At 37.6% G+C, this 66075-nt stretch overlaps 4 protein-coding genes across 5 annotated transcripts in view; 3 read left to right on the top strand and 1 right to left on the bottom strand.

The window, feature by feature from the left end:
- The window catches only part of LOC113180823 (granzyme A-like), a 10740-nt gene extending 7828 nt beyond the window's left edge, over nt 1-2912 (top strand). The window contains exons 4-5 of the mRNA XM_026385971.1: nt 437-709; nt 2760-2912. Of these exons, the coding sequence (XP_026241756.1) occupies nt 437-709; nt 2760-2912 (426 nt within the window). The remainder of the gene's footprint in view (nt 1-436; nt 710-2759) is intronic.
- A 3538-nt stretch (nt 2913-6450) lies between these two features.
- On the top strand, nt 6451-12512 carry LOC113180814 (granzyme A-like). The gene is made up of 5 exons (XM_026385959.2): nt 6451-6531; nt 7924-8068; nt 9842-9983; nt 10378-10647; nt 12351-12512. Exons 1-5 carry the CDS (start codon nt 6462-6464, stop codon nt 12510-12512), a joined length of 789 nt encoding a protein of 262 aa, XP_026241744.1. The 5' UTR covers nt 6451-6461.
- A 999-nt stretch (nt 12513-13511) lies between these two features.
- Cdc20b (cell division cycle 20B) lies at nt 13512-60693 on the bottom strand. The gene is made up of 12 exons (XM_026385957.2): nt 60631-60693; nt 60325-60387; nt 41486-41708; nt 39085-39215; nt 34230-34323; nt 28852-28968; nt 24094-24290; nt 22809-22903; nt 20202-20427; nt 17680-17805; nt 17077-17194; nt 13512-13630 (listed from the first exon to the last, which is right to left on the bottom strand). The coding sequence occupies exons 1-12, from the start codon at nt 60691-60693 to the stop codon at nt 13512-13514; spliced, it is 1572 nt and encodes a 523-aa protein (XP_026241742.2).
- Gpx8 (glutathione peroxidase 8 (putative)) lies at nt 49478-54306 on the top strand. Of its 2 annotated transcripts, XM_026385941.2 has the most exons (3): nt 49478-49791; nt 50360-50621; nt 53435-54306. In XM_026385941.2, the coding sequence occupies exons 1-3, from the start codon at nt 49588-49590 to the stop codon at nt 53596-53598; spliced, it is 630 nt and encodes a 209-aa protein (XP_026241726.1). In that variant the 5' UTR covers nt 49478-49587; the 3' UTR covers nt 53599-54306. The 2 variants fall into 2 exon arrangements, with proteins under 2 accessions (XP_026241726.1, XP_026241727.1); XM_026385942.2 differs by lacking the exon at nt 50360-50621 and having other exon boundaries at nt 53435-53579.
- Nucleotides 60694-66075: the final 5382 nt, after the last annotated feature.

Raw genomic sequence — 66075 nt, forward strand, 5'->3', positions numbered from 1 at the left:
ACTTGTTAGAATAATCATTCTGGCTGCTGTGCAGAAATTGGAATAGGAAGACAGCTCTGGAAGATGGAGCATGAGCAGAAGGATTTCCTGGGCCTTCGTGCACCCTCATCATCAGAAGCACAGAGGGCCCTGGGACTCATGCACCTCTGACAAAACCTCCACGTTCCTTGCCCCCAATACTGACAACCTAGCCCTCCTCAGTATCCACCTGGAGACCATCAGGCCTGGCTTCACCCTCAGGCCTCTGCTCCTCCTCCATGCCCCCAGACACTACTCCCTCTTGGGTAGCAAAGGTAGCTCCCCTCCTGCCCCACCTGGCCTCAGTCCCTTCTGCACTTTTACCCAAAATATTTAATACCCTCAGTTAGAGTTTAGGCTGTGTTGTTCCTCTGCCTCCCTCACTGGAGCATAAACAACTCCATCTCCTGTCTTCTAGCTGAAAGGTAAAGCAACTATGAGCAAAGCTGTGGGAATACTTCAGCTACCCAAAAGAGGAGAAGATGTCAAACCCCACACCAAGTGTCATGTGGCAGGATGGGGAAGCACCAAAAAAGACTCTTGCAAAGTTTCACATGTCTTGAGAGAAGTCAATGTCACTGTGATAGACCGGAAAATATGCAATGATGCAGAGCACTATAATTTCAAGCCAATTATTGAGAACAGTATGATCTGTGCCGGTGGTAGCAAAGGTGAAGATGATTCATGTGAAGTAAGTAAATTAAAAATTTTAACCAGGAAATAAAAGGGTAAAAGAGTACCTAAGAAGAACGAGGCAGAAGTTGTTATTATCTTTCATGTACAAGGCCTGAGGACTACAGCTTGACACTGGTATGGTATCGTGCTGCCTGGTGCCTTGTGAAACCCTCTGCTGGAGGGTGTTCCCAGCTTACTAAGGATCACTTTCTGTATATGGTTTTAATCATGATGGGTGACAGTTTTGCTGCTAGAGAATAGTTAGTTCCGGAGTAAGAACAAAGAACTGTACCAAATTCAACAACACTTTGATATGCCACTTAATTCTCACATAACACCATGAGATAGGCACTATTATCATCTGTTTTAAGATGAAGAAAAAGGTGTAGAAAGTTACTTAATTTCCTAATCCTGATTAGATTACAGTCTTTTTCTCAAAGATAACTTATTTTATTTATTGTAGATTTGCTCTCTTAAGTAAATTGGCTGGAATGAATGATTATATTGTCACAAAAATAGCACTCCTTTGTCACTCAGATATATCCAAAGAGTTTCCCCTAAACTTTTTATTCACTCCAGGCTTTATTTCAATATGTTTTTTAAAAAGTAAAGATTGATTACTATGTTGTATTAAAAATGAAAGTTTTGGGGACTGGGGATGTGGCTCAAGCGGTAGCACGCGAACCTGGCATGCGCGGAGCACTGGGTTTGATCCTCAACACCACATATAAGTAAAATAAAGATGTTTGTCCCCCAAAAACTAAAAAATAAATATTAAAAAATTCTCTCTCTCTCTCTCTCTCTCTCTCTCTCTCTCTCTCTCTCTTTAAAAAAAAAGTTTTTTGGGAAAGAAAAAAAAAGTTACTTGATTTCCCCAAGTTAAATAACTCAGCTATCAGAGGTTGCACCTGGATTTAACCAAGGTTGTCTGTCTCCTGACACCTGCACTGTTCTGCCTCTTACTGTGCCAAGAACAGACTTGACCAAGGTTTCAACCTATTTAGAACTCACTAAGCACAGGTGCTTGTCAGGTCAGAGAGAATATATAAATAGGAGCTGATGATCTCTGGGCCAGGTGGAGGATCGCTAAAAACTGTCTGAAATATCACAGATACTCTCTGTCTGAACTGGCTTAGCTAGTGCCCTCCTCAGAACAGGGAGTAGTTGAGGTCCCAACTCAAGTCTTCTAGTAGCCCCAACCTTCAGTTTCTCCCCCAGACATCTATTGACCAAGAAAAAAGGACATGCATCAACTGAAAGAAACAATTTTTTTCATCACTAAAGGATTTCTTTGTTTTTCTTGGTTCTTTTTTTATTTTTTTACAGATTTTTAGTTGTAGATGGACAGAATACTATTTCATTTCATTTCATTTCATTTCATTTTAATGTGGTCCGGGGAATCTGACCCAGCGTCTCATGCATGCTAGGCAAGCACTCTACCACTGAGCCACAACCCTAGCCCTCTTTCTTGGTTTTATTGATGAAGATGAGTTTGCACATCTCCAGAATTGCCTTCTTCAAAAGGAAAAATGATTGGGTAAAATAAGCATAGTTATGTTAACTGGTGCTAAGTACAGGCAAGTAATACGAAATTTAAAATTAGGTTTAATCTAGATAGACAATAGGGGTGGGAGGGAAAGGGAGAGAGAAGGGGAATATCAAGGATGGTGAAAGGAAACCCTCATCATTATACAAAATACATGTATGAAGATGTGAATTTGGTGTCAACATACCTTATATACAATCAGAGATATGATAAATTGTGGTATAAAGCTGTATTAAGAATTATAATGCAAAAAAACAATGAGAGCTCATGTATAATGGCATAATTTGTCGTGAACATACTTTACATGCAGAGTTAAAATTGTGCTATGAATGGATAATTATGAATGTAATACATTCCACTACTGTCATGTATGTAAGAAATAAATAAAAAAATAAAATAAAATTATGCTTAAATAGGAAAGAGAAATAGAAGACATAGGTGAAATGTGAATGAACAAATAAAATGGCAAACAAATATATCAGGAAAGCACTCTTATTTAATACATGACTTTCTATTCTAGGGGGATTCTGGAAGTCCTCTGATATGCAATAACATTTTCATTGGTGTCACTTCCTTTGGAAAATGTGGTAACTCCAAGAAACCTGGTGTCTACATTCTCCTTACAAACAAATATCTCAACTGGATAAAGAAAACCATTGCAGGAGCCATATGACATGGCTTCTTCAAAACAGACATCTGAGGTGACTTCCAGGAGACTCCAAGAAAAGGGGGCTTAACCTTGACCTGTCCTAAGAAGCACCTCAGAGAGCCTCCCAACTTTGTGCGTGAATTATAATCTGTCTGAAGAGCCATCAGTCAAAGAAGTGGCTTCCTGCCGTCACTCCAGCATGCTTTGCTGAGATTGCATCTTCTTCACACTTATTCTCTTTCCATAGCAAGAGACATCCTTTGGGGAAAAGTTCCTCTATTCAGAAACCCCTTGCTTTATTCAAAATTTGAGGACTTTCCCTACTGTATTTGCTGTTGAAAAGAATCTGATCCCAGATAAAAACAGAATATACTTCAACTTTCCAAAATTCCTGTGACCCTTAGAATTTAGAGCTTGAGATTTTATTCAATATGGAATTATGAAAGAGATGGAGGGGTATTTTTATTTCTTACTTTATACTTCTATATATTTGAACTTTTTACTAAATTCTAAATATAAGACAATAAGAAAGATTCAGTGTATGTTTTAGATATTTGAAAAATGTGAAGTTTCAAGCAAGCAATAGTTCAGGGAAATTGTATCATTTATTAGTTACAAATAGAATAAAGTTTCATCTGCCAGTAGGCCTCAGTTCATTCAACTTACAGAAAGAAGTGGATTGGGTCTTGGCTCTATACATGAGCACTAAACTTAGTTCTATGTTAATAAATTGATACACAGCAAAGAAAACTGACTTCTTTTACCATTTACCATTTGTATCTTTTTGTTTTGCTTTTTCTCCAAAGAGCTAACTTACAATAAAGCCACACTTTAATGATTCTGATTTGTCCAATTTAATTCATCAAACATTTCTTAAGGGCTCATATGCACCAGGCACTATGCCCAGCTCTGTAAATTCAGAGGGGGCTAAGTCATGATCACCATCCTCAAAGGCTCCAGGTCTAGATGAGGGAGAGACATAAATAAGAGGATACCTACTTCAGGTTCTGAAGAAAATATAACAAAGCATCCTAATCACCTCCTCAGATCATATATGTTATAATGGATTTACATATGAGTTGTAATCACATAAATAAATAAAGAACACAGAATATATAAGAACTTATACCTCAATAATAAAAAGATAAATAACCCAATTCTGAAACAGACAAATGATTTGAATAGATATTTTACCATAGATATATGAATGCAAATAAGCACATGAGAAGTTCAATACCATTAGTCATTAAGGAAATGTAAATCAAAACCACAATGAAATACTATTTCACAACCACTAGAATAGCAGTTATCAAAAAAAAACCAATATTGGTATAATATAGGGAAATTAGAACCTTCATTGATTGTTAGTGAGAATATAATATTACACAGCCACTTTGGAAAACAGAAGTTCCTCAAAATGCTAAATATATACTTACTATGTAATTACTCAGATACCCAGTAATTCTACTCCTAGATATAAACCCAAGAGAAATAAAAAAACATTATCTGTATTAAGAACTTGTATACATGATCATCAAAGGAAACAATTGAGAGCATGAAGAAAGCCTACAGAATGAGAGAATATCTCTGTCACCTGCTCCTCATATATGGCATTAATATCCACAATATATAAAGAACTCAAAAAACTTAACACAAAAAAAAACCCAAATAATCCAATCAATATATGGGCAAAAGAACTAAACAGAAACTTCTCAAAAAAAGGAACACTAATGGCCAACAAATATATGAAAAAATGTCCAACCTCTCCAGCAATTAGAGGCAGATTCATAATAACTGAAAAGTCGATATAAGCCAAACATTCATCAACTGAAGAATGAATAAATAAAATGTTATTTCTATTCAATGGAATATTATTCATCAATAAAAGGAAATGTAGTGATATATGTTACAATATGGATGAACCTCAAAAACATTATGCTAAATGAAAAAGTCAGTCACAAAAGACTATATTCTATATGGTTCTATTTTTTTGAAATGTCCAAATAGGCAAATCTACAGAATGTAGGTTAGAAGTTGCCTAACAAGAATGACAGCTAAGAAGAGGTGCAAGTCTTCTTTGGGGATGGTGAAAGTGTTCTAAATTAGATTATGGTGTTTTAGTATATTTACACAGCTCTGTAAATATACTGAAATCCATCAAAATGTGCATCTTAAATAGATGGACTCTATGGTATGCAAATTATATCATAAAGCTGTTAAAATCAACATAAATGGAAAATGGCAACCACAGGCAGGCACATAAAACCAGAATTGTCAATGTTTCCTTTAAGAAATTTTTAGTAGGTGCAGTCAATTAAAGTTTGACTTTTTAAAAGTGCACTAAAATTACTCACCAAAACCAGAAGCGTATCCCACTCCCTGTACTGAAAATGATTAAACTTTGATACCGTAGTAAGATCTGGAAAAAGGAAACGGGGTCTCCAAAAGGCTCCCTTGTAAGGTCACATGATTTCTAAAAAAGTAAACACTAGATCTGAAGTCATAAGAGTTTTGATTTCTTTACAAGAAAGGAGAGAAAGAGAGGAAAGGAAAGGAAGGGAGGGGAAGGAAGAGAGTTACCACTAGGGTAACGGGTCAAGGGTGCTAACCATGGGATTGGCAGCTCAACACCCAGTTGGACTGACAGAACACACGACCACATGTATCACATGTGGTCTCCAGACCACAACCTCTGCTCAGAAAAGGCTAAGGCATTCGGATAGCAAGCATATCCCAAACTGTTCCTCCAGGGACTGAGGTTGATTCTTTTCAGAGTGAGACATTCTCCAGTCCTGGAACAAAATATTCATGTCCAACTCCCATTTTCCTTCTCAGCTAAATCTGGAAAGAAGGATGGAGGGAGGGAGGGAGGGAAGAAATAAAAGAAATAGGTAGGGAGGAAAACTCGACATACCTTTAGTATCTAGAGTTGTGACCATAAAATGAGTGTAGGCACACAGGAGGGCTGAAAAGGACCAGCAGTTCCTACACCACCATCCCAAGACCCCAAGCCTGCCACAGACTCTAGGTAGAAGCACAATAAACCATTCTTCCCAAAGCAGGGAAGAGAAATCAAGGCAAGAGCTTAAGTGGACATAAGCCTCCCCCTGACCTCCTCTTGCACTTGACCTACTAATTCTTATATAACCCAAGGAGATAGCTAGGAAAAAATTGATTAGTGACCAATTTAAGGATTTTTTTAAAAACTCTAATTTTTAAGTCTTAAAAAAAACTTTCATTCATGGATACTAAAATTAATATTGCTGATGATGAAAAGGGATTTAAAATCTTAGCTGAGACACTTTGAAGTCCCTTCTGGTGTGCTGTGTTCTGATGGGAATGTGGCTCCCTGACGCCCTGGTCTGTGGAGTAGGATGCTCTCCCTTGGCAGCATGCCCACTGGCCACCTTCACTGGCTGCTCTCACTTGAGTTTCCTTTTCTAATGTAAACTTTGAAATTTCAAAGAAAGAGAGGGAAGGAAACCACATCCTTTGAACTCTGTTATATAAGACAGAAGTAGTCAAGAGCTGAAAACAGATTTTCATGTTGATTGATGTGGGACACCAGCCACAATGAGGAACTCCCGTACATTTCTCGCATCTTCTCTCTCAATTGTCATTTTTCTCCTGCTAATTTCTGAAGGTAAGACTGATTCTTATCATTTCCATCACGACCATTAAGCTAAATGGAGCAGAGAATCTTTGATAATATTACCTAAAATATTATACTGAGAAAAAAATTTTCTCTAAGTCTTAAAATGTTTAGCATTCTTGTGTGTATGTGTGTGTATATTTAGCATTCTTATGTGTATGTGTGTGTGTTCTAAATATTTCTTTATTTTGAAGAAAAATATTCTTTTCTCTTTATAATTTCTTTTTTTAAAAAATAAAAAGACAGACTCACTAATATTTATTGCTGCCAATCTATAGTTTGGAAATTGCCAAAACTGATCATGTAAAAATGAGCAGACAACCAAACAAAATACTCTTGAGTTAGGAAAACAAATTGTACCTTTTGGGAAAAGAATAGTAGTACCTTAGTCAGTTCAGCCTTTCTTGCTGCAGAAAATGCATAGATTAGTCTTAAAGACAATTAAGACAAAGCTGCCCGAGACACAGAGGTAAATCAGGGCTGCTTAGAATTCAGGAGTTATTTCTCTAGGCTAGATAGTCTCCAGGGGCATAGATCAGGATGTTGGGAAAGTCCTTACATCAGCTCAGGAGAGCTGGAGTGTTTTCTATTCAGTTACCTCTTTGGTGTGCTAAATGGTAACTAATATCTCTGCTTTTGTGTGAGTTCCACACACAACATGGGTTGTGATGCTGTAAAATGTATAGTGTTGTCACTGGAAGGCTATTAGTTCCTGAGTAGTTCTAGATTTTCCTTGAGGAACCTACCAGGAAATGAGAACTACCTGGGGCCATTTCTTAAATATGGAGGCAGCCAGCATCCATGTGTGTTGGCTTTGAGATTGAAGAGAATCCTTCAGTGTAATAGATGATGTTCTCAACCCATGAATGAGCACAATGCAATTCAATAGCCTCACAGTAACCAAAGATCATAGCTAAAAGGTGGTGATATCAGGTTGTGTGCTGTGTTTTTGAAAGGGCCTGGGTTGAAAAGGTAAGTCCTCATGCTTCCAAAAGCCCCCTCTGCTTCCCCAAACTAAACTCAGCCCACAAGTCAGCACCACCACTAGCATGTTCCAAAGCAGCTGCTGGAATAGACCAAAACTCAGTTCTCTGCCTTCTACAGGGCCTGAGGTTAGAGGTTGGTGAGAGATTTCCAACCTGTTGTCCCTGGAACACCAAGGGCACGGCTTCTGTGGCCACAACAGCAGGGAGCTTTCAGACAGTTCAAAAGGACAAGATTTACAGTCAGATGTCTGCAGGTCTACGTGGAGAAAAACAAGGGACAAACGCTCTCATCCATCCTTTCGCTAAGTGGGAAAAGCATGCTGGTGTCAGAAACACAGCTTTATGAAGAGCTCTTTGTGATAGGCATGGATCTGATTCACCTTTTTCTTTTGAGCAGATGGCTGTGTAAGAATTATTGGAGGAAATGAAGTAACTCCTCATTCGAGACCCTACATGGTCTTACTTAAACTTGACAAAAGCAACATCTGTGCTGGCTCTTTGATTGCAAAAAACTGGGTGTTGACTGCAGCCCACTGTATCCTGTAAGTGCTTAGTTTTTAAAAACACTTTTGTGAAGATATTCTAATTTGGAGAAATAATAAAAATCTCTGCTAAGCCCCGGGAGATTCACATTTATTTTCAGATCACTTAAGTCTTTGGGTGTTTGCTTTAACCCAAAAGGAAATTAAGTCCAGACTTTCCACAAAGAATCAAGCCAATGTACAAACAGCATCCACAAACTCTTTCTGAAGGTATCTGCTACAGCTCCTGGGTAGAGGTACTGCAAAACATTACCACAGCAGGGAAGGGTTAAAGTTCCACTGCCCAGCGGGCTGGTAGAGCCATCAGATAAAGAAAATCTGTTTCCAATGCCTTCCTGTGTCCCTCAGTGGACCCCTCTCTTTCCTTCAGCCATCCTTTAGCCCTTGTCACCTATTACCTTGAAACTCTTCCCAGGCCTACTCTTTTCTCCACTCTCTAAATAAACCAGGCCTCTAAACCTGGGCTGTCTAATATGAGAGCCACATGGGATCATACAAACTTAAATTAATTAAAGCTGAATAAAATTGCAAATTTTCTTCCTCAGTCCCACCCTAGCCACATTTGAAGTCCTTAGGTACCACGTGGGGCTATTAGCTACCATACAGGACCATGCAGATTTAGACAGCTCCCTGTGCTCTAATGAAAAGCACATTTCTAATGTCTTGAGTGAGACCAATCCCAGCTGATGTGATGGTAAAAGGACAGCATGAATTTCAGTTGGCATAATTTATAACAGACTGTGAATGGGAATAGCACCAAGCATTAATTATATTTTTAAGAGTATTTTGATTTTGTTAACCAGAATGAAACTTGGGCCCCTCGTTCAGATCACCATCCCTGCAATACACACCTCCTCAACACATGCAAACAGGGGCCTTTCTGGAGCCATTTGTTGCTAGAAGTTCTTCTATTTCTTTTATAAAGATCTCTTCCATGCCTTAACCTACAACTATATCTAGTGCCTTTTGCTTCTGTCACTGGATTACTGAAAATTTTCTTTTCCTATACTATGCAGCCTAATTCTCTATCACAGCTAAACAGGGTGAGGGGAGAGGGCAAACTGGAACACAGTTTGACTTTCCTGTCATGGAATTCTCGTTTGTTTTTCAATGAACCTAGTTTAGCTTTTTATAAATAAGCTGGTAGATGATGATGACTGTCATGGTTTGAATATGGTTTGTCCCTGAAAGGCTCATGTGCTGGAAATGTGGTCCCCAGTGTAACCATATTGAGAGGTAGTAGGACTTTTAAGAGGTACTTGGATCATAGTGTTTCTACCCTCATGAAGAGATTAATGCAGCCTTGAAAGTGGACTAATTACCACGAGAGCAGTTATTATAAAGCAAATTCAGCTTCCTCAACTCACTTTCTGCTTCCTCCATTCTGTACCTACACTTCCACACACCTGCTCATCTACACATGCCTGCTTCCCACTTTTCTGCCATGAGTTGACATGGCATGAGGCTCTCATCAGAAGCTAAACAGATGCCATGCTCTTAGACTCCAAAACTATGAGTAAAAGAAAACCTCTTTTCTTTATAAGTCACTCAGCCTTGGGTGTTTTGTTATAGCAACATAAAACTAAGACAATGATGACAATGGATTCATAAGCATCTTACTTTCTACCCTTTAAAGCACACATTTTATTTTGAGCCATGAAGTATTTCTACAGAAATATATTTACAAACAATACAATGAAATTGATCAACACATAATATGTTCTGGTTCTGATTAAAGAATAAACCCAGTAAATAGTGTTGTTTCTATTCCAGGAGCAAAAGATCTCAGGTCATTCTTGGGGCTCACTCAATTACCAAGCATGAGACAGAAAAGCAGATAATGTCTGTCAAGAAAGAGTTTCCCTACCCATGCTATGATAGATACACACATGAAGGTGATCTTAAACTTCTACAGGTATGTGCCTTTGATCATGTTCTTTTGTTTTAGAACCCTCTTCAATATGGCCACCTTCATAGAAGCCTTTCCTCAGTGCCTCTACTGTATAATATCATGCAAGGGGGTCACCGTGGGCTGGGATAGAATTTCAGTTAAAAAAGTCAATGTTTGTCAGGCACAGTGGCACACACTGTAATCCTAGCAGCTGAGGAGGCTGAGGCAGAAGTATTGCAAGAACAAGTCCATCCTCAGAAATTGAGGTGCTAAGCAACTTAGCAAGATCCTGTTTCAAAATAAAAAGGGCTGGGTATTAGCCTCAGTGGTTAAGCATCCCTGGGCTCAATCCTTGGTACAAAAAAAAATGTCAATGTTTATCTGTTTCTATTAACTCATTATGCTTGTCATCCAACAGCTGAAGAAACGTGCAAAAATTAATAAAAATGTGGCTATCCTTCAACTACCTGAAAGGGGGGCCGATGTGAAACCAGGAACCGTGTGTCGAGTTGCAGGGTGGGGCATGGTTCACAATAAGTCACCTCCGTCAGATACTTTGAGAGAAGTCAATGTGACCATCATAGACAGAAAAATCTGCAATGATAAAAATCACTATGATTTTAAACCTGTGATTGGACTGAACATGGTTTGTGCTGGAAGCCCCAGTGGTGGAAAAGATTCATGCAATGTAAGTAAAATAAGATCTCACACATTAGCTATGGAGTAAGGCATGCAGATACAATGTAATGGCCTGCTTTGTCTTGTCACAACTTCTACAGGGTTTTAGTGATTTTTCAAAGAATTTGATAAAACCCCAGTGAAATATATTGATGTTCTCAGCTTAAATGAGCCATTGAAAATAAGAAGTTCTCTGCTAGTGCATGGTTGACCTACTACATCATCCTGGTTTTGTATCAAAAACCACTAAGAAGCAATGCTTTTTTTCTCATTTTTCATATTACCTTAAATAGATCTAAACTTGAAGATATATACAACACTGAGGAGAGCTTAAATCAGGACTCCTCAAAGGCCTTGGGTCTCCTCTCCATCCTCAGTACCACCCCAAAAGTTCCTCTGTCATTTAACCTGAGCGATCTTGAAAGCCTGTCATTCCCAAGCCTGTCTGAGGACCTTAGGCTAAACCTCGGAGCTTCCTAGAACTGAGTAAATTCCCAGCAAACAACTTCCAAGTCTGAGCCACACCACAGAAAATGTAAGCTTCTATCCCAAGGTCCCCTGAGAAAAAGAGGGACAGACTCTGTTTAAAGACAGGAACAGAAAAAAAATACTTTCCAGATTTTTAAGCTTAGGTACTGGTTTGTCATTTCCCACCTTTCACCAAGACCCTAGGAACTCTCAGAAGTGTGTGCAATGCATGACTGGAGAATTACCAGACACTGAGAGAGCCAGAGGTCTCCGTCTCCCAGGTACCATATCCTGCCTTCAGGACCAAGGCTAGCCAGATCCCAGGGAAAGATGGCATTTGTCTTTAGCACTCTTCTGTACTCTCTTCTTTAGCCTCCCTCCCACGTACTTCAACATACTCCACTTTGGGCACCCAGGAACCCAGAACTTCCTACTTTTGGATCTCATATACCACATCCTGAAGCTACAGCAGTCTCCCCAAATGCTAGTCCCCTCCTACCAGTCAATCCCTACCAATGGCACTTAGCAATCCCACCCTACTCTCTCAATACCCTGGTCTGCTCATTGATAAGTTAAGCATAAAAGACTAATTCTGCAAATTCCAGGTGCTATAACAGGCAGGGGAAATCAATCTATTTAGGGAGGAATCCAATTTCTCAGATGGTTCCTTATTTTATGCAGTCATAAAACCAAGCTTCCAAAAAAGGATTTTTGTTTTGTTTTTGTGTGAAGACAGTTGTCTGCTAGAGGAACCAGAAAACAAGGCTTTTATTCTTTGCCTTATTGTATCATCTGCATTTGAAAACGTATCCCTTGAGTCACTAAGTTTTTAGGGGAGATGACAAATAGGAGGGGGCCTGGAAGCTACTATTTGTGCTAGAAGCAGAGAATCAACCTCAAAATTTCCATTTTCATTTTATTTATATACAGTTTTAAAATATTAAAATAATTCAAAGCATTTTGATTTTTTAAGCATTAATTTTCAGTTAAGTCAAGGTTGTTCTTTTTAAATATTTATTTTTTTAGTTGTAGCTGGACACAGTATCTTTAATTAATTTATTTTTATGTGGTGCTGAGGATCGAACCCAGGACCTTGCCCATGCTAGGTGAGCGCTCTACCGTTGAGCTACAATCCCAGCCCAAGGTTGTTCTTACCTCTATAATAAATGCTGTAGCATTTCCTCCATTTCTCTAGTCGTGTTTCACAAACTGACCCCAGTCCCAACCCCTCTTGTCTTCCCCCAGGGAGATTCTGGAAGCCCTTTGCTATGCGAGGGCATTTTCAGAGGCACCACTGCCTTTGGCCTTCAGGGGAGATGTGGAGCCCCTCAAGGGCCTGGCGTCTACACTCTCCTCTCAGAGAAACACCTCAACTGGATAAAGAAGACTATGAAGGGAGAAGTTTAGGTGATAGTAATTTATTTCACTTGCTGTCACTTCCTTAATCATATTGCAAATAAAATCAACTTGTATGACTGTTTCTCTCCTACAATGTTAGTGGGTTTGAATGTGTTCCCAAATTTCATGTGTTGGAAAGCTCCAATGCAACTGGATTGGGAGCTGTGGTCTAATAAAAGGTGATTGGGTTATGAGAGCTTTGCCCTCACGAATGGATTACTGTCATTATTATGGGAGTCAGATGATGACCATGAGAGTGGGTCTGTCATAAAAGCAGCCCCCTCTTCTTTCTTGGTCTCTTGTGGGTATCACTTTCACTTTCTGCCATAGGGTGACACCATGTAAAGACCCTCACCAGATGCCAGTGCCATGCATTTGGACCTCCCAGCCTCCAATACCATGAGCTAAATGAACTCATATTACTTATAAGTTACCCAGTTTTGTGTATTTTGTTATAGCAGACTAAAACATGGAGAAAAAGGAAATGCTACAGAAGAGCTATTTTAGAGGAAATAATATGCACACTTAATATAACACATAGCATGTAGGAGGATTTTAATAAGAATTTTTCAAGTGAATGGGTTGAGTTTGAGCTAAAGATTGAACTCTTTCAAAAAGGAAATATCTAGAAGCAGTAAGAAATATGAATTTGGAACTTAAGGGAAAAGTCGGATGGGAAAGAACCAAGGTTTGCTATAGATATTATTCTGACTTCAGCAGTGAAAATAGATCTTTAAAAAGGAAGAGATAAAGAGAAGGCAGAGAAGGAGGAAGTCTGGGAGGAGGGAAGAGAAGGAAGGAGGGAGAGGGAAGCAGAGAGAAGACGTCAAGATGATCTCTAGGAGATGCAAAGAAAGAAGCAGGGCTAATAAAGTAGCCTGAGAGAGAAGGTCAGAGGAGCAGGCATTCACACTGGAAAGAGCCCTTCATCCTGTTGGATACTCATAACAATCACGTGGAGAACAAAAACCAGTATCACTACTCTCACTTAAAAGGAAGAAACTGCATCTAGGAAGGGTTGGGTGACTGGCAGCACTTCCACACGGTGGCCGTCCCATCAGCTGCAGCAGAAAACACCTGGGTCTGGTCTGGACTCAAGGCCAGGTGCAGCACTCTGCCTCTGTGACCTGGGAGAAGAAGAACAGTTCATATTCTCATATTCTATGTGTCCAGGGCTGTTGTTAAAGACTGTAGGCAACCTCATGTGGGGCCATACATTCCATCCAGGGGTAAAAGGCGTCCCCATTCCACCACTCAGAGCTGGCTCCGGTAAAGGCATGCTGGGAAACACCAGCCAGGTCTGACTCAGATGCAGCTCCAGGTGTCTGAGGTTTTGACAAGCATTTCTCCTCTAGTGCTCCTCCCCCATATCAATATCCTGGGGCTACCATAGCAAATGACCATAAACTGTGTGGCTGAGAACAAGGGAAGATGAGACGGGAAGTCTAACATGTAGGGGTCAGCAGGCTGCACTCCCTCAGGGGACTGGGGTATGGCTTCTGTGCCTTGGCACTCCTGGTGTCTGGCAGCTGTTGGCAATCCTTGTTTTGTGGCCACATCACTCCAATCTCTGAGTTCACATAGTTCCTCTTCTGTGTGTTTGTCCTCTGTTTCTCTTCTAAGAACACTCTTCATTGGACTTAGGGTTCACCTGGATAATCCAGGTTGAACTCACAGTAATTGCATCAATCTACTTACTGTATAGTTGGGAAATGCCATCTGTATCTCAGACAAAGAACCACTTTTAGCGATTACCTCCCAAGTTCCAAGAATACTGTCACTAGAAGCCTTGAAATGGTTTTTTTTTTTTTCATGTTGTTGTGGTCATAAATGAGACCACATATTGGCACATTTGCTATGGACTTCAGAAACCAAATCAAAGACCAGTTCTCACATGGAAGCTAGAAACTGACTACTCCTGTTTGAAAGCTTAGGAGTTACAATTATTTTGGAGGTAGGAATAATTATAAGTTATCTTTCTCCTGTAGTCAAATAGGTGAGGCCTCTTTAACTAAAATTACCCCCTACAGAATCATGACTGTGGTTAACAGTGTGAGGCTTAGTAGAGATATGACTATAACCTAGAATAGCTTTTTTTCCTCTTTGACCATTACTCACAGTCAAAATTACATTATATGCAGCAATCCTATATCTAGACAGGTAAATTTAGTGCACATCTCTAACAAAAATTTCACAAACCAACACCTATTTTTCTATTTTTCCATTCAATTTATACTATCATATTCTATTTTATAGTATTCTATTTCATTTTTTAATTTTGATCTTAACTTATTACATTGATAGTCTAATGATTCACAACCCCAGGTTTAGAAGTCCCTAATCCAGGTCTTAGTCAAGGTCTCAAGATGAAAACACGTAGAAAGTAAACACCAGAGCAGTTCCATGCCAAAGGGCTATGATCCATAGAGTGGTTCATAGAACAAGTACCTCAGGGTGCACCCCAGATTTATTTGGAAAAAATACCAGAACCTCCTCTGAAAGAATAACACTACATATAATGTATCCAAGCCTTTGAGATATCCTTAAGAAAGAACTGTTCTCATTTAACCCAGAACTCCAAAGTCATCTGACCACATGATGTGTGCTTGTGTAACAATCATTGTGCTAAACACTTTTGGGAAATATTCCATATAAAAAGAACGACCAGGTTAGAAATGAAAACCAGTATCTCAGAGCTCAAAAAATATCCACATCTTCAACCACCAACATTTTAAGAGAAGAAAAGGTTAAACAAACTATTTGAAGTTTTTTCTGATAATAGTAAAAGAAATCCCAAAGAATTAAAACTAAAGTACTTAACAGCTTGTTAAGGCCAATAAAGAGAAAACAAAATGTACCTGCATGTAATCTTTATTCCAAGAATAGGGAAATTGATTCAAGTATCTATCCCATACCTCCACCTAGCTAAGGCCCTACCAGCTATTGGAATTGTAAAGAACCTGGTTTTAAGGCCTGATTGGAAATATTTCTCTGAAAAATCCCAGGGAGTTCTGTATCTTATGATTTAAAATAAGGAAGGGATCAATTCATTCACCTCCTACATTTGTACCTCGTCACCAAAGTGGCTCTGTCAAAAGTTGCCTTTCTTGTTTATCAGACCACACAGTGTGAGAGTTGAAGAAAAGTTCATTCTGAGGTTAACCAGGGGTCTGCAGGGCTGGCCAGCAGAGGCAGGAAGTCTATCTGATAAGAACATTTTGTTATTGCCAAATAACATTCTCACAATCTCCAAAGAGAGGTGTGGTATTAGCACTATCTAATTTTGCATATATTTGTTTTCTGTATGTCTCCTTTCACAAAGTGTAGCCTCCATGAGAGTAAAAACATCGTCTCTCTCCTTTACCTGCATATCATCTGCATCCCACAATGTTCTGGGAATATAGTAGAATTGACCAGAAGACAAGGTCAAGTGGAGAAAGGAAAAAATGAGATATACCATCAGAGATCTGAGGAGCCAGTGCTCTGTCCCTTCTTCAGCCACCACTTTTGTCTTCCTGTCTCTCAGGGCTGGGTAGAAGCAGACGCCTACTTGCCCCAGGCCCCCCCTAACATTCAAGTATCAAGACCCTGAGGACGGGACCTGGTTCTTTCCTCTATCATGATAAGTCTCAAAAAAGACCCAATATAGCAGTAATCAAGGATATAAATAATAATAAATGGGCTGGGGTTGTGGCTCACCAGCAGAGTGCTCACGTCTCACGTATGAGACCCTGGGTTCAATCCTCAGCACCACATACAAAAATAAACAAGTGAAATAAAGGTGTTGTGTCCAGCTACAACTAAAAAATAAATATTAAAAATAATAATAAATACTGGGGAAGATGTGGGGAAAAAGAAACACTTTTACACTGTTGGTGGTATTGTAAATTAGTACAACCATTATGGAAATCAGCATGGAAGTTCCTCTAAAGACTAGGAATGGAACTGCCATGCGACCTAGCTATACAGCTCCTTGGTATTTATCCTAAAGAATTAAAGTCATCATACTACAGAAGGGGGAAAAAAAGACACAATAAAAGTTTGTAGAACTAAATTGAGAAAGAATAAAGGTCTGGAGCTGGGGGTTTGGCTCAGACATAGAACACATGCTTAGTACACACATGGGTTCAAATCCCAGCTCCAAAATTTAAAAAAAAAAAAAAGATTAAAACAAAAAAAATAGCAGTCTGCCTTGAAAGGACAGATATTCACAGAGGAAGCCTCATGAGTTTTAGTGGCTTCCCTGCATATATCAATTTCTCACCCTTTCAGATTTCCTTGATTCTACACTGCTAAGTTTTCTTCAAAATAAGATGTTATGATGCTAAATGTATAATCCATACAAAAATACAAAGAGAAGACTTGACAATTTTAAATGATGAACGATTACAATCAAGTTCAGAAACACTAATCTATACACTCTCTAAGGTGGGGTAGATGTAGGACTTTTTCCTCTTTTGAAATATCTACATTGACAAGTCAGAAGGAGAAAAATTCTTCATTCAGGTTTTTTCCACCAATGATAACCCACTTTTTCATAGGTACACGGAATTTTACTTACCCATTCACTTACCAAAAAATCCACCTGACCTGGACAGAGTGGGACAGGTCCACAGAGTCACATCATTCTTAGGAGTACCTTGGCCTGTTGCAATCTCCTTTGTCTTAGGTAGCCAGATTAAAGAACAAATCTGCAATGGTGATCATAAAATTTTAGCAATTTCTGGTTCATTTTCAATGTACTTAAGTGGATTTTAGACAGTGTGCTCTTTCTACCACCCATCCCCCGTTCGCAGCTGGTGTTAGGGAATTATATTAGTTTTAAGAAAGTTTATCCCATAGCAACAAAAGACCAAGGATATTAAGTAGGTTTAGAAACAATAAACTGATGAGTTTACATGAACCAGGATCACTAGCCAGGAGCCAGACTGCTGTCAAGTTCTACAATCAAAGCAGTGGTGAGAAAGAAAGGAAATGGGGTGGTGGGGGATGAATTAAACTAAATTTGGATTTACAGATTAGGAGGTTTTACAAAAAAGAAACTCTTGAAGACTGAAATTCCCTATGGACTCAGTAGGTGAGGAGAAGTGTATTTGGGTTCTATGCTTTATCATAAATTATTTTCACCAGAAACTAGATAATTGGATTGAAATTGAACTCCAGAGGAGATTTTTACCTGTGAGTTTGTGCTTGGAGTCTGGATGCTCTTCCCGGTATTTATATCCAAGATATGCAAGCATCCGTCTTTCATTCCTCCTCCAACAGCAAGGACTGCAGACTGCCAGGGACACCAATCCATAGCCTTTAAAGTTTTGAATAATAGCACAGATAGGTCAGGACTCAGGGGTCTGCAGCAATGGCCGCTCTTCTGGTCCTGCCACCCAAAGGTAGGAGCAACAGCACCTTCCAGAGTTTACTTCTCAGGAACTAGAAGCCACTTCTGGAAGGGAAGGCACCCATTACAACTCTTCTTCAAATTACACTAACAATTGTGGATATTTTATTATAGAAAGATTACAACGATAACATGTGGGGAAAACTACATGCAACACATGCTATGGGGCAAAACTCTGCTACTGGAGTGGCTCATGTGTGCCCCAGAATGTGGTTCTGAAATGCATCCTTTCCCTAGTTTGTCTACCTGTGTCCTTGGGTTCCAGGTAGTGGTCAGACAAAAAAGAGCTACAAGTGATTACTCACAACTCAAAAATCTCAAAATGCATTTCAAATCCTGACATATTTCAGAAAAGAAAATTTATTTTATAAATGGCTATAGTTAACTCTGAAAAATAGGATTTGGCATCTCACATTTGTATTGATTATTGATATGACTAGTAACAATAACTTTTAAAAATATTTAACAAACATTTTATTTATCTTTATCTATATACATTTATCAGTCATCCTAAAAACTAATCTCATTTTTGCATATCATCTCCTGTACATGAAAATATTTTATAAAGTAGAAAACTCTGGGTTTATGCTATTTTAATTTTCTCTTGTTTATTTGATAAACAGTTTTTTTATATTTTAACGTACTTTTCATAGTTATCATTTTAATAATCTCATTCTATATAATCATGTACACTAATTGATTTTGTTCTTCTAATGATGAAACCCACGTTGTTGTTTTTTTTATTTTATTCTGGTTTGGTTTTATAGGGTTGTATTGATTTTTTTTAAAAAAGGAGTGGAATTTTTTGTTGTTTTCGTGTGTTTCATTTGTTGTTTGCTTTTATTTTTTTTTAAATGTTAGATAGTAATTCTTCCTGGTTAAAGATTACTTGGATTTTAAATTACTAATGAAATATTAGTAATTTAAATACTTGTCAATGTAGATATTTCAATATCTAATGAAATTATAATAATTATAAAACAGATAAGGGGAATTTATTTTGCATTTCTCTTATTTACCATAATGATCTACTTCCTATGCATTTGTATTCCTCTAGCACTTCCCCACATGAATTATTTATCCTTTTGTCCATCTAAATACCTGCACCTAAATGTTTTTCTTATAAATTTGATTATATTTTTCAAAAACATACACCTGGGGCTGGGGATGTGGCTCAAGTGGTAGCACGCTCGCCTGGCATGCGTGCGGCCCGGGTTCGATCCTCAGCACCACATACAAACAAAGATGTTGTGTCCGCCGAAAACTAAAAAATAAATATTGAAAATTCTCTCTCTCTCTCTCTCTCTCTCTCTCTCTCTCTCTCTCTCTCTCTCTCTCTCTCTCCTCTCTCACTCTCTCTTTAAAAAAAAAAAAAAAACCATACACCTAAGTATACAATAGCTGTTCTCTTCGCCAATCTGCATTTAAACCAACTTGTTAAATTTACAAAGTTCTCCATTACTTTAATAAAAGATATTTATTCCTACCCTTGATAAGCTTGTAGTTTATTCTCTAGAGTGCTCCATACCCCTTTTTCTGTGGATAAAACTGTAGATGTATCTAGTCCACTGTATTTTACCAAACCTGTTTATGACAGGGGAGCTTGGTATTATATTTGTGTGATTTAATTAAATCATATGTAAATATGTAAGTAAATCATCTACTTCATTGATAATTAAAGATAATTGTTATTTCTATGAAAACTAAGTAGAATATTTAACTTAGTTTTATATTTAGGAGCTCTTTTTAAAGCCTAGTACCAACTGAACATGAGAATGTGACCAAAGGCAGCCCAGAGTCCTCCCTGGCATTTTTCCCCTGGAGTCACAGGAAAGTTGACTTTCTTATCCAGAGCCCATCTGGGGGAACCTGAATCAGAAGCTGCAATAGCCATGTTGCCCACTCAACAGAGTCTGAAGAAAAACTGGAACTAAACAGAGAGAAGCAGATCCAAGAGCCAAAGAGGCAGGACTCAGATAACAGTGCTCAAAATTATCTTAGATCCAACCAAGATTTGAAACAACTGCATGTACCCAGGACTCCACAGTTACATGAGAAAATAAATTTACTTTTCTGCTTATGCTTGAGCTTGACTTTGATTTCAGTCATCTACAGCCAAAAAGTCTGACTTATGGGAAATATAAATAGCCCTGTCTCTCAGGAGAGTGATGACAAAATCCAAAACAAATTCTGGAAGAAGAAAAAAATTTCAAACTATTAGCTTAATGGTTTTCTTCTTATATATGAAGGATACTCAGTGGTCTCTGAGAAATGGAAATCTGGAATGGTTTTGGATTTTTTACCTTGACTGCTGTAGACTGTGGCAGTACTTTCAGTGGTTGGCCCCGTGCACTGGCACCCGGATCATAGGGCCATATTGTCAGCAGCCCATCACTACAGCCGCTAGAAAGCAACCTGCCATCCAGTGACCATTTCAGAGCACAAACAGCTTGCTTGTGGCAAAGTGTTCCAACATGATGCTGGGCTATACGTACATCGTGATGATATACATGTCCCAGTCTCGACCCACTGCATGGGAGGTAAAGTAGCAGGTTTACATAACAGAAAAATCAAGACCTATTTCTATATAAGCATTTGAAAACATGGAGGAAAGCACAGTTCAAGGTAAAACTACTGAAAGACCCTTTAGGACTCTTCCAAAGATAGATGGAAATTGTTTAGTTTAATAAAGATGACGTATTCTGTCCCAATGACTCTTTTCACAAGTGAAACAGGTTTTTCTGGCAAAGTTTCACTGGCATCAAAACGTTATTTTGGGGGGGCTAGGATTGTGGTTTAGTGGTAGAGCACTTGCCTAGCATGTGTGAAGCACTGGGTTCGATCCTCAGCACCACATATAAATAAATGAATAAAATAAAGATCCATCAACCTCTGAAAAAAAAATTTTAAAAAAAGAAAAATATATATCTTTTAAAAAAATGTCTCTAGGGGCTGAGATTGTAGTTCAGCTGTAGAGTGCTTGCCTAGCACGTGTGAGGCACTGGGTTCAATTCTCAGCACCACATATAAATAAATAAAATAAACATCCATCAATAACTAAAAAAATTTTTTAAATAAAAGAAAGAAAAATGTCTCTAATGGCTTTAAAATAAAGTAGTCAGTCATAGAAAATATAAATTTAGGCTACCAGACCTTCCCAGCAAGTAGTTTATATACTGGCCCCGTGAAATATTACTTCTCCAAAACTCAGAATATTTCATTTTCTCACTGAAATGGTTTTAGAATATATTTATAGTAAAGTATTAAACATAAAAATTTATTGTTTCCTTTTTCTAAAATGTATATTCCTACTAATCAAAAGATCTACTCTTAGTTTTGACAATAAATTCCTTTTACTAAAATGTAAAAGGAATTTAAAACTAACAATGTCATTGTAAACTGCAATGATTCAAAATCAGTGGATAAAGTACCTACTCCCAGTAAGTTAGATCCAAACAATGATGAAGATCATACCACTTTTTCCAAGATAATGAACTCTTTCAAGGCCAATTTGATGTTCTCTAAGGAGCAGGAAAATAACTTCCTACAACTATATTTGGAATTCCTCAAAGCCCAATGTCACTTTTTAAAATTTATTCAGGCACAACACTGACTAGCATTCTGATTTACAGTATGGGCTCTGGAACCATAGTGGGTTCAAATCCCAACTCTGTCCCACATTAAACATGTGACTTCCATTTAATATCTCAGTTTATTCACCTAAAAAAATTAGGGATTAGAAACCACTTTATAGCCAGGCATGGTGATGCACGCCTGTAATCCCAACAGCTGAGGAGGCTGAGGTAAGAGGCTCATGAGTTCAAAGCCAGCCTCAGTAATTTATAGCAAGGCCCTAAGCAACTCAGCAAGACCCTATTCTCTAAATAAAATATTTTTAAAAAAATAATTGGGGATGTGGTTCAGTAGTTAGGTTCAATCTCCAGTACCAAAAAAAATCACCTTATATTGTTATTACAAGGATTAAATCAAGATTTTACACATAAAAAATATAGCACAATGCCTGGAATAGAGCAGTTAAAAATATTTGCTATCATTATAAGAAAGGATCTGTTTATTCTTTTTATGAATAATGAAACTAATCTTTAACAATGAAGACTACAAAAGGAAATTTAGTATGGAATTGAACTAACTACAACAGCTACTTAAAGAAATTGTTAAAGGCTTGTGTAACATAAGTCTACCTTAGGAAATACACTACAGAGATGAATGGCTATTGTTAATAGCAAATCTATTTAAGCCTATTATGTAGGACCGTAGGAACAAATCACTTTACTTTTCTAGTTAAAAATAAGCAATTAGACTACATCAGCAGTTCCCAAAATGATGCATCATCATCACTTGGGAAACTAGAAGTACAAATGATCAGCCCCCTCTAAGAGCTAATGAATAAGGAATTCCTAGAGTGAGGAGAGTGATTGGTGTTTTAAGGAGCTCTCTAGATGATTCTGATTCACACTCAAGTTTGAGAATCACTGAACAGGGTCATCTATGAGGTTCCTTCCAACAGACTTTAGTGGGTCTGTATATTGGAAATATACCCCAGAAACCTAACATATTCCATAATATTGATGCCGATGGAAATAAACACTTGATTTTAGCAAAATGTTACTGTAGCAGATACTACTTGGTAGAGAAGAGAGTTTTGCATTTTATCTGAACAATCTGAAGACACACGGCTGCCTTGGTGTGTGTGGGCACTGGAGTATGTATACCACAGAAGGCCTGAATACCTGAGAGGGTGGGCTCAGAACTGAAAAAAAAAAAAAAAAAGCCTAATGTCTCATTTCATTCCATTTGGTTAGGGTTTTAAATATTATAGTTCTCTTCACTCAGTCCCCATAATCAATTGATGATATAAATACAGATGGCTCAACTAAGACACTTCTTACCTGCTGAGGAGATAATGATTCCAGCTCAGGGCCCCAACTACTGACAAGTGACCAAGCATATTTCTCAGCCGCTTTTTAGTTACCACATCCCATAACTGAAAAAAAAAAAATGAATGAACAGAATTACATAGCATTGACCTTCTCATAGCCCACTGTCTTCTTAAAGACCTGACCTCCAATTGCTCTTAATGTAGCCCAGTCTGTTATCAAATAAGTGAAAATTCAGCACCCTAACTACAACCAGAAGTTCTCAGCTCTGTCTGAATGCTAGGATCACCTGGGATTTTGTAAAATACTCTGGATGCTGGCACTTCTGATTTAATTGGTGGAGTAGAACCTGGGGATATGGCATTTATCGTTAAAGCTCCCTGTATGAATGTACAACCAAGGGTTGATAGTCATCACACACACTTTCAGCTTCTTCTAAGCCATGGGACTTCCAAACTTTGGAATCCAACTTCAGTTACCAAAATATGTATGAACAGGTTGAGCATAGAATTTTTACCACCTGAGGATCCCAAATCCAAAACTCCAAAATCCAAATTCTCCAAAATCTAAAGTTTTTTGATTAATTGCATAAATAAAATTTTGGTGCCTGAACACTTCCTAGAGTCAGAAATTTAATTTACTGCTAAGAGATTCCTTTCCTACTCGCCACAGTTGATAATCTGACCCAGATAAGGAATGACAACTTTGAATTAAGAAGAAATCGTGACATGACCTTCACAGCATCCTCTATCTTTGCGAAGATAAGGAACAGGTGAACCCTCTGTGGCCCTCCTAGATCATCTAGAACATGGGCAACACTGTGTAAACCATTGTTAATAAACAATAAGAATGATATATGAAAAATTACATAGATGAAAATTTAATAGATTATCAGCCTATCAGGAAAAAGAATCCATTCATTTCACATAGCTCTACTCCAAATCACAGCTTCAGGTAAAAAAGAAGTGAAAGGGCTTTCTCTCTCCAAAGTTCCAAAACTAAGGAGTCTACAAATCCAACTTCAGTTTGATAGAAAAAATGTTTCAAAAACAACAATAAATTAAAAATGACAGAAAGAGATATTGTGGAGGAAACTAAGCAGAGTACCCTTAAGTCCGATTGAAATGCCATTCAGAGAAAAAAGGAAAAAAACAAAGTGGTATCTCCCCTTGCTTCCCACAGCCCTACGTGCCACTCTAAGCTAGTTTCTCTATACATTAGTGACATGTTATGAAAGTGAATTTTAGTTTTCTGATAATCACACAAGAACTTTATGAGAAAAGAAACTGTCCCATACTTGCACTTCTCCCTCACTGGTGCCAACTGCCAGGCACGTTCCCTCTTTTATCCAGGATACAGAAGACACATAGTTGCAAGTGAGACCCAAGTCCATGTTTTCAACTCCATTGTGGCTTTCCCCATTCCAGATGTACACAGCAGGTCCAAGGGCTACAGCAACAACATTTTTAAAACTCCAGTCCAGGATATTCAGATCTATTTTTTTTTAAAAAAAAGACATTTAAAATTAGGGTGATTATGTAGCCAAAGAAAAACTTCCCAAGTAAATAATTTTGTTTATAGATTATGGGAGAAATATTAAGATCTTCCCATGGTCAGTCATAAAATAGAATTACAAATCTAAGCAGATTATTAGAAGTTCAAAAATAACAACTGGAATAGAATCTGGTTCAAGACTCACAGGGAATGACATTGGCTAAATTATATTGTTATATTGTGTGCATGTATAAATATGTAACAACAAATCCCACCAGTGTGTACAATCATAATGCACCAATAAAAAGTCAAAAATTACACACACACACACACACAGACTCATTGTCTAATAAGCAATAACACTTATTACTTATGCTCAAAGATACCAATCTAGAGACATTTAAAGAACAGGGCAGATTCATCATGCATACATGAATTCTGTCTAACACATCATTAAAATATGAAAGCAAACAATTATTTTGGAGTAATCTTTAAACCTAGGATATTTATGTTGGAAATGCCATCATCATTTCTAACCAAAAGTCACCATAAACTGAAGTACATCTAGATGAGATGGTGGCTCATTTGTGGCACCTATAAGTTCTCTGTAGCATCCTCCAGCTCATACTAACAAGAATTCTGACTGGTAAGAGAAGCCATATTTTTATAACCACTTATTAAAATGTACTCTTATTTCTTTTAAGGCAGAAACTCTTATCCTGACCAACACATATCAATACAAAGTTATGATGCACACCAGTTCCATTACAGTGAACTAAGCCTCCTACAACATATTCCTCCCATTAAAACAAATATGGACTCTGGACAAAATGTGAAACACAAACATCTAAGGACCCTAGAAAGGTAGTGAAATCAGGTAAACTAAGTAAGGAGTCAAAACATGGAAAACCTGCCCAAGTGAGAGTGTCCCACCTTTTTCCTCACTTGGCTTTGCCCTGAGGGCAAGTGCTCCAGTCACTGAGCGCCACCTGCAGCAAAGACGCTGTCAGAGAGCCCACCATCTTTCTTATCCAGGAAATCAAGAAAAGGAGTTTAAGGTGGCCAAGATGTGAGAGGAAGGTCTAAAGGGAAGAGAACCACAGAAAAATGTCCTCCAGCTGTGAGTATGTGAACTCACAGACACCTCAGTCTAACCCCTAAGTCATGCAAGTGCAGGGGAAACTCAACATAGCCTAGCAGAGACTTTCAGAAATGAACCGAGATTTAAAACATTCATATAAGTAAGTCTTGGCCTAGACTTAGGTCCACATATAGGAAGGCAGACCCAAACCAACATAGTCAAGGATTAAGAAACTAATCTAAGATTTAAAATACAACACATAAATGGCAAGATAAAACTTAAAGTGTGAACCTAACTATGACAAAACAATAACATTCTACACAAATCCAAAGTAAATACATAAGAGTATAATGTCCAGAACACAATTAAAAATTACTGGACACATATAGAGAAACATATCAATAGATGAAAACTACAAGATGACCAAGAAAGAAAAATTATCAAAGACTCTAAAGCAACTATTATACTTTACATAAAATAAAATGCATTTGAAATTAATGAAAAGATAGAAAACCTCAGCAGAAAAATATTTTTTCTAATAAATAAAATAGAAACTATAAGACAAAACAATAGAAATAAAAGGTACAAAAACTATAAAATGGAAATTTTATCACTGAAAAATACAACATCTGAAAAATTTCGTGAACAGGCTCAATAGCAAAATGGAAATGATAGGGGAAAGAGTGAGTGAATTTAAATATAAACCAACATAAATTAATAAGGAAAATATGGAGAAGAAAATTAAAAGGAAAAAAATTAATGGAGCCCCAGGAATTTGTGGAATGCTATCCAAAAAATCTAATATATGAGTAATTGGAACCACCAAACCTTGGAAGCAGGAGAACAAGCCTTCAAATGATCATGAGTTCTCACCAGAAGCCATGGAGACCAGAAGTCAATAGAACAACATCTTTAAAATATTGGAAGGAAAATCTTCCAACTTGGATCTTCAAGGATGAAAGAACATTGGAATTGGTAAATGTTTTTCCCTCTTAAGAAATTTAAAATATTTTTTCAGTTTTAACTGTTTAAAGTAAAATTTATAACAATGGTGAGGTTTTCAGTGGATATAGGTATAAAATACATGACAACTCAGTAACCTAGAAAACAAGAAGTAGGAGAGACCTGTGAGCTACAAGATCTTTATATGCATCTTGAGTTAAATGTACAATGGTAACTATAAATAGACTTGAGAAAGTTTGGACTACACTGAAATCCCTACAGCAACAACTAAAAAAAAACAATACAAAGAAATACAGCCAAAAAGACAGAAGTAGAAAAGATGTCCAAGAAATGAGCATTGGGCACTCCAACATTAGAGTGCAGGGAGGCAGAAGGGGAAGAGAAGGAGGAAAGTAAGGAAATAAGGGAGGGAGGGAGAGAAAAAATAAAAGACCAGAAAAGACAGAACATAAAACTAGGAAGTTTATGTGTCAATTAAAAAAAAAAAAAAAAAACCTAGGGGCAACCCAAGAGGGGAATATCAAAGAGGAGGCACAGATCAACCGTCTCAGATGTGGATGACAGGGTAAAGTCAATGAGCTTTAAGAAGCAACTGTCAGACTTAACAAGGAGGGTTTCTTTGGTGATACTTGGAATAGCAGTTTCAGTTCAACAGTGAGATTTAAAACCAACTACAGTGGGCTCAGGACAATGTGGGGAAATGGGAAATAGTATAAACACCTTTTGACAAATTTGCTGTGAGGGGAGAAAAGAAAGGGGCTACAGCTTGAAGGAAAAGTGGGAATGAAAGAGGATGTTTTGCTTTATAATGTTGTGGTTTGTTTTTCTTGAAAAGTTATCCTCCTTAGGTGGTCTTGACAATAAATTTCCTTGGAAAAAGAACTACAAAACAAAAGAGGACAGAAAAGTGCTCCCTTTAGTGATTTTGCCTCTTACTATTCATTCCTATCTATAGATGTTTCCCTTCTCTCTGCTCCCCACTCCTCTACAGAGTTCACACTGGCCCTTGCCTTCAACCTTAATCATCCAGCTTGCATGCTGGTTCATTCTCTCTTCTAACTTCATTTATCATGATAGGCCAAGCCTCTGCCATGCCTCACTGCCTCCTCTACTATGACATTCCAAGAACAGTTCCCCCCACCCTCTAGAACACCTCCCTGCACCCTGTCTTTCAGAGACATCACCTCTCTTCTGCTTCAAAAACATAGAATCATCTTAAATTCATCCATCTTGCCCAGTATTTTTACTCATGGAGTATAAATAGACCCTTAATCTTTAGTAATTCTCTGCTGCTAAATGCTTTCTGTATACTCTACCATGAATGTTCCTTTACATTTTTCCTAGTCAACAAGTCCTCAAACAAGTATAGGTTTCTATGCCTGACTTTTGAATTTCTTCATGATCTGCATAGATAGGTACATACTTACCTATGCACCAGTCCCCAATGTAGCGTCTTCATTGCAATTAATTATCATTAATTACCAATATTTTGTCTTTGATCATGCTGTTAGCAGTACCAAAATTTCTCTTTCTCCCCTCCACACTTACAAATCCTACCCATCTTTCAAGACCCAGATGAAGTCTGAATATCTCCAGAGTCTTCCTGGACAACTATAGAGCTCACTGATCCCCTTATAGCTCATTATATTGCATAGTTCATTATTTATATCCCACATTGGCATGTTGGTATCAGTTTCATGTGAGTTAGTACTGTCTTCCTAAGTAGATTATAAGTTAGGCACTTAATAAGCACATCCAATGTGGTAACTGATTTGATTTACCCATGTTAAAACATGCATAAGAATAGGCCAACATTAGTACAGTTCATTCTAATACAATAAAACAAAAATGTATTTATGAGCCAGGTACTATGGCACAAATCTGTAATACTGCCAGCAAATCAGCAGGCAGAGGCAAAAGTATCACAAATTCAAAGACAGCCTCAGCAACTTAGTGATACGTTGTCTCAAAAATATTATTTTAAAAGTTCGCAGATGTAACTCAATGGTACAGTGGACCTGGGCTCAATCCCCAGTATGGCCAAAAAAAAGTACTTATGAGTAAAAATCCTCTTGTTCTTCTACCAATAAAATAACACCCTTTGCTGAACATCGAAGTTGCACAAGGAAAAAACAACTACATTACTACATTAACCATAGTTGCATGGTACTTCATTGGAATATGAGACACAAGGACTATCTGATTCTTTCAGAATCAAACTTTTAGTTTATGCCAGAGCACAGAAAATATTGTCATTTCAATTTTTTTTTTTTTTTTTTTTTGTACCAGGGACTGAACTCAAGCACACCTAATCACTAAGCCACATTCTCAGCCCTTTTTTGTATTTTGTTTAGAGACCAGGTCTCACTGAGTTGCTCAGGGCCTCGCTGAATGCTGAGGCTGGCTTTGAACACATGATTCTCCTATCTCAACCTCCCAAGCTGCTGGGATTACAAGTGTACACCACCACGCCCAGCTCGTTCAACTTTTTAATTCACAATCTAAACAATAACTTACAGTAGTCATTTCGAAGACCAGTAAGATGAATCTTCACCTCTGGTTGACATATGGGATAGTTTTTATCACAGAACCTTTTAAGATGAAAGAATTCATCTCCGACTCCATATTGGCAACCTACAAAGAACAAACATTTAGAACAAAGTTCTAAATATCTCTAAAAGTCTGAAAATATAATGTTTATCCTTGTAGGTATTAATAGAATACAAAGCAAAAAAAGAAAGTGGTCATCATTATAGAAACTGTAGTACAAAGAACTGGGGAGAAAAAAAATGAAGAGGGGAACTAGGATTATGGCTCAGTGGTAGAACGCTCACCTCACATGTGCAAGGTCCTGAGTTTGATCCTCAGCACCACATATAAACAAAATAAAGTTATAAAGAAATAAATAAACAAAAATGAAGAGGACTTCAGTATTAATTTAAACAAGAATATTAAAAATTATCCTGTGGCACATTATAATAAAAAGTACATGAGTGCCAGACTTGAGTGTAGATAACAGGTCTTCTGGGGAACACACAGAAATACTACATCAGGCTTGAACATTTTATTCTATCACATGAGATTTTAAAACTAAAGTGAATTTTGTACATCAATGTTCATCACACCCATGCTTACCTGGTGGACATACACCCTCCTTTAATTCTTTGTCAATAAATATTTGTTGATTCATTGATTTTAGCTTTTTCTCTATTTCTGTACCAAAGCATACAGAGTTATCACTTTGGGCTCATTTTACCAGGACTACCTAAGTCATGATGGCGTCTTTTGTTCTCTTTTCTCATTAAAAGACTCCACTAAGTTCAAACCACAGACCACTGTCTTTTCATCTTCAACCACTTATTTATCATCAAACTGAGAATGAAAGAATCAATAGGAACCAAGACAAACCAGGTGATTTGTGGTCACTGTGACCCAAATGGCTTCTGATAAAGGCATGAGAGCTTTACAATGCTATACCGTTACACCAAATTATTACTCATAAATTCCTACTGCAGGAACACAGATGGTCTGCAACTTAACAATGGTTCTACTTAATAATTTTTCACATTTACAAAGGTATAAGAGCTTACCCACATCATTATTCTGGTTTTCATTTCAGTACAGTATTCCAAATAAATTTCATGAGAGTTTCAACTCTGTTTATAAGATATGTTTTGTGTTAGGTGTCTTGCCCAACTGTAGACTAATTTAGTGTTCTGAGGATGTTTAAAGTAGGGAAAACTAATAGATTATGTTTGGTTTTATTAAATGTATTTTCAACTCACAATGAGTTTATTGGGACATAGCCACATCACAAGTCAAGGAACATTTATACCTCTGAAAATGTGTAAAATAATGTTATTTGAGAAATAAGACAAGAAACATGAATAGAATACTGTTGAAAAGGGACATTGCAAAGAAATTACTCTTTAAAAATTAAAACTAGGATAACCAAAATTAAGATTTAATAAGGCTGTTGGACAGGACTGAGTTAATAATTCAGGAGAGAGAAAACAGGTGAAAATGGAACAAAAAAGATAGAAAAGTGAGAAAACCAATACAGAAAGATCAACATAATAATTTCAGTAAGAGGGCTGGGGCTCAGTGGCAAAGCACTTGCCTAGCACATGTAAGGTACTGGGTTCAATCCTTAGCACCACTAAAAATAAAATAAAGCATGCTGTCCATCTATAACTACAAAAAAATTTTTTAAAGTAATTTCAGACAGAAAAATTAAACAAAAGTGAATAAATTAAAGAATAATTAAAGATACTTTTTAAGAACTATAGACTATGAATCTCTAAGATTGAAAAGGCTCACCAAGGAGTATTATAGCCTGAGGTGTTTCCCCAAAATAAGCTCATGGTGTTAGGCATTGCAGAACTGTTCCAAAATGAAATTATTAGATTATGAGAATTGTCACCTAATCAATGGATCAACCCATTGATGGATTAATAATTTGAATGGATTTCTGGGTAGTAATTGAAGGCAGGTAAGGTATAGCTGAAGAAGGTAGGTCACTAGAGGTGTGCCCTTGGGGATTATATATCTTATCGTTGGTTCCTTGCATATTCTTTTCCTCCCAACCCCCTGCTTCCTAGCTGTCATAAACTGAGAAGCTTTCCTTCACCAAGCCCTTCCACCATGATATTCTGCCTCACCTCAAACCCAGAACAATGGAGTCAGCCAACCATGGACTAAAACTCTGAAATTTATCCTCCTCTAAGTTGTTCTTGTCAGGAGTTTTGGTCCCAGCAATTGAAAGCTGAGTAACACAATAGGTACTGAGAAGTAGGTCATCATTGTGACTAACCTGACTGTGTGGTTTAGAAACCTTTGGAACTAATTGTTGGAGAAGTTTAGAAAAGTTTGGAGTTGCAAGCTGGGGAAGACTTAGACTATTGTAAGCAAAGCTTAATAGTCAATTCTGGTGTGAGTTTAGAAGAGCAAAAATGCTAACAGAATGTAGATACTAAAGACTGCCCATGAAGCTTCATGAGAAAAAAATCTATTGGGAATTGGACTAGTGGCCATTCATTTTACATTCTAGTAAAGAAGTTGCCTATATCTTGTCCAAGTCCTTTCTGTGAGTCTGAATTTTAAAATGATGGATGAATTCATCTGGTGGAGGAAATTTCAAGGCAGCACAGCATTCAAGTGGTGGCATGGGTTTTGCTGGTGGCTTTTAGCTAAATTTACTGTGATAATCAGGAGCAGAAAGCAGATAAGAAATATTTGAAAAACTTGCAGTTTGACCAGAAAAAAATCATGTTTAAATTGGACCAAAGAAGGTGTGGTTGTTGAAGAGATTACTGTCACTGCTGATTCTGCAGGAATGCAAAATGCTGGAGTTAAGGATTTCAAAGAAAGGCCTGGGAGGCCAGGCAGAGTGTGGCAGTATTGTAATCTCTGCAGGTAGCCCCTGAGAAGGCAATGCAGGAAGCTATAAGAAGGATGCCAAACCTGGAACAGAGACTCCATAAATTAAGGCATGCCAATAAAGTGAAAAGTCTACCAAGAAAAGCTGCTAACTGTGAACAGAGCCAGTCTAAGAGAGAGATCAGGTGGTGTGTGACTGTCAAGATCAAAAGGGTGGGGCTGCCAAAGCCCCCTGGGGATCATATCTTGCCATCATGTGTCTCAGAAGCCAGACATGGAACTACAGAATTTGTTTGCCCTGCTAGGTTTCAGTCTTGTTTTGATCCCATCCCTTCTTTCTATGTGCCTATTCCTGGGACTTTTATTCCTTAAAATGGAAATGTTTACTCTTCGCCATTAAATATTGGACATATAACTTGCTTTTTGATTTTTATAGAGAATCACAACCAACAGTTGGCCTTGAGACTCAGATGAAACTTTGGACTTAGACTTTTGGGCAACGCTGGAACTGTTAAGACTATATGGACTCTTGGAGACAAGTTGAATGCATTTTGGATTATGAGATAAACATGAGTTTTTGGAATCCATATGTGGAATGTTATGATTTGGATATGAGGCATCCCTCAAAAGCAAGAGGTGAAATTATTTGATTATGAGAGTCATAAACTAATCAGTGGATTAATCCATTTGATGGGCTAATGATATGAATGGTTTACTGAGTGGTAACTATAAGCAGGTAAGTCAAGGCTGGAGGAAGTAGGTCACTGGTGGTGTGCCCTTGAGGATTTTATATGTTGTCCCTGGCTTTCTCCCCCATTTCCCCTTTTCCTCCCCTCTTACTCCCTCCCCCCTCCTCTCCTTGGCTACCATGAGCTGAAAACTCTCTTCTGCCATGATGTTCTGCCTTACTTTGGACCCCAAGTAATGGAGTTGACTGACCATGGATTAAACCTCTAAAACCATAAGCCCAAAATAAACTTTTCCTCCTCAAAATTGTTCATGTCAGATATTTTGATGATAGCAATGAAAGCCTAACTAACACAATGAGTACTTTTTTTTAAAGAGAGAGAGAGAGAGAGAGAGAGAGAGAAGAGAGAGAGAGACAGAGAGAATTTTTTTAATATTTATTTTTCAGTTTTTGGTGGACACAACATCTTTATTTTGTTTATTTATTTTTTAATGTGGTGCTGAGGATCGAACCCAGCACCCCGCACATGCCAGGCGAGTGTGTTACCGCTTGAGCCATATCCCCAGCCCATGAGTACTTTTTTTTAATACCAGGCTTCCTCATCCTGAAATTTTAGAGCACTGGTGATAAGAGATATTACTAACAGCATCCAGGGAGAAAATGATAACAGCATACAAAGTATTGGAAATTAAAATAACATATGACTGCTCATCAGCAACAATTAATGCTAGAACACAATAAAGTTCAAAGTTCTAAGCAAAACTAGAATTTATAGCCACTTGAACTATGGATCAGGTATAGTAGTAGAAAAAGGACATTCTCAGAGATAATGGACTTAACATCTAAGAAGATAAGTCCCAGGATTATAACTGTGCAGTTGGCTAAGGGAACAAGCAGACTGTTTAGCAGGTTCAGAAGGAGGTTACTGAGGAAAACAGAATAAAGTAACTGCATGGAAAATGTTATCAATAGTTGTAGAAAAAACACTGGAGGGGCTGGGGATGTTGCTCAAGCGGTAGCGCGCTCGCCTGGCATGCGTGCGGCCCGGGTTCGATTCTCAGCACCACATACAAACAAAGATGTTGTGTCCACCAAAAGCTAGAAAATAAATATTAAAAATTCTCTCTCTCTCTCTCTCTCTCTCTCTCTCTCTAAAAAAAAAAAAAACACTGGAGCATTTAGAGGAAACATTAATAGTTTATGGACATCTGTTAAATGAGGCAAGTAGGAAAAACAAAGCTATATTTAAAAAAGAAGAATACATATAGTATACTACTTGGCTTGGTGGTGAATATAGTTTTATAGGAAGATGATATAAACACCAACTACTAATTTGATTTTTAAAAGTATGATGTGGCCATGTCCAGAAACCAAAGAATGAAGCAGGAAGAGAACCAAGTTCTTATCTACTATACTAGGAGGTCATGATAAAGTCCAAAATTATGAGAAATAAAAGTTTGCCAATATTATGCAAAAATATATGTAAATATCAGGAGAATCACTGGAAAAGCTAAGGGTGGTACCCTCTAGAAAAACAGGATTTGTGGGCTGAGGTTGGGGCTCAGTGGTAAAGCACTGGGTTCTATCCTCAGCACCATGTAATAAATAAAATAAAGAGAGAAAGAGAGAGAGAGAGAGAGATTTGCTGTCATTTTAATTATTTATTAAAAATAAATAAAACTTGGGGTAGAGGTGGTTAAGGTAGAGGATTATGAGAAGCATCCGTATCTTACAATAACGTTTAACCTAATATATTTTAAAACAAGGAAGAATTGAAGGATGCAAGGTAATAGGAAAGAAGGACAAATTAAAAGTCTTTGCCTCATACCTTTCCAAATACATTGGGATTTATCACAGAGCTGCATTTTCCCATCAGTTTTCTGAACCACTTTCTGGGTAGAAAATAGTTGGTTTGGGCATTTCTGAAAATAAACACACATAAAGAGAATGCATCTTTAGAAACACTTGTACATCTCAGATGCAATAAATGAATACAGAGTTATAACTGATGATTCACTAAGAAGTTCAAAGATTACACATTGCTATAGCTAACACCACAATAATTACTATTATTTATTAACTAATCACTGTTCAATAAAAAATGCTGAGGGTTAATAAAAATATATATATTGCTTATATATATATATTTATATATGTTTATAATCTCAACAACCCTTATAGCAGATATTAATCAGCTAAATTAAAATTATTTTTTATTTTTTAGCCTAAAAATCTACTTAGCCTATAAACCAATCTCATACTATTACACCTTTACCAACTAAAATACAGACAGAGATCTTAAGAAATTTGTCCAGATTTTCATGAGCACAAAAATTGTTATTAAACTGGGCCAGTATATAAAGCACATTTCTGACATTCCTTCATCCAACTTAGATCAAAACCAGTTAGGACAATTAGCAATAAATAAATGGAAAGAAAAAAAGCTTATTGGAATTTTCTAAAAACATACTAATGAATAGTTAAGGCAGATAAAATTCATTTTTGTTCCTTCACAACAGCATCTTATATGTATGGCAATACCTAAATTTCCAATGATTCAGACCAAAATCTCTCTGACAGGCATCTTTTTAATATTTTGGTTTCTCTCTCAGTCTTATCGGACATAATAAACATTGCCCATCAATGAATCATGTTTTTTTATATATATGTCCAAGGTAGAAAGATGCATTTGGGGTAAAGGATTCATTGTTGTGGAAACTATCCTAAGCACATGCTTGGCAGCACCCTGGCCTTTACCCACAGGAGACCCCTCTCTGACCTGTGACAATCAAAACCATTCTCAGACATTGTAAAATGCCCCCTGAGGCACAAAATTACCCTGAGGTGAGAACCACTCGTATTAAATAGCATTTCTAAAATGGCCTGCTCTTCAGTAGTAGCTCAATGTAACTCTTTTTTTTTATTCTTTTTTTTTTTTTTTAGTTGTAGATGAACACAACACCTTTATTTTACTTACTTATTTTATGTGGTTCTGAGGTTCGAACCCAGTGCCCCATATGTTCGAGGTAAGCACTCTGCTAGTGAGCACAATCTCAGCCCCTCAATGTAACTCTTTACAGATTCACTTATTCAGAATCCCATAGAATCCCCAAAGCTGAACAAGGCATTTTCCCACACATGCTTCTCTGTTCTGTCTACTCAGAGGTGCTCATTACTAGTGAAATCTACTTATTACTTTAACTAACAACCCAGAGCTCACCGATATGAATTCTCAAAGACTCCACTGCTAGTCAGGCCCTAGCTGTAGAAACATTCTCCAGGTGATCAGTGAGGACTGCATGAAGACACATATGTTTACTGGAAAGTGTCTTTACCACACTTGGTGCTTTTTGACTTCCTACTGGTCATGACAACAGATGCTCTACATAGAGCTGTAAAACAGTTTCTTCTATCCCCTGCCAAGGTCCCTCAGTGATGTACTAGCCGGCATGACAACTGCTGTAAGAAAGATCTTTCCAACACCACTGTGAGCCTACAGAGCCACCAACCTTTCTGCCACCAACTACCAGACGGGATATGGGGAAGGAAAAGGGAATTTTTGAGGGCCTGGAGAGTAAAAATTTCAAGCATCAGTGTGGATGCTAATGACCTAGTCCAGGGTGATTTCAACACACCTCTCTCACCATTAGATAGGATTAGATAGGTCATCCAGATATACACTGTGAAGACAATATACCATGACCAAGTGGATTTCATACCAGGGATGCAAGGTTGTTTCAACATATGCAAATCACTAAATTCACCACCTAAATATAATTAAGGACAAAAATCATATGATTATCTCAATAGATACAGAAAAAGCCTTTGAAAAAATCCAGCACCCATTCATGTTAAAAATGCTGGAGAAACTAAAAGTAGAAGGAACTTATCTCAACATTATAAAGGCTCTATATGACAAACCCAAAGCCAACATCATACTGACTAGAGAAAAACTGAACACATTTCCTCGAAAATCAAAAACTAGACAAAGATGTCCCCTCTCACCATTCCTATTCAATATAGCCCTTAAAACTACAGCCAGATCAAACAGGCAAGAAAAGGAAATTAAAGGGATAAAAAGAGGAAAAGAAGAAGTCAAATTGTCTGTTTACTGATGGTATGATCCTATAACTAGAAGTCTCAAAAAAAAATCCACCAGAAGGCATCTAAAGCCAATAAACAAATTCAGCAACGTAGTAAGATATAAGATCAATACCCATAAATCAATAGCTTTTTTATATTCCAGTAATGAATCTGCTGAGAAAGAAATTGGGAAAACTATCTAACCCATTCACAATAATCTAAAAAATACATATACCTAGGAATAACTCCTCTACACTGAAAACTATAGGACACTGAAGAAAGAAACTGAGGAAGATCTCAGAAGTTGGAAAGACCTCCTGTGTTCTTACAAAGGCAGAATTAATATTGTCAAAATGGCCATACTACCAAAAGCATTAAATAGATTCAATGCAATCCCCATCAAAAAAAAAATGAAAAAGCAGCCTAAAATTCATTTGGAAGAATGAAAGACCAGAATAGCCAAAGCAATACTGAGCAAGAAGAGCAATGTTGGAGGCTGCACAATACCTGATCTCAAATTATATTACAAAGTTATAATAATAAAAGAAACAGCATGATTTAGTATTAAAACAGACATGAAGATCAATGAAATAGAAGACACAGAGACAAATTTTTAATAAACTGATGGGAACAATTGTTATCCTTATGTAGACACATGAAACTAGATCCTTATCTTTAACCCTGGACAAAAGTCAAACCAAAATAGATCAAAGACCTTAGAAATTTACAACCAGAGATATGAAAAACTGCACTCTATATGTGTAATATGAATTGTAATGCATTCTGTTGTAATGTATAACAAATCAAAATTTTAAAAAATTTTAAAAAGAAATTAGCTCAGAAACTTTGCAACTGCTAGAAGAAAACATAGGTTTAACACTCCAACATATTGGTACAGGCACCAATTTCCTTAATAAGACCCTTATAAAGTTCAAGAAATAAAATCAAGAATCAATAAGTGGGATAATGCTAAATTCAAAAGCTTCTCAATAGCAAAGGAAATTATTAAGATCGAGAAGAAAGATCCTGAAGAATGGAAGAAAACCTTTGCCAGCTATTCCTCCTACAGAAAATTAATATCCAAAATACATAAAGAACTCAAAAACCTTACACCCAAAATAAAATAAATAACACAACCACTAGATGGGCAAAAGAGCTAAGCAAACATTTCTCAAAAAAAGAAATACAAATGATCCACAGATAATATGAAAAAGTGTTCAACATCCCTAGCAATCAGAGAAATGCAAATCAAACCTACATTGAGATTTCATCTCACTCCAGTTAAAATGGCAATCGTCAAGAATACAAATAATAAGAAATGCTGGCAAGAATGTGGGGGGAAAGGTACACATCTACATTGTTGGTAGGATTTTAAAGTAGTACAACCACATTGGAAAGAAGTATAGTGATTCCTAAAAAAAAAAAAAAAAAACTAGGAATGGAACCACATTAGGGCCCAGCTATCCCACTTCTTGGTATTTATCCCAAAGAATTAAAATCAAGGGGCTGGGGTCGTGGCTCAGTGGTAGAGTGCTTGCCTAGTATACTTGAGGCACTTGATTCAATCCTCAGTACCACATAAATATAAAATAAAGATATTGTGTCCACTTAAAACTAAAAAATAAATATTTTATTTAAAAAAGAATTAAAATCAACATACTAACGGGCACTTCATATGTGGAAGCTAGAGCAAAATAAGAGGGGGAAGTGGGTGAGGAATTCCATGAAAATAGAAGGGAGATCAGGAGACTAGAGGGAAAGGGAGGAGGGAGAGGGAGAAGGGACAGAAAAAGAGCAGAACTGTAGGATGATATTGACCAAATTATTCTATGTACATTATATGGACATACCAGGGTGAATTTCACCTTTATGTATATCTATAAAGCACCAATTAAAAAATTATAAATAAACAGAAAGAATATTAGTAGAATTCAGGAAGGGAGGAGGGAAGGGAAAGAGGAAATACAAGGGACCAAAATGGAGCAAATTATATTCTATGCATGTATGGTTACATCAAAATTAACCCCACTATCATGTATAACTATAATGGAATAAAAATCACTTTTTAAAAATAACCTGGTCCAGTCATGAGGCTAACAACATCCTTAATTATCTCAGTAGAACTCTGTAACCATCCCTCAACTCTATGCCCTACAATAAGGCATCCAACAAAAGACCTGCTCTAACACATTTATACAGATACACACACACACACACACACACACACATATGAACACCTATACATATATGTATGTGTGTGTATATATATAAATATATATATATAAAATGTATGTATGCCACATTATGTATATATATACACCATTGTATGTACAATTGGGCTATATTTTTGATCTTTACCTCACTGATGGTTTTCCTCATTTTCACTTTTTTGACTGGTTCTAACAACATGATTTGGTGGAATTTTTTTTTCTTAAGAAGTGCCTCTATTCATATTCATTTGCTCAATTTTTTCTGTCAATAATCTATCATTTTTTTCTTACTGAATTTTAAGGGCAGCTAAGCAGCTCCTTACTCACATTTGAGACTCAATTATCCAAGCTTCTTAAGCTGTAGGATCTTCACTTTTCTCTCTTACCTACCTGACTTTTAGAGGCAATGTTTTCCTTTACAGCTCTGTCCAGAGCATGAGGTGCCTCACAAACACAGAGAGCAGAGTTATTCCTTTCATAACCTTCTTTGGTAGGAAACTTCAGTGGTTCTTTGTAGATTCCTACAAGAAAGACACTTAGCTTTAAATTTGGTTTTTAATATAACAATCACTTTGCAGGTCTCACCACAGAATCTCCCACAATAAAACAGAATGTGAGGTCCAGCATGAAAACCCAGGATGGGGGTAAGAGAAAGGAGGAGAGAGGGCCTTACACAGAGCACTGGGTTCATAAGTGAACGCTCATGAGAAACTGCTTTAGTAACCTCTGAATCAGGGAAGAAATGCTGGATTAAAGGTCTGACTCCAACTGCAGCATCAGTGGTAGAAATGCTTCACCTCTTCATAGAAAGTACAGGCTTGCACATTTGAAGAATGGATGGAAAGAATTCAATAATTTAAAAAGATGGTGCAAAGACTATTTGATTTGCCCATACTATGATCATCCTGCAGGAAATCACTACAGGAAATTTTTGTGTTGTCAATCATTGGTGCTCACTGCATGATCATGAGAATATCACTGTCATCCCCCATCCCTTCCTACTGCAAAGAAATGTTGCAAAAGTCAAGTGAGATAGCATCAATGTAATACTAAGTTAAAATAACAGAAGTGTTATTTGCATTAATTATTTCACATTTGTGTCCTTCTCAAGGTTGAGAATGCCTTTTAACAGGTTTTTTTTAAAAAAAAAAAAAGAGGGAGAGAGAGAGAGAGAGAGAGAGAGAATTTTTTAATATTTATTTTTTAGTTTTTGGCAGACACAACATCTTTGTTGGTATGTGGTGCTGAGGATCTAACCCAGGCCGCACGCATGCCAGGCGAGCGCACTACCGCTTGAGCCACATCCCCAGCCCTTAACAGGTTTTTAACTGCACTGGCAACCTGTGAAGGCATCCTCTAAGACTAAATATATGCCATATTGCTTGTTTATCCAAGGGGCCAAGAAACCATTGGAAAATTGTGGCCTTTTGAATGTGACAATCACTTCTTCATTTGGAAAACCATGGGCTTGGTAAGATGTTGCTAATGTTCTCAGAGCCTGGTACCTCAAGTCCTGTGATATTCAAAATCTAAGAGGTGTTATGTTACGTTAAAGGAGGAGGAGGGATGAAAACATGAAATGTTCCTCAAAGCTTTACGTCCTATTCCGTGTCCTGAGAAAGTATGCATGCTTTCTTCCTTGTGCCATTTATACAAGGGTATAAAGTAGAAAAGGCTAGCTCTCAGAATCTCAAATGAAAAAGGAAAAGTGCACTTGGATGCAAGTACTGACAATCATCCCTATCACAAACAAAGAGGTCAAGTCCACCAGCCAAAGAAAGCAGGGACCTCTCAGGTTTCCTGTGGCGAGCATAACTGCAAATGAACCTCTCTGTATGTGTCCCTTACACTTCTGAAACCAAGAAAAGAAACACCAGCAGCAAAACACTTAGAAGCCAATTTATCTGATTAATGCCCAGTACTAAATTAAATAGAAAATAAAGTGGACTTTCTTGTAAAATCTTCTTGACTAATACATATTGTCTGAAATTTTAAATTTCTCACATAAGGTTTTACTAAGAAACAACCAATAAATTGATTTAGAACCTAAAAAAAAAAGGAAAGCCCCCAATTTTAGCCAGAGATGCCCCTAAAACAATCAGCATAAAAACTGCTCCCCAATTACAATGGGACTCAAAAGATTTCTTTCAGAAGATAGTCATAACACTGATCATTCTTAACCCTGTATCTCCTGCATTCAGCTGATTTCAGAATTGATACTTGTCATTACAGAGGAATTTCATTGGTTCAAAATGATTTGGGTTCCCTTTCAATCTGTGGAACTACAGTGCCTCACTGAGAAGAACTGGCACAACTGTCAACATTTGTCTTTATAAAAATGCTGATAGTCAAAAATTATGTTCACTAGGGTTTTTTAAGGGAAGAACAGGAATTAAATCACTAGATAAGAGGTGGCAAATTTTGCCTATCAATTTCTTATTCAAAGGGAGGGAAAAGGTGGCTCATGGTGGTGTACACCTCTAATCCTAGCAACTCGTAAAGCTGAGGCAGGAGCATCACGAGTTCAAAGCCAGCCTCAGCAAATTAGCAAGAGGCCCTAAGGAACTTAGTGAGACCCTGCCTCATAATTTAAAAAAAAAAAATAGAAACAGGGCTGGGGATGTGACTCAGTGGTTAAACACCTGGAGTTCAATCCCTGGGACCAAAAAAGGGAGGAGGGGAGGGGAAAAAAAAGGGAAAAGCGGTTGACTAGATATGACATTAAATAGTTCTTTAAGGCAAAGATTCTCTCCGGAATACATTCCTTTTAACATTTCAAAACTAGGCTCACCTGGAGTCAAGGTGTCTTTCTCAGGTGTTCCCGGCACTGATTGAAGGGATTCAGGAAAGTCAGTGGTGGAAAGCTCAGCTCCAAAGGAACAGGCCAAGTCCCCGGTTTGCCTTTGCTGCCATCTTGTGGCGATTGGGCTACTGGCAACAGGAAGCTCTGCTGACAGGCGCTTCAAAAAGTTGCTCTTGAAGTTAGAATATGTAGTAGTAACTGAATCCAATACCTGTTTAACAACAAAGAAAGCCACAATTTATAGCAAACTCAATGATGCAAAAATAAAAATTCCTTACAAGAGAATTACAAGTGAGTTATCTAATACAACACAGAACATGTGGGTATAAAATATTTTAATTTTTGTGACCTGGGAGAATATTAGATTGTTAGATAGACAGAGGGTGAGTCAGGGAGATCACAAGTCGAAAGCCAGTCTGGTCAACTGAGACCCTTTATCAAAAGGGCTTGGGGAGTAACTGAGTGGTGGAGAGTCCCTCGGTTTAACCTCTAGTGTGGGGGAAGGGGGGAACATACATGGGGCTGGGGCTGTAGCTCAGAGGCAGAGCACTTGCCTAGCATGGGTGAGGCACTGGGTTCAATCCTTAGGATCACATAAAAATGAAACGAATAAAATAAAGGCATGCTGTCCATCTACAACTACAAAAAAATTAAACCCATTATATATTTAGAGCCTCTACTGAAGAATCTGTAGACAAACCAAAATAGTTTAGGAAGTAATTATATAGATTTCTCCATTTTTCCAAATTTTCAGCAGATTAAAGTTAATTTTTAAGACACTGTGGGACCAAACAGAGGATATCTGGGCCTCCGTAAGACTAGCCAAGCAGCTCCTGCCCTTGCAGGTGGAGGAGCCACCATCGCTGAAGATGTAGTTAATTTTGAAAAAAAATTAACTTGCTCAAAGGTTTCCTTGGCATCCTAGAACTTAAATATTCATTTAAAAAAAGATCCTGAGTTGAAAAGGGGGAAATAAGGTCCATTATCCTCTGGCTCAGCTCTGTCACTCTGTCAATCTTGAATGTTTCCTATTTTTGGATCTCCTACCCCATCTTTACCAATATGCTCTCCAACAGCTCCTTCAGGAAAGCATCTCTGACCTTCCATTCCTATCCATTCAAGTTTCATCAGGCAACTTGTTTGGGGCCAAGTAATGGTCCCCAAAGATACCCAGATCCTAGATCCTAGAACTTGCTATTGTCACTTTACATGATAAAGGGACTTTGAACATGTGATTAAGGATTAATCTAAACTGAGATGGGAAGAATAGATCCTAAATTATCTTTTTGAGTCCTGAATGCAATTCCATGTCCTTCTAAGAGGAAGACAGAGGGAGATTTGGCTATACACAGGGAGATGGCAACATGATCACAGAGGCAGAGGCCTGAGTGATAATGCTCCCACGTCAAGAAATGCTGGCAGTCATGGGAATCTGGATAGCAAGGCATGGATCCTCCCCAGGAACCCCTGGGTGAAGCAAGACCCTGCAGGCACCTTGGCTTCTGCCTAGTGAAACTGATCTCAGAACTCTAGCCTCCATAAGAGAATAAATATGCGTTTTAAGCCACCAAGTTTATAGTAATTCATTATAGCAGTTGTAGGGAATCAATGTGCAGCCTGCATTGGACTTCCACAGCTGACCAGGTGTGCCTCCAAAACAGCACCACCACATTATATTATTAACAATAATATTTATCAAGTGCTCAATAAGCAAGAGTGTAGAGCTAAGCCGTGCATCCAAGATTCAGGCCACTGCATACGGTTATACACACATTGCCTCCATGAGTGGCAGCCTTTGGAATATGCAGTGTTCAATCTTCACAATGAAGAAGGACGACCCTGCCAAGGTTTGAACTCTGACAAATCAATCTAATCCCTGTGCTTTGAGCTCCTGGGCTCATCCTCCCACTTTTCTGCTTATTTTTATGTTTCTCCTACTATATTATGCACTCCTGAAGACCAGGGACTTTGTCTTTTACCTTGATAGCTTTGGGGCATAAAATTATTTATTAGCATCTCAGAACTCCATAATGAATAAGTGAATGAATCTCTTCTCTTAGAGACCATTGGTGCTAAAAAGGCACAAGGGATTTAAGAAAGAATCCAGAGGCAAGGAAATAAGGCTAATTTCTTTCTTCTCCATTAATAAGAACAATTTTCAAATTGGATGAGGTAAAACAAACATTTCTCTAGAAACTAGAGACTGATATAAATGAAGCAACAAGATGCATCTGGGCATTTTAAATAAGGGCAAGTCTTTAAAGCAGATAGCCAAATTTATTTATCAAAATGGTTGATTGTTTTAAGTTAAAATATTAAAAGATAGAAATGGGATTCAGAATAAAATGTGAGATCAAAAACCAATAAAATTAAATGTATGGTTCTTTTCACTGTACGAGCAAAAGATGGGAGAGAACCGCTTGCAGGTTAAGACCACCACCACTACAGTATAGGTCAACAGAGTAGTGAAATTGCCTTTTTTAAAAAAGAACAGCATAATTTTAGGAAATATAAGGGGAAAACGGTGTTTGGAACAGTAGCAAGCAAAATCCCACTGTTTCTGGACCAGTCAGAACTCATCTGGAGAACAGTTTCTGGACTCTGAACTGTGATTCAAGAAGGGAGATGGACATGACAGGATTCAAAACCCAAGTTCATTTGGAGGAAAGGAACCACAATCAGGGATCAGAGTGATGACAGTAGCAGAGTATCACCCCAACATATGTGAGGTCCTCCTTACATGAGGACGTTTAATCTAGAAGAAAGAAGACTCAAAAGGAACCGTCTTCGCATATTAAAATGATGCAATTTATGAAAACAAGAAAAACTTACTCTTCATTGCCCCCTATGGCCAAAACAGGACCAATGAATGGGGGAGATAAATTTTTATTCAACACAAAGAACTTTCAAAGAATTAAAGAACAACTTCTCTTAACACTTTGAATATAAAATAAAATTCTCAGTCATCCCACTAGGTATATACTGTTTGTAGTGGTACAGATGAAAATGTTTTAATAGTTCCATACTTTCAATGTAAATTTTTAAGTAATGAATTAAAGTTTCCCTTATTAAAAAAATTAGCAAAATAAGTGAATATATTCAAATAAGGATGTTAAGTAAATAAATTATATGCAATTATAAAAAAATGTCAGAGGACTCATGCAAATGACCACAGCTCAGGAAACACTGCTGTGGATTGTGCTATTTCATCTTCAATGTTTTTAAACTTTTGTTCCAGGATCTATCTCCTGCTGAGGAAATGCCTGTCGCATAGTTTCAAATGACTCAAGTATTTATTAATAGAGAGGAAGAGGAAGATAAGAAAAATAAGACAAAGAAGGGAAAAAGGATGAATGACTCTGTAGTCCAGGCACATGGGTTCAGCTTGTTTACCCTGAGATTCTCATCACACTGACACTGTATCAGGAGGAATTCAGAGCACCAGGGCCAACAAATAAATAGAAAGGAGCCTAGAGAGGTTAAAAATAAGGTCAGGAAGTAACAAAATGAAGCAACTAAGAAAACAGAAACAAATGGATCTATCTAATCTGACACACAAATCATTTAGAGGGTGGGGAAAACCTGGACATTCCAGAGGAGGCATGCTGATGTTGCTGGAGACTGTGAGAACCTCATGACAAAGTCTAAAGCAGCAAAGATGGCCTGTGGGCTCAGGCATAACCCCACCTGTCCTTCCTAACCTCTGAATGTCTGCCCCTGCTGCCACCCACCATCAACCACCCTAGGAGCAGCATTCTGTTCACAAGACATCTCAAATTTAGAGTCTCAAAATTTCTGACCATTTGGATAAGTCAAAAAAAAAAAAATCCTCTTCTTATATTTAAATCCCTAACTGCCTTGGCATCCTATTGGATGGACAATAAAACACAAGCTGAAACTGTCAAGATCCTACAGATGATGATAATGTGCTGTATATTTCAAACAGCTAAAAGAAAGGATTCTGAATGTTTTCACCATAATAAAATGATAAATATTTGAGGAGATAAAAAAAGGTTTACTGATTCAAACATTATACAACATATACATGTATTGAAGCATCACATAGGTAGCCCCTAAATATGAATAATTTTTAAGATTTTTTAATATTTTTAGTTGTAGATGAACACGACACATTTATTTTATTTATTTATTTATATATGGTGCTGAAGATCAAACCCAGTGCCTCATACATGCCAGGCAAGTGTTCTACTATTGACCTACAAGCCCAAGCTAATTTTTAAGTTTTTAAGTATCAGTTTAAAAATAAATTTAAATCAAGGGTTGGGGTTGTGGCTTAGCAGTAGAGCACTTGCCTAGAACATGTGAGGCAGTGAGTTTGAGCCTCAGCACCACATAAAAATGAATGAATAAAATAAAGATATTGTGTCAAACTACAACTAAAAAATCTTTTGAAATAAATAAATACATTTTAAATCAAAACCAACAAGACCATTTTCAGGTGGGAGGTACTATTGTGCTCCTTTGCCAATGCCCACCACGGGGGCTCCAGGGCGTCTTTAGCATTCTTCCCTTTTCTTGCATCTCACTGGCAAAGGCTGCCTTCATTGAAACTATCTTCTCTTGACTTGTTGCTCTGCAGACCTCCTGGGACACCTTCCAGATAACTTCAGTACACATGGACAAATTTTTTGCTGTTGTTTTCCTCTTTCTCCCCTTTTTAAGCTCCTACAGTGATTTCTTATAAAACTAAATGTCTCCAGATGAATAAAACCCCTTCACCAAAGTACTACAGCAATCTTGCCTCCTGTTTTCTTCTAAACGTATTTTATCAGTTACAAAGAAATGCTTGAATACAAAAGAAATAATTTGAGTTATGAAGTTGAAAGTCCTAAACACCACTCCATTCACGAGTTCTGTGATCTTGGCTGAGTTATTACCTTCTTCCTATATCAAATGATTATTAAAAGGGAAATAATGTGTATACTAAAGGAGATTACATACAGTATAAAGCTCATAAGGAAAATAAACTTTGTGCAAGGGTCAATATAAAGCTAAAACATAAGTTATTTATCACTCACTTATTTTCTGCCTTATAATTCTTCCTTGTTTCATGTATGCTCTCATATTTCCAAAATTGCTTTTAGTTTGTAAGGGCCAGCTCATTCACTAACACTTTATTTATATCCTCTACAAAGCCTGAGTTGGTTAGCTGAGTCAATTGCTTTATCCCACTGTGGACTCCATGTCTTCCCCTAGACTTGACCTTTACTCTCTTCCTCTCCTTTAGGTAGGAAGAGTATTTGTGTGGGGTTGTGGCTCAATGGTAGAGCACTTGCCTAGCACATGTGAGGACCTGGGTTCGATTCTCAGCACCACATAAACATAAATTAAACAAAGGTATTGTGTCCATCTACAACTAAAAAATACTTTTTTAAAATAGTATTTGCGGATGTTTTTAGCATACTGTCACTATACAGAGAAATCTGCAATTATGATATATAGTTTGAGATTAGTCTTTCTATAGGAAAAAAAAAACATGGAAAATGAGAACAGATCACCAGAAGTTGAGAGATGATGTTGTCAAAACATATACAGAGAAAGATTCTGCTAAATGAACAGAGAGGTATATGCAGGGGCCAAATTTGTCTATATCTAGAACCAGAATTCTCCAAACCATTATTTAACAGACCTAAGTAAACATTCATATATTATGATTTCATTATTTCAGATTCTCAAGACTAGGATCATTTAATTACACACTGATTCTTATTTCATCCTTTATAAGAAACATACACTTATACTTTCAGAGCAGTGTTCATATTTAGTAAATCTCAGGTCAAGCCTACCTAAGCATCAGACTTGCATAATCATTCTTATTTATGAAGCACTCTGGCTTATACAGCAATTATTGGCAAGTTTGTTGATGTTGTTGTTTTTTAAAGAGAGAGAGAATTTTTTTAATATTTATTTTTTAGTTTTTTCGGTGGACACATCTTTTTATTTTATGTGATGCTGAGGAGGATTGAACCCAGCACCCCGCGCATGCTAGGCGAGCACACTACTGCTTGAGCCACATCCCTAGCCCTCATTGGCAAGTTTATACAGTGTTAAGTTTGGATCTCTCAGATTCATTCAGCTCTGGGTCACTCAATGCTCAATGTGCTTTTAAAATGATGGACCAGCAGCTATCATAATGAGTTTATCAAAATAATATCACCCCATGGGATCCTGCCTGGGGAACAGTCAGTCAACACCCTTCCCAGGCATAAGCATTTTGTCTCCTCATCTCAAAGCACAGCTGTAACCGGACAGTTTTACATGTATAGCATGCATTCTATGAATTAACTTTTAAAGTGCAAGTCTTGAACCATTTGCTTGGACTGCCCAAGGAGTTAATTAAAACATCTAGTATATTCGTGGAGACCTGCAACATATCTACTGTGTAACCCAAACAAGATTGGAATGTAAAGGCTCTCAAACTTAAATGTACAAAATCTATAAAACTACATGTTCTGATTCAGGAAGTCTGAGGTGGGACCTACAAGCCATGTTTCTTTAAAAATGCAAGGTGATAGCCATGCTGTAGGCCCAAGAATCTCACCTGGAAAACAAGACCAGATAGATACCATAGCAGTTCTTGTGGAACAGGTAACACAGGGACATTAACAATTTAAACAACTCAGCCAGAATTCACCAAAGTAAACTACCACAGTTGAGAAGTAACACAACATAGTTTGTGTACATTTTTGTTCTTTACTAGAAAAAAATGTTTAAAAGAAATACTAAGGTTTGGGATTTGTTTGATTTTTGGATTGATTTTTGGTTTTTGTTTTCCTATTCATTCTTAGGCCATGAAGGAAGTATTAAAATGGGTCCTCTTACTAAGCCCAAGCTCAGCTACCCCCAAACACACAGAAGGAGGGACCAGAGGAAGAGCAGGGCTTCCACCTGAGCACCAGCTCGAAAGCTCCAACACCCAAAAGGTGGCAGGAAGGGCACTCCCACAAGTTTCTCAGCTCACTCTGTGCACTTTCTGGAAACTCACCATAACACTGTGCCCAAGTGGACACACCTGATTCAGAACGTGCATTGTCTTAAACAGTGCAGATTCTAAGGTGACTGATGAACCATGAATTTTAGGCTATGCAACTATTTCTCCCCTTAAAATCTATGATCTTTAGCAATTGAAATTCAGACCTCCTGAAACAGGCAACTGCCAGAAGAAAAAAAAAAGAAAAAATAAAGCAAATACTTGAGGGACCCAAGTAAATGAGGGTTTGGGGGATTTTGATAGAATTATTTTTTAACTGTTAAATAGATCTATTATAGAGTTCAGTATTTTTAAATATACAGGTGACATCTGTTAGTGAATTGTGAAATCATTTTCATGGGCAGAATCAGGCTGCTTAAAAATGCAATGGACATAGTTGTCTTGCAGTTCAAAGAAGAAGTATTACATCAGGAAAATTCTCAGGGCAATTTATATGTGTGTGTGTGTGTGTGTGTGTGCTAAGTTATGCTATAAATGTCTTATTTTCTATTTACTTTTACTGCATTCTTCTGGAATTGGATTGCCTTAGCTAGATGAGACCAGAATAAATAGCCTTTTCAAATATATCATTGTGCTTTCCACTATAAATTCCTTGAATTCATGTAATATGTGTAATCCATACAGATAATATAAAGTTCCTTCAGGTCATACATCATGTTCATAGTTCACACTTAATCTACATTCTATACCTGGGCATCATACCTACCCAGTTCTCAACAGTTGGATAAAGATAGGATGTTTACTAGGGCAGTTAAGATTTCAGTTTCCAAATTACAAGAGCACCATCTTCTGGTGAAATATTTTCTTTGCAGGAAAGGAGTTAGGGAAATACCAAAAATGTCCTGATTTTTCTGACAAAAAAATGGCAGTTTTATCACTAATAGGTTGAAATTCTGTAGTGCTCTTTATTTCATTTGGAAGTTTCACTACATCTGCCTTCTGAGAAGTATTCTTCTACTCCTCAGCAGTGAAAGGAGCTAGTCTAATCCTTCCTGGTTTGTTAGATTAAGCGGGTTTCAAGTTTCAGCTCCTCCTTTGAATTCCAGCCTGATGAAACTTCCCTGTAGAATCAACCAAAATGGAGCCTCTCGCTGCTCATCCGTTAAAATGTTCCGGGCCCAAAGTGAAAATATTTGCAGTTTTGCTCTCTATGGTTCTGTGCACAATGATGCTATTTCTCCTACAACTAAAATTCCTAAAGCCTAGAATCAACAGCTTTTATGCCTTTGAAGTGAAAGATGCAAAAGGAAGAACTGTTTCTCTGGAAAAGTTTAAAGGCAAAGTAAGTTGAATTTTCGGATTTTATATCTGTTGATTTTCCATGTCTCTGCTTTATCTCTTAGTAGAATCAATGCCTTGCCATTACATAGTTACTAGTTAAAATTTGGTCTTCAATGTAATGTTATTAATACATCACTTTAGTTATCAGTTCTGAGAGTTTATATGCTTTCTAATTATCTTATTCTCAAAAATGCTTTAATTTCTGTGTTTTAAGTTGTCTAGAAAATGCTTATAGTTAGTAATGTGAATATAGTGATGATTACTAGTAAAAGTATCATCTATAATCTAACAATAAAAAGCACCCTATCAGTGATGATATTATCATTTATTTTTAAATAAGTTTTCATGCATCCCTAATGCTTTTTAATGGCAGTAATGTATCAGTCTGAACTTGTGCATTTAGGAATAGTTTTCAATAAAACTGGGTATGTCTAAAAAGCATGAAATCATTATCCATCAAAGGTTATATTCCCCAAAAATGGCTTAGGATTTTAACTACATGCAGGAGGGGAGGGGTTTTTTAATCTTTTGCTTCACTTTCCGGTTGCATGTTTTTCTTTTTCCGGGAGGTTTCACTAGTTGTAAACGTGGCTAGTGACTGCCAACTCACAGACAGAAATTACTTAGCACTGAAGGAACTGCACAAAGAGTTTGGACCATTCCACTTCAGCGTCCTGGCGTTTCCATGCAATCAGTTTGGAGAATCGGAACCCCGTTCGAGCAAGGAAGTAGAATCTTTTGCAAGACAAAACTACGGAGTAACATTCCCCATCTTCCACAAGATTAAGATCCTAGGATCTGAAGCAGAACCCGCATTTAGATTTCTTGTTGGTAAATATATTTGCCTCACCAGTATGTCTTTAATTGCTATTCATTCTTACACAAATATACCAGGACTATACTTTTTATTTCATTTGAAATTTTTTATTGGAAAAATTTTCATAAAACGATCAAAAAGACAGATTCTTTGTAACTTTCTAGAAGTTATGCTACCATAAAATCAGTATTCTTAGATGGCAAAAGAAGTTTACTCCAATGTATTTAATTTCTTACGACCATCTTCCTGAAGACTTTACTTGAAATATGACTGTGACTTTTTTTAACAAATTATCATAATTCTCCTTTTGCTTAACTAGCATTTTGGGGAAATGTCCCTCCCCATTATTAAATCTGCACATTTCATAACTATTGCTGAGCATTATCAACTGAACATATCTTTATGGTTGATTTTATATTTCCTTTCTTATCTGAGACATTATCCTCAAGGATGAATTTCTCAGTTTACCAGGTTTTTACTAAAATAAAACTTGAATTTTTTTTCAGAAAGCATTAATATTAGGCTTTCTTTACAATTAAGCTAGCACAGAAGAATTTATTTAAAGACTTCCTAAGGTTAGTTAGCATAAAGGTAGTGTAGATAGGGGCTGGGGATATAGCTCAGTTGGTAGAGTGCTTGCCTTGCATGCACAAGGCCCTGGATTCAATTCTCAGAACCACCAAAAAAAAAAAAGGTAGTGTGGATAGAAACTTTGGTCTTACCTGGGTACAAACTCCTACTCAGTTGCTTTTGCTGTGTGGCTTCAAGCATTCAACTTAACTTCTCTGTACCTGTTTCCTCATTTGTAAAATGGGGCTATAAGTAGCACCTACTCACTAAGTTTTTTGGGAGGATTAAGTGTATTCATAGTCAAACACTTACACACTGCTCACTCTGTACCAGATACTACTCTAAATGGCACTCAGCTAATGTTCTTTTACCTTATACTGATGTCATCTTCAGACCTATTTTCACTGTAAATAATTTGAGTTTTGACAAAACCATGACTTCAGGCATATCAAGCTTCAATTCAACAAACAAGATGTTCAATAATATTTTATGTAAGTAATAAGAAACTTTTAAAAACATTATATTCAATTTGTAGGGAAAGTTGATTTAGTGCCTAACATCATGAATACCAACCAGGAAGTCTTTATTCCTTTTATTTCTGGGGTTTAGTGAAAAAAAATCCAGAATACATGTCCTTAAAATAATCTTTCATCAATTATAGTAGCCAAATGCTTAGACATAGTAGCTCATAGGTTATTCCTCTTCATCACTAAAAAAGCTTGTAAGGGGCTGGGGCTATAGCCTCATGTGTGAGGCATTGGGTTCAATCCTTAGCACCACATAAATGTAATATATACTGTGTGTTTATATACAACTAAAAAAAATTTTTTTAAAAAAAGCTTGTTTATACAACTCCATTTAATCTGTACAATCAAAAAGATAATAGTTCACAATGAAAGTCACTACTCTGTATAATTTAAAAAGTTGGCAGTGACTAAGCTTCCATCTGCACTTGGGAGAGGAAGGTAATAGTGCCCAGAGGTTAAGAGCACAAACACTAGAAGAAGGCCTGACTATCAACCTTGGCCCTGTCAATTACTAACCACATCATCTTCAGTGTAGGTCTCCTTCTCCCCATCTGCAAAATGGGGATAAATAATAATACCCATCTCAGAGGGGTTCTGTAAAGCTACAACAGGCCAGGCACTGTGGTCCAGGCCTGTAATTCTGGCAACTTGGGAGGCTGAGTCAGGAGGATATCAAGTTGGAGGCCCACCTCAGCAACTTGGAGGCCCGCCTCAGCACTTGATGAGAACCTGGCCTCAAAGTGCAAAATAAAAAGGGCTGGGAATTTAGCTCAGTGTTAGAGAACCCCTGAGTTGAATCCCCAGTACTAGGAAAAAAAAAGTTTAAGAGGATCTATTCAAAGCACTGAGCATACTTTACTAGGCACATAGTAAGCACTTGATAAACTTAAAAATATATATATATATATATATTTTATATTATATTATAATATTATATATTATATATAATATATATTTTTTATATTATATATATATGTATATGTATGTGTGTGTGTGTGTTGTAGGTGGACACAATACCTTTATTTTTATGTGGTGCTGAGGATCGAACCCAGTGCCTCACACATGCTAGGCGAGTGTTCTACCACTGAGATACAGCCCTAGCCCCCACTTGATAAATTTTATAGTTATTATATCTTGTTCTGATGTACATCAATGATATGAACATAAATTATGGATAATATACAGGAGGAAAAATCTACATTTCTTAGATTTATCAAAAGATTCATAATTTTTCAAAATAAAGTGGCTAAATTCCTTGTCATTTTCAGCTATGTAATAGTTTTAAAAACATATTTAACATGAAAATTAATTCCCACATTTTCATTACCAAGGACTTATTCTTTAAAAATTTTGAGTTAGTGACAAGGTAAATTTCTTATTCAGATCAACAAATCTAAAATAGACTGCTTTGGGGGCTGGGGGTATAGCTCAGTGGTAGAGTGCTTGCCTAGCGTGCACAAGGTCCTAGGTTCAATTCCCAGAACTGAAAAGAAATTAAAAATTAAACAACTTTGTTTCATTTTATGGTTCCAGATCAGTAGAGTCATCAGTGAACCCATCGAGTATATTAAAACCTCATTACTCAAACTTGTGCTCTACTTTCTTTGGGTGTTTTGTTTTGCTTTCTAGAACCTGATTCTAAAGTTGTCACTTATGCAGATACAAAAAGAAATGAAAATCTTAACAAAGAATAAAGTTATGCTCATGAAAATATGTTGTGTATATTTTAGATTCTTCAAGGAAGGAACCACGGTGGAATTTTTGGAAGTATCTAGTCAACCCTGAGGGTCAAGTCGTGAAGTTCTGGAGGCCAGAGGAGCCCATTGAAGCCATCAGACCTGAGATAGCAAATCTGGTTGGAAAACTCATCCTAAAAAAGAGAGAGGACCTATGAAAATACCATCAAGCCACTCTAATTCAGAGAGAAATATCTCCATGAGGATTTGATCTCTTTTTAAATACTTTGACAGCATTTACAGCACATTATCTTGCTAGTCAATGGTAATGTACGTCCTCAGGACAGAGATGTAACCCAAAGCTAAAAAAAAAAAAAGAAAAAAAAAAGTAGCCAAAGAATTAAAATACTTCATCTGATATATTAAAAATTTCAGAATACACAGTCACCAATGTGTTCCATACCCCATTGCCCAACTTGACATTTTATTGGATTGTACTTTATGGAAATGCCAACACCCTAGACCACTGTTTGGATTTCACGAATTCTGTGTGACTGAAATTTTTGATGTAACTATAAATGGCTATGTTGATGCAATAAAACAAATAATGAAAATGTAAAATACATTCAAATCCTTACATACCTTTGTTTCAGAATTTTGCTCTTTTAAGTATAGGTTTCTAATGTGTTTTACTATACTTAGTCATTTTTATGATATTATAGTATTTGAAAAAGTCTATCATTTTCAACATCTCTCTCTCCATTGTTTTCTGGAAGCAATCCAAATTCCAGACAGAACAGTTGAGTCTCCCTTATTTTTGAGTGAAAAATCCCAAGTGTAGGAAAAAGGCCATGAGCATGTGATCATTTAGCAACAACCTGCCAAGTTGGTGAAGGTTAATTATAACCTCATGAAATATGTATTCACTGCATGAAATGATTAAAGACTGAAGCAAAATCTGTATGACAATGAGAGAAAAAAAAATGCACTCATGTAAAATTTGGCTAAGGAGGAAGAAGACCTAATAGCCTGTGGTTTGACTCCCAAATTCTGATTTGATAGGTGAAAGATTTTTGTGGTGAATTCAGTAACACCACCAAAGCTTATAGTTCTGGGTCTGGATTAAGTTCTTAAGAAAACAAAAAATATTTCCTGGAGTACCTTCTGCTTTAAAGTATCCATGCAGCTTCAAGTGTGCTTAGTGTAATAGTAGGTGGCGGTGGAGCAGTTTCCATCCTAGTGATTTACAGGGATAGCCTGAAGAACGCCAGATTAGTGTATCAGCAAATCTGCTCCCCTCTCAGCTACTATGTGACTTGTCACTTTAATTTCAGTTTCCTCACCTACAAATTAAGTAGAGGACGGAAAGAAACAGAGAGCCCCCTTAAAAGTCAATGAATATACTTAGCAGAAAAGAAATCAGAACTAGCCTAGATGTTGGCAAAGACACAGGAGCTATCTAACTAGATTTCTAGTAGGTATCCTTTGCAATTTACCCCGGAGTCTTAGCAATTGAATTCCGAGCCTCTAAACAAAAATTTAGTCCAGGTAACCCCTTCAAGTGTTGCTTCCAGAGCATTCTTGCCTCATGCCCCCACTTACTTCCTTGAGCTCCCCTTCAGCACAATGGCACTGCCAGGGTGTTTTGGTGTGCCTCATTAAGGGTGTGAGCAGAATTGCATGTGCCAGCCCCACACAGGCAAGTCCCCACTGCCAGACGGTAACAGATGCACTGGTCTTCACTGTCCCCACAAATGTTATTCAGATGCCCACCCTGCCTTAGTTCTTTCCAAAGCCATATAAAGGCACTTCTCATTTAAAAATTTCCAACCCTGGTTGCCTTATCCAACCTACTGCCTCTTCAATAGTCAGTCTCCCCTTAGGCTTTGGCTATCCACAGCAGGCAGGTGGGGCTTTAAAAATGTGTCCTATGTATTTCCTTGAAAGAAAGGAAATGTGTCCATTCAGGATTCCCTAAGGATGAGGCTACATGTGCTCAGAGAGAGTGGAGCCATTTGCTGATATATTGCCACCCTTAAGTCAAATGTTTTACACAAATACTGCTGAACAGGGCTGGGGATGTGGCTCAAGCGGTAGCGCGCTCGCCTGGCATGCGTGCGGCCCGGGTTCGATCCTCAGCACCACATACCAACAAAGATGTTGTGTCCGCCGAGAACTAAAAAATAAATATTAAAAATTATCTCTCTTAAAAAAAAAAAAAAAAACAAATACTGCTGAACAAACACATGCCGAGAAAAAGTCCCATCTTTTCTTAAATTAAACAGTCCTCTTGTAATCTTGTCTGGAACACAGAATGCAATAGTATCCCTAAACTAAAGAGTATAACAGAAAAATATCAGGCATTACATAAAAGGGTATTTTATCTCTTCATGACAAAGCAAAAGGGCAAAACCAAATGTGTTTTAACTGAGGTAAATAATTTTGTATTTGTTCTAATTAGTTATGACAACAGAATGCATTTCAGTTCATTGTACACAAATGGAGCACAGCTTTTCATTTATCTGGTAGTATATGATGTAGAGTTGCACCATATGTGCAGTCATACATGTACTTAGGGTAATGACGTCTGTCTCATTTCACCATCTTTCCTATCCAATAATTTTACTTGAAGTTTGATAGTTTCATTGGATGGTGAAGAAAAATTTATAATAATTCCTGATCATCATTTCTTGGCAGATTTAACAAAAGAGTATTGGGGTCTGAAATAAATATGAATTTACCTGAAAGTTGTACTTCATTTTCTTAAATGTTTAATAATTTTAGTGTATCTATAGTATGTGGATATGTACATATATATAAATCTTAATTCTAGCATATATAGCACATCTATAGTGGTGGCTGGTGAATGTTCAACAAGAGATTCTGGAGGAGGAAGGAATCCTGACTTTGGGAATTAGCCAATTTCCATGGTGTCCTATGTATTTCCTTGAAAGAAAGGAAATGTGTCCATTCAGGATTCCCTAAGGATGAATGCTCCCCTGTGGCCAATTTCAGTCTACCAATGGTTTATTTAATAACTAATTTGTAAATTTTCTGAAAATGTAATAATTTATTTTCACAGACCAATAATACAAACTGGCTCTAGCACATCAAAATTCCTAAAAATTAAGACTTAATCAAGGAATCATAAGGATTTCCAAAGAGAAAAGTCTAGAGCAAAAATCTATCATACATACTCTATTTCTGTTATATACTATTTTGACAGGTTATGTAAAAATGTAGGAGTATATGAAGTTACACTAAAATCTTTCAACTTAACTAGGCTGTCTGCAGATAAAAAGAAGAAAAGAAAAAGAAAAAGAAAAAACTCCAAGAGAATTTAAGGCAGAGAGGGAGGAAAGGACAGAAAGACAAAGCCCCCACTCCAAAAAAAATTTTTTTCACTATATTTTCTTTAAAAATATTGTGTTTCAGAAGACTGCCTTGTGTTAGGTGGTTTCTGAACAAAGTAGCATTTTAATTAGCAGTATTTCTTTGAAAAAAATAACAAACATTTGGATAAAACTGATAAAGGGATGTTCTGTCCATATTTATTCCTTAGACTGATGTCATCTTTTCCATGGAATAATAAAAGTCAACTAGCTTGGGGCTGGGGATATAGCTCAGTTGGTAGAGTGCTTGCCTCACATGCACAAGGCCCTGGGTTCAATCCCCAGAACCACAAAAAAAAAAGTCAACTAGCTGTTACAAATACAGACTAACCCATCAAGCTCTTCTTCCTTTTGTTCCCTTTCTCCAGATAAACTATTAGGGCCGTACTTTGCAGAGTTGAGACACATTCTCTTTTGGAGGAATAAAGAACAGCAAGGAGCAAGAGATAAGGAAGCCAGTTAGAGGTCAGTGAAGGGGAGCATTTACGTTTTCAGCTCAGAGAACAGCATAATGGCTGCCCAAATACTTCACCATCGGTAGAGCTTCCTTCCACTCCACCAATCCCTTTTCCCTCTACTTACCCCTTGACTTCCCAGCATGTATCCCTGGCTTTCTCTCTCATACCTTTGGAAACATTTTCTTTTTTAATTGATGTGTTCATCTTTCCCCTTTCCCATTGATCTCTTTAACTTATTTTTATTTCATTTTATTCCTTTTCTTTCCTTTCTCATCATCTCAGTAATATGAAATTAAAGAAAGCTTAAATATGTATTCTGCTAATTGAGTACAAATACTGGTGTCTTGTGTCTTGCTCTTTAATTTAAAAAGAATAAAACACAAATGACAAGCCCTCTAAATTCAGTAGATTTTATTTTTATTGATAAGTCAGTGACTATCTACAGGAAATAACACATCAAAATGTAATCTTTTGAAAAAGATGAAAAGAAGCCAGACATGGTGGTACATGCCTACAATCCCAATGACTTGGAAACTGAGATGAGAGGATTAAAAGTTCAAGACCAGCCTCAGCAACTTAGTGAGGCCCTAAGCAACTCAGTGAGATCCTGTCTCAAAATACAAAGTTTAAAAAGGGGGGAACTGGAGAAAGTAGCTTGGTGATAAAGCACCCCTGGGTTCAATCCTCAACAACAACAAAAAATGAAAACAATATTTACATATTAGGCATCCTTAAACACAAAGACCCCAAAAATAGAATCAGACTGGGCAAATAACAAAAACAGAAATGAAATCTGAAAGTAGTAAGACGCATAAACATCAAATTACAGTACCTATTCAACCTATGTTCTAGAAATGTTTAAATTTAAATAAGCACAAAAATTACCAACTAACTTATAATACAATAATGTAAACATTGTACTATATTTCTTATATTTCAAATCAGATCATGAAAATCAGTTGCACTAACTTGCTGCAAATGTCCACATTAGGACACCATATGTTTGAGACCCACCATACATCTGACCCTGCTTCATAGGTCAAAATGGCCTCCAAGAAAATGAGAAAATATTTAAAATTATATTTATGGTCAGTTCTTCCTACTTCATAAGCTAAATCTCATGTATCTCCAAATATTACATAATAAATATATGAAATATAATTTTTTTTCAAAATGGAGGTAAGTATTCCAAATTCAACTCAATTTTCAGCAAAAAAAAAATCCACAGTTTTCTTCATATTTTGAGTTAAAATGTTTTAGTCAACTTACTCACTGAGAAATTACTTCAATTCTCCCTTTAGCTGTATGTATACATGGTCATAGCGATCTATTCTACTGCCAAATTAAGAAATTGATAGTCCAGAAAGAATACAAAAGACTCAGTTGAAAACTTGGGGAAAGATAAAATTGTCTTTATGCTCTAAATATTTTATTTTAAAAAATATATAATTTCACAATTACTTTAATATTGTTTAGCTAAGACTCCAGTCAAAAATATCACTTGAAATTTTTAAAGTAACTATGGTACTTCCCTCACCATTATGAGGCTGCCCATTGTGTTCTAATTAAGTAACCAATAACAATAATAACTGTTATGGTATATAGTACACTGCTTCATAGCAAAACAATACACACATTACAGATTTAATTACACTCTGATGTTCATCGTATATGCAATAAGATAGCAGTTGCATGTTAGCTGATGCCATTTATATATCAACCAGCTAACAATACACTGCCAACCCATCACACACAGGTCACCAAGGCACTTCATTAACAAGAGGAATTTATCCAGAAGCAAGTGGCAGGGTAGCTGTGGCTGCTGACTTGACCAAAGCAGCCAGCTAACAATACACTGCCTACCTGATTCAGGTCATTGCTGCTTTTCACAGCCCATGAAGTCAGTGAGGCTAAATTCACAATATGAAACACAGAACAGAACTTTAATTTTACACATTTATATGCATATCTTATTTCTCACAACTACCACGAGAAATATCATTATTTACCTTAATCTAGGTAAAAACAAAGTTATGAAAAAAATTTAGCTTTCAGAATACTTATGCTTAGGTTTTTTACAATTAAATGATTGGACAATGAACATACATTACTGCAACACAAACAAATTAACCAAGTTACTTACTTACTATAACTTTTCAAATTACTTCCACTTATTAACTAAAAGATAAGTTGTTTTATTAGGCAGTAAAATATCTAGGAGTCATAATAATATATAATCTGGGTGTAAGAGACAACTCCAACAAACTGGGAGGTGGAAATCAATATTAAAGTATTTAAAGTGGAATATTCCAGTATTTAACATTATTTTAAAAATTTTAAAGTTTAAACATCATTAGTTGTCTTCCACTATAAATAACAGTAGTCATTACATTCTGAAAGTTTGGCTATGTGTTCAATTTAGAGTGTCACACTTTAATATAGAAACTAAAATTGTAAATTATCTAGAAATTTTTATTAAAACAGTGAGAAACATGAAAAATGGTCAAAATTAGAGATTTAAAGCATATGAGGGTTGTTTATGTGGAGAGATTTTTAATTTTTTTAGATTTTTCAGTGATTACAAGAGAAACTAAAAGCCTTTGGGTTAGGTTAATTTTTTAGATTTTTACAGCCTTTGGGCTGGATCTTTCAAGGGCGATGCATTATGCCACTTCTCCGCATTGTCCACGAGATGGCACCATTTTCATTTCTTTAGGAAGCATGTTTCAGAATGCAGCAGAGGGGAGTGCAACTAGCAACTGTTAAGATGAAATTCTAACAGCCAGCTAGCAATGCACTGCCTACCTGACACATCCAAGCTTCAGCCTTTGCTACTGAGGCAAAACTACAGCATCATTCATATACATTCAGATAAAAAACTAGACAGCACCATTCAGATACCATTATTTGTCAGAGATCTTCAGTTTCTTGAATCTTTAAAGGTATGTAATTAGATTCTGCACTTGAGATGATGGGGGTTTTTTAATTCTCATATTTCCTGACAAGCCCATACTTCCTCTAAATGCCTTTTGTATCAAGAATTGGTTTGCTTGAGATCAGAATGAAGACAGCAAGGCAAGCCCTGGACACATACCTTGGGAGAAACTTGACTTCTCTTCTGCTTCATGTCATTGGAGAGCACCTTCATGACGTTCTCCTTTGAAAACAGGTAACACATTGAGAGAGAAATTGTTTAGGAAAATCATTTCAGGTGTGGAGTTTTTCTAGCTCATGAGTTTGTCAAAACCACATTCACCTTTTTGTGAGGCACCTCCAGAATTAGAAAACTCAAAATCAAGACCAGGTAATAGTTTCCTGGTTCTAAGCAGGTTACAAGCAGTGCCTTCGTCGAGAAGCCCCTTTAAAGCGTTGAGCGAGGAAACAAGAGGGCGCTACTCACCCACAGCATCTCTTCTTCCGTCCGGATCCGCCGCCGGGCGGTGCGCTCTAGTTTCCACTCCATCTCGGGCGGACTTCGCGGGACCCGAGTTTGGCCTCTTCGCGACCACTTCCGGCTTGACCCCCCACCCCCGGGCTAAGCCAGACTTAAGGCCTAATCGTCAAACCCCTAGAGTCTCCTTCCCCAGGTCCCTCCTATTTCACCACCTACCTTCTTCTCCCCCATTCTTCCCACAGCTCCAGAAGCGCTCCCCTGGGTACCATTTAAAAAGCCGGGCCGGCGGCAGCGGGAGCGGGAATCCCCGTCTCGGGCTTCTCATTGGCCAGCGCTGCGGTGACGTCAAGCCCGGGAGGGATTCCCTCCGCTCACTCGCGGCCCCACCCGGCCGCCACCGGAGCTACGGCTGCAGCGGCGCGCAGGAGAGCGCCAAGCTCAGCCGCGGGAAGTGGCGGGCCCGAGCCTGGGACTGGCGCGGAGGGCTGTTCCCGCCGCAGGGACCAGTGGTTGGCGGGCGAAGGAGCGGGTTCCCGCAATTCACCCGTCCTTTTTCAAAACCAAAACGTTTCGTTCTAATGGGCTCTGGTCCCTTTTCCTCAGCTCCATCTTCCTCCAGCCCCGTCTTGCCTTCGAGGGATCTTAGGGACCCAGTTAACCCGTGATCTTCTGTCCTTCGATAATGATCACCGTTTGAGAAAGCTACTGATTCTTAGACCTGTTTCCCAATCGTGCTTATCAGCTCTTCTTCTATTTCAAGCAGGGAAAAGATAGCAAGACGTCTTAGTGGATGAGAAGGGAAAGCATTGACATATTCAATAAATTCTCAGCTCCATCCATTAGGAAGGGGTCAGATTCTGTCACTGGAGCTTTTGAGCTATCTTCTTAAACTAGAGGTTTCTGAGAGGGGAAAGAACCGGTTACAGAGATAAGGAGCGAAGAGCCAGTAAGAAAGCTGAGCACAGTAGGGGCTCGGTGATGGAGGAGAGGATGATGTTGCTGGTGGGAAAGGGATCTAGAGGGGAATGAGCAGGAGCCAGATGGACTGTTGCTTTGGCTGCCCATCTGAGCTGCAGAGAAAGGCAAGCTGTGCCTCATGGCAGGAGTGTAAATAGTGTCTGGGAAAACTCTATGGCCTAGCAGCCCACTTTTCACTCCTGCATATCTCTCTCTCTCTCTCTCTCTCTCTCTCTCTCTCTCTCTCTCTCTCTCTCTCTCTCTCTCACACACACACACACACACACACACACACAATTTGACATCAGATTTCATTATGCTCTAATGCAGTACGTGAGTTTGTGCATTTTCTGGGGAAAGGGTTCATGATTTAAAAAAAAAAGTGAAAACTCATTCTGTTGCTTTCCATGGTAGCAAAAAATAAGAAAGAAAAAAAAAAAGCATGGCATCAAGATTTAAGACCCAATATTAGATCAGTTTTCCATACGCAATGACAAAGGTTAAGGAAACTGCTTCACAGGGTAACTTAATCTTCAAATGAGAATTTACCAAAATGTTTGATAGTCAAACAACTCAGATCAAAAGACCTCTAAGTTTTACCACAAAAATTCCACTTTCCTTGCAGTGCATTCAAAAGGTGTACTCATTCCAACTTTCAGTAAATCCTTTCAGCAAACATTGAAGCTAAATAAAGTGAACAATCATTGTTTGAGACAGATGCATTGTTAATTTAAATGATCAATTTTGCAAATGCCAACTAAAATTAATAGGTTGGAAATAATATGAAATTGTTTTTATCTTTGTTTCATTTTAACTGCATTTTACATGTACATATTTTGTACAAAGAATAAAACCAACTCAATTATTGAGCTCTTAAATCTATATAAATTGGGGTTTTTAGAATCCAAGGTCTTACAAGTACTAAGAACAGTAAATCATTCCTTAGAATAAAGTTATCTGTAATACATTTATAAATTACTTTTTAGTCATTAATTCCACAGCACACATATGCAGTGTCCAAATGCCTTTTTCTTTCAAGTGCAAAACAGGAAAAAATAGTAAAAAAAATCTTTCTTTAAAATTAGTGTGCATTTAAATATTCAGATTTAAATTTCCATCATGATAGTAGAAATAGAAGAATCATTATTTGATAAATATTTCGGTAATCTGTTGCAATCAAGAATCATGAATGCAGAGCTGGGGTTGTAGCTCAGTGGTAGAGAGCTTGCCTAGTACATGTGAGGCACTGGGTTCAATCCTCAGTACCACATAAAAATAAATAAAATAAAGGTATTGCATCCATTGGCAATGCCGAACGCGGTGGCACACGCCTATAATCCTAGCGGCTTGGGAGGCTGAGACAGGAGGATCTTGAATTCAAAGCCAGCCTCTGCAAAAACCAGGCATTAAGCAACTCAGTGAGACCCTGTCTCAAAATAACGTACAAAATAGAGCTGGGGACATGGCTCAGTGGTTGAGTGCCCCCTGAGTTCAATCCCTAGTACCAAATAATAATAATAATAATAAGTGCTGAATTATTGTGCATATAGTAAAAATATGTGACCCCTAAAATTAAATACAAAAAGAAAACCCACAACTTTTCAATAAACAAACCTGGCAGATACTACCTTAATCAAGTGATCAGAGTTAGCCATCACCGTTAATGGGACCTATTGGTATTGTGTACCTCCTGATATAGTGCACTGAGAAGAGAACAACTCAATTCTGTAGTATTCTTACCCAAAATGCATAATCTGAAGTTAATTGTGAGAAAGTACTAGACAAATTCAAGTTGAAGGACATTCCACAAAATAATTGACCATTACTCTTCAAAAAGCGTCACAGTCATAAGAAAGACTAAGAACTGTCACAGATTAAAAGAAACTATGTAGACATGTCAACTGCGTGCATTGTAAGATTCTGGATTGAATTCTGGATTAAGGGGCGGTGGGGTGTGGAGGGGGGACACTGGTTAGTCAGAAAATTGTAGACATTTGAATAATATCTGTAAATTAGTTTAAAGAGGAGTAGTCAGGCTAATTTCCTAGTTATAATCATCGTGCTACAGTTATAGAAATTGTCAATATTTGGGGAAGCTGTGGGAAGAAAATAATGGAATTCTTTTTACAAATTCTGTAACTTTTTTCTAAGTCTGAAAGTGTTTCAAAATGAGAAAAATCTTAACATCATGTGTTCATTCTAATAAAAACATTAAGGCACACTATTTAGAAGGAATGGAAATATCCTATAAACATTTATCTCCATTTTTATCAAATATGATTTAGGAACGAAGTCAATTCAAATGTTCCTGTGCCTGTAATTAACTAGCTTCAAAATATCTCCTCCTTGAGAGTCGGATTTGCAGGGAGGATGTGTGAGGTCGGGCTGTAAGGGAGACTCCTTGGCAAAGGCGAAAGGGAAGGATTTCAGTGTCAGGAGAAGAGGTGGAGCGGTGAGGAAGAGATATAAAAGTGCAGAAAATTTTTCTTGACCCTCAAATTTGCTTTGCTGAGAGACTAAGCAGATCCCTATGGATGGGAACCAAGAGGGTATCCAAAGTTCCCAAATGCTGATTTTTTAACTACATAATTATACGTTCCTTCTCAATAATAATGTTCAATGTGTCAGAAATAGACAACGTAAAAAGCTAACTCCCTTCATCCTTTCTCCGGACCTCTTCCCTCCCCCATCGCATCCTCAGACCATTCTCGGTGCCTTTAACCCACATCCGTGGGCACACACAGTTTGGCCCTAGGAATCTACCCACATAAAATGGGATCCGTTATACTTATCATTCTGCTTTTTCTACTTCACTGTATTCAGTTACTACCACAAGTGCAAATGGGAGAGCTCCCCATCCGCGACTCCAACGGCCGCTTTGCGCGCCCCTTCTGCGCGCTGCTCTTCCCGCCGGCTCGAGGATGGTCCCGCGCGCACTTGCACCCACGGGCTCCCGCCCCCCGACCTCGCGCTCGCTGGGCCCGCGCCCGGCTCCCGCGCCCGCCTGCCCGCCCGCCCGCCTCGGCTCGCGCCCCCAGCTCGCGCGCCAGACCGCCCCGCCCGCGCGCGCCTACTGGACAAAAGGGACGGTTGGAGTTTGCTTCAACGGTACCAGGGGCACGTGCCCCGCCTGGATGGGGGGGGGGTGCAGCGGAGCTGGGGGTGTCTGAGGGAAAGTGCCACGCGGCTGGGCTGGTACAGCTGCAGTGGGTGTGTGCTAGGGAAGGACTGGACCAAGGGGAAAGCTGCGGGCAGCCTCTCTCTGGTGAAGCGAGGAGGTCGCCAGGAAGGGAAGAGAAGGGAAAGGAAATCCTCCTCGTGTCCCAGACTACCAAATTCTCAGGGCGCGTCAGCTCCCCAGCGTAATATAGCTCAAAATAGCGCTACTAACAGTAGATCTCCCAGACATTGAACTTGCAATATATACGCTCCAGTCATTAGAGTAGTCAATAAAGTAATCGGACACCTGGGGTTATGTGGCTTATTTTGTGATGGGGGTTGGTATAGTTAGTGTATATGCTATTCTATTACTCCCTGACTCCTAAGTACAGGGTTTGTCCTTCAAATTTTATTTCTACATCCATACCCCAGTTAAAGAAGACGGAGAGTCAAGTCTGCCCAGCTTTTAAAGCATGGTAATCAGATCACTTCACCTCCAACCCCTCATTTTCTTTAATGCTCTTCTCCCCACTTTCTCCTTAGGGTTGTTTACTACCCACAATAAGACAGCTCCTCACAATTTTAAGGCAATGTAAGGAGAACATCAAACTGAAATTGGTTCAAAAAATGTGTTAATGCAATAGATAAAATCAGACATAATATGAGGATAACTTCTTCAAAGAAAAGCTGGCTGGTGAATGCTCTGGACCCAAAAAATCTACATTTCTCCCAGCTACCAGAAAAACTGCATATTCTACCAGCACTTCAAAAGCAACTTAATCGAGGGAAGAATCTTTTCTATTCCTATTCTACCCAGATCATCTATCTATACCTCCTATGTATGCGCCCTGTTGCCAATAGCCAATTAACTATCTTTCTGATCAGATAGTCATTTTCCCCTCTGTGGTGTTGATTACATCTGCCATCTTCTCAGACAATAACAATAACGTGATAACTCAACCTCCAGTCTATTCCTTTTCCAGTCCATTAATTTAACATATTTATTTGCTTCTAGAAAGTGCCCTCCACTATGCAAAATAGTGGAGATCCAGAAGAAGAAGAAAATTGTTTTGAGCAATCTTCCCCTGCCGGATATCCTTGCCTTACATATAAAATTAAGTTCCTAGTTCTCTGACTCACACAAAAAGCCCTCTATAATTGAACTTATCTCTGCCATTCTCATCTCCCACAATGCCTCCAATACCTTCTATCCCCACAATGTAGTTGATGTCCAGTTCCCCCCTGCCCTCAGATCTTTGTTGATGCTGCCTCACTTTTTGACTTTTTCTCCATATTCTCCTGGCAAAATCTTTTTATTCAAATTTCAGCTACCTT

This window comes from Urocitellus parryii, chromosome 1 (assembly GCF_045843805.1).
Source record: "Urocitellus parryii isolate mUroPar1 chromosome 1, mUroPar1.hap1, whole genome shotgun sequence".
NCBI classification, from domain to species: Eukaryota; Metazoa; Chordata; class Mammalia; order Rodentia; family Sciuridae; genus Urocitellus; species Urocitellus parryii.

Coding starts and splice junctions, on each gene's coding strand:
- LOC113180814 (XM_026385959.2), top strand. CDS start 6,462: ATGAGGAACTCCCGTACATTTCTCGCATCTTCTCTCTCAATTGTCATT. Junction 8,069..9,841: donor ACTGCAGCCCACTGTATCCT/GTAAGTGCTTAG, acceptor TTTCTATTCCAG/GAGCAAAAGATCTCAGGTCA. Junction 9,984..10,377: donor GTGATCTTAAACTTCTACAG/GTATGTGCCTTT, acceptor GTCATCCAACAG/CTGAAGAAACGTGCAAAAAT.
- Gpx8 (XM_026385941.2), top strand. CDS start 49,588: ATGGAGCCTCTCGCTGCTCATCCGTTAAAATGTTCCGGGCCCAAAGTG. Junction 49,792..50,359: donor TGGAAAAGTTTAAAGGCAAA/GTAAGTTGAATT, acceptor TTTTTCCGGGAG/GTTTCACTAGTTGTAAACGT. Junction 50,622..53,434: donor CGCATTTAGATTTCTTGTTG/GTAAATATATTT, acceptor TGTATATTTTAG/ATTCTTCAAGGAAGGAACCA.
- Cdc20b (XM_026385957.2), bottom strand. CDS start 60,693: ATGGAGTGGAAACTAGAGCGCACCGCCCGGCGGCGGATCCGGACGGAA. Junction 60,388..60,630: donor CGGAAGAAGAGATGCTGTGG/GTGAGTAGCGCC, acceptor CTGTTTTCAAAG/GAGAACGTCATGAAGGTGCT. Junction 41,709..60,324: donor GAAGTCAAGTTTCTCCCAAG/GTATGTGTCCAG, acceptor GTTGTTAAACAG/GTATTGGATTCAGTTACTAC.